Raw genomic sequence first — 64,046 nt, forward strand, 5'->3', positions numbered from 1 at the left:
GAAGTCCTTCCTTTTCAGTGACATTTTATGGGAGAGGCAGGCAGGGTCTGGGGGAAGAGACATTGCCTGGCCCTCTCTGGGTCATTTCTAGACCAGCTCCTTTCTAGAAGGGAAAGGAGCCCGTTTTTTTTGGAAGCGGAAGGAGAAACAAAGTGTGTCTGGGGCTGTCATATGCATGGTGCTGCTTCCAGAGCCAGCATCCCAGCTGCACTGTGTTCATGATAGAAGTGATCCCAGCAATATTTAGCAGGCATTTTGCATGTTTGATCAATTGCACAGAGCTTGAAAGGGCAACTCTGACCTGCAGTAAAAACCCCATGGCTCCAAGTCTGGGTCAACTGACTTGGGCTCGCAGGGCTTGGGCTGCAGGGCTAAGAACAGCAGTGTAGATGTTCGCATTTGGGCTGGAGCCCCTGGCCACCTTGAAGAGGAGGAAAGTGCGGCTATGCAGCCCGCCCGGGACACCCAAGCTACAGCTGTTTGCATTTGAAGGCAACCACTTTCTAAATGAAGTGAACCTGGTGTCCCAGGGTCCAGCTACTTAACAGGGAAAAAAATGAATGAAAAATGAATGAAAACAACCAAAAAAGAAAAAGAAAAGTGGGGGATAGGGAATGGTCCAAAAAACTCTTCCCCAGAAAGGACCTTGGCCAGGCCCTCTGAGCCTGCTCCAGCCTCTTTGCTCTGCTCCCTGACAGGGCAACCAGGAATTCCTCTGCATAGTGCTGGCTCTATGGCACCTGCTCCCAGAACCCCAGCGTAGGGGCAGTATTGGGAATGGGGGGCATGACTGTAGTGCCTTGTGTTCCAGATCCTAGCTGGGGAAAGTCCTTGTTATAAGCTTACATATGCTAGAGCAGCCATGAGACTGCTCTAACTTACCCAGGGTTCTGAACTGGCCTCTAGGTGCTTCTGGGATCAGGTGAGTGAAAAGACAGCTTTTAGCCACTTTTGTTCTCCATCTGTCCATATCCCGCTCGCTTCAGGTTTCGTGCTGAGCACAGCTCAGCTGGAACCAAGAATCTTCCATTGAGTACTTCAGAGAGTCCATAGAATATAATCAGGGACAAAGTTCCAGAGATGGGCTCTGAACAGAGAGCTGGACCATGGTGAGCCTCAGGTTAAGGGCAAGAATGAGGAGCAGCTATGCCATGTGGCCTTATGTGGAATGCTTCAGGGAGTCTTCATGCCATTCCTAAAAGACAGGGATCTGTGTCACCAAAGACATCCTCCAAATGGGCACTGCTTGTTCCCCTGGCTGGCAGTCAGAGGAGAGACCCGGGGGTGGATGGGCTTGGATATTGAATTCCCCTTCCCAGCGCAGCAAGCTGCTTCCAGGTGTAAGCTGAGGCACGTTGGTGTGCCAGGAAAGACAAACGGAGAGGCACAGTGGATACTCGTATCATCCCTTAACCCTTTGCCTGTGTCAATTTCTCACTGTGCTAGGATGTGACTCCTGGCTGACTTGCCAGTCAGTGTTGCCGGCGGTCTCAGCATGTGCTGGGGAAGGATAATGCTGCAGGGTCCGCCTGGATCTGGCATGTCTGATGGCAGATAAAATAAATGCACGCAGGAGAAAGCAGGAGTCTTCTGCTGCCCAGATCAAATCCCAGGGAACAGAAGGAGTAGGAGGGATGTAAATTGATTCATGCCCTCACCTGACCATGGCTGTCATTGAGGGCGAAGCATCAAGAGCTCCTGCTTGCACTGAATTAACAGGTGCAGGGAAGAGAGGAGAAAAGCACCTTCACTATTTTGAAATCCCAGGACAATGTAGGGTTTTAATAAGACCCTCATAAAACTGATCTGTTGCTCTCCCAGCCCTGTCGGAGGGTGGGGGTGGGGGGTGGGGAGGTGTAATCCTTCCAACAGTTCATATACTTGGAGTGTGAGCGTTTCATTTCCATAAAGCAATCATTAGAACACACTATTTTATGGTGTCCTTAGAGAGGAAAAATAAGTGTTTTATCGCAAGTCAAGGGCTCGTACATTATTCATGGCCCCAGTGCTATTATAGACAGATTGAAGTTAGATTTAGAGCCCTGCTGCTGTCCTGGGGTATGTGACAAAGTTGCAGATTGCGGGCAGGGTCATAAAGCAACAACTGACAGCTACAAACCAAGACTGGGCTGCGTTCACAGCTCGAACTGGGCCTCGGCCAGTGGCCAGCTGGAGATTACTGATTTTAAACACCTTCACTGACGGCCCCTCAGTCCAGCCTGGCCAGCTGGACGGCAGTGCCAGTGGTCAGCCAACAGAAGCAGATAGTCTCCGTGCGTTGGAAAGGAAGGAATGCAATCTTTCCCTGGCCGTTGCTGCATTCCTACAGGATCTGGGAACTGACCGTGATCCCCAGCGCCGCATGTCTGTGCTAAATGGTCTGTTCACTGAGCAGTCAGTTGCTTCTGCCCTCTTTGTGCCGTGACCAGAGGAGCAGAAATGGCCATCGCGATGTGTCTGATGCGCTGGGCAATGCATGCATTTCCTTTCACCAGTACTAGAGCGGCTGCCTTTCAGGCTCACAGGTTGTCTCCTTGGGTTTTGTGTTATGGGAAACTAAACAGGGCTGGAAAACTGGGCCGGAAATCTGACAAGAGCTTCCTGTGCCAGGTCAGGTCAGAACGGTCAACCCTGCAGGCCTCCCGATGGGATGGCCCTGCTTCTGCCTCGGTGCCTGCAGGAGTCAGTACGTGCCGAGACAGCTGAAAATCAGAACCAGAGGGACAATTCCTGGCCCCTGATCAACGCGTCTGTGCACCGCTCTGGTGGCCATAAAGCTGCCCTAACTGCACATGCTGCCAAAGGGAATCCTTAGGTGGTATACAGCGGGTATAGCCAGCTATATGCCATTCCCTCCTAGGCCCCCCCAGATTTGGGATGTCAAGGGCATGGTCAGGGGAAGGCAGCATGACCTGAGCACTACCATGCCCTGGCCCCTTAAGGCTGCTCTGTGTTGTGCTGGGCGGGATCACCCTCCAGAGAGCAGGGAAGTATAAAAGAGGTGCACAGTGACCTTCGCCCCCCACCTCAGCACAGCTCCGCCAGACTCAAGGGTTGGAGACCTCAGAGCACTGATTCAGTGAGAATTTAGGAAAGAGGTTCAGGGGATCCTCGCTTTAGCCAAACCTGCCCACCTGGGCCTGGCTGTCTTGTCTGGGGATGGTGTCTGAGGTCAACATGTGAGATTCAAGGGGGTGGTTTTGTTCTCTTTGAATCCTTTCCAGGCATTGCATTTCTCTGCCTTCAGGAGCTCGCGGGCCGCATTGTAAACACAAATAAAGTCACACTTGAACTCATCCATTACAATTGTAATTGAATTCAATACAACTAAATGCAGTTCTCGCTCCACAGAGCACTCTCATATTTTGTATATTAACCAGTCCTCTCATCTATCGTGGGCCATTAAATCTCCCTGACTTTAATTACCATCCAATTGTCAAAGTTGTTGGAATTGTCTTTGAAACAGAGGATCCTATTAGCTTTGAGTTTGAAGATGTCCACAGTTAGTACCTGCATATTTGGCATAAATGGGGCTGAAAACTGGGCTGTAAATTCGGGACCAGCTTGATTGGCTTCAGCAGAGTTACTCAGGATTTTCACCAGTGTGCTTGAGAGCAGAATGTGGCCCAATAAATGCGAATTTCTCCTTCCTCATGAGCCCAGGGGATTGTGCTCCATATTCTGCTCTGCTGGTTGTGTGGCATTCTCACTAATGACAGTGGAATTGCTTTAGCCGACCATTGCATGATACAGTGTGCAAGAGAGAGTTGGAGTGGGGCTATCTATCTATCTATCTATCTCTCCTCTCATGATCCCCACCATCTGATCTCTCTTCCCTCCATTTCTATCCTCCTTAGTCTTCTCTACTTCCTCGCTTTGACCCTCTCCTTCCATCCATTTCTTTCCAGCCACGCTGTCATCCCCTTCCAGTTAAGGCTGGGATATGGGATGAGTGTGTTTGGGAGGATGATTAATTTATGGCTGTCACCCTCCAAATGTGGGTGATTTGTCATGCCACATCCCAGCTGTTCTAAGGGACTGACAGAGAGCTTGGGGGGGGGACCAGATTAAGATAAGGGAGGAGCCTGCAGGGGCAGGGTATACAAGGAGGTGGCGGACCTGCCTGCCTGATGGAACGCAGATGATCTCCCAGGGGCTCCCAAGGGAAGGTGAGCTAGGGAGAGACATTGCGTTTTATTTTGTATGATCTGTGCTCTCCTGGGCTTTACATGAATAAGGATAAAAGAGCATAAAGATGTCAGACTGGGCAAAACGTGTGTGTGTGTGTGTTGTCTGCTTCACAACGGCTGTGTGCCCCTGAGAGAGTTGAACTGTACACCAGACGCTTCACGCCATTGGGGTGGAGTTCTGGGAGAGCGTTGTGTTCAAGTATGGGAGAGTCAGAAGGGTTAGCGCTGTGCCCAGAGGGGCTAGGCATCTGGACAGTGGGTTCCAGAGAGAAGGTCTGTGCCCTGAGAACGTGCCTAGGGAGCCTGAGATTGGGGCGGTGGCTGGACTTTGTTCTGGCTCCTGAAGCTTGAAACACCCCAGGGATCCACAGCACAGAAGATTCCCCTCGCAGCAGTGCCAGCGGGTGGCCAAGTAAGGGTTAGGATCTGGGACAGAACGGTGGGTTCCAGTTCATCCTCAAAAGCCGACGTTACTCATGTTGTCCTGACCTTCGTAGCCACCTAAATCACCCCAAAGGGAGATTTTGTAATGAGCTTGCACAAGCATCTGGCAGAATCGGATGGAAACAAAGGCTCCTCTTTCCTGGGGCTCCCTGGCTGACAGCGGGTCAATAAATCAACCCAGGAGTCTTGATTTTGTTGTTGTTTTTCCTTCCTTCCCCAGCCAGCTGCCAGGGGAGCTGACTGCATCACAGTGCGCATGCAGAGAGCTCAGTGGAAGCTTTATACGCATTGTACGGGCTATCCCAGCAGCAGTGCCATGTGGATTTGGCAGAGTACTGCTAAGATAGTCTCTCTTTTTTAAATCAAAGCCAGTGGTGTGATGGGGTGACAGATCTAGGACTGATGCCCTCTGTGTATCTACAGAGCAGGTTCAATCCTAGCAATGGCAAGGCCTCCTTTTCCCTCACCATTTCACACCCCTCGCACCTGCCAAAGTGCCACCCTCAGCCCTGCCCTGGAGTGCCCCCACTCCCAGTTAAAGGTGAGAGCCCAATTAGTCTCCAGGGCTTCTTCAAGCCTCTCTGCTGAGACTACCAGCAAGGATGCCAACTAGTGGCAACCACAGTAATTGATTTTTTATGCAGACACCTGTTCCAGTCTGCGGAACTCATTGCCACAAGGTGTTGTTGAAGCCAAGTGCTTAGCAGGCTTTAGACCGGGTTCAGACCCTGATATGACTCACAAGAATAACCCATTAGAATAATACAGTTGAAAAACCAGCCAACCAAGACACAAGTTGTGGAAGGGATTTAGGCCCAGAACTAAATGGTGTTTTGGACCCTAACTCCCATTTGAGGAATTGCGCCTTAAACCCTCATGCTTCAGGGCTTCAGCCAACCTCTAATCATTGGGGTTGAGGAAGAAATTGTGTCTGTGGGCAGGTTATCCCAGAGCAGCCAACCCAAGGTTTCTTATACCGGGCTATGAATCATCTGATACCGGTCACAGGATGCTGGGCTAGGTGAACCGTGGGTCTGAGCCCATCTGGCAGTGCCTAGGAAGGGGAAGGATGCTGAAGGAGGGCAGCTCTCCGGAGCTCCTAGGCAGATGGGCTGCGTGAGAGCCCTGCATGGAGCAGGGGTAAGTCTCATTTGAGGGCTGTCGACAGCAGTGAGAAGCTCCAATGTTGGATCATATTAAAGAAGTTCTGTATTAAAATCACAAATGAGTTTGATTCCCCATAGTTTAAATTCCAGGGTATTACTAATTAAGAGGTCTCTTGGTTTTTGGTACTGTTTCTCTCCCTCTATGTGTGAAACTTGCAAGCTGCTAATTGTGTTACTACATTCTAAGACAGAGTCTGTTCCCAAAGCAATTCACAGAGAGAGAGACTCAAAGCAATACTCTAACAACAGAAACAACACCCAGAGACTCCCCGCCCTTTTGTTGTATTAACAATTGTGATTAAAATAGAGATAGAGGATGTATGTGGATGGATGCTTGGTGTGGATAATAACTGAATGATCAGGGAGGTGCCAGCCTAAGAATCCAGTGTCCATCGGCTGAAGAAGGCGTCAAGTGGAAATAACCAGAGGACCCCCCAGAGGGCAGACTGGAATCCACCCAACAGCCTCAAGAATGGGAGAACCAAAGAACAAGATAACATCTTGGAGCCATCAGGAATGTGCTATCTGCTGATTGATTCAGCAACAGCATGATGAAGCAATTCCCATAGACTGGCATAGGAAGAAATTCCTATAAAAATAGACTCTAAAAAGTGAGAACTGTGGGGTCTGATTCTGCAAACCAACTTCCAGGAGCATCAGATGAGCATCTGACAAGGCCATGCTCCCTCCTCATGTCCAGGCCACCTGGCCAGTGGCTTGGCATGAGCAACTCTAAGGCTGGTAACTATGATAACAACCTTGCAGAACCTGTGTGTGTGTGTGTTTGTATGAATGAATGTGTGAATAAATATGAGATTGAATGGAATGTTATAACTATAACTAACTGCTTACTATGATTCTTTCTGTATTCAGAATAAATGTGGTATTTTGCCTTTTTCCCTTTAATAAGATCCTGCTGGTTTTTATTTTATTGGTATAACACCAAGGGGTGGGGGGGGCTGCAAAGGACTGTGATCTGGAGGGAGGGCTATACACAACGGTAAGCCCCACTACACTGGACTGTGGTGCTACAATACCATGGCACAGCAGAGGTGATATATAGACACAGTCAGGGCCACTGCGCTCTGCCTTTCCAGCTTTTCTTTGATTTAAGCCCGAGCCTTCATTGTTACCCCGTAGTTTTTGCCAGTGTGCTTATGAGCCTTTTCCACTAAACAATTGTCCTTGCTATGGTTAGAGGTCACAACTCAGCCCCAAACAATATTACATGCTTAAATCACGGGGGGGCCATTACACAGGCACAGTAAACGCTCGGCCTAGGCAGTTCATCACGTTTATTGCCCCCAGCACCGTCTCGTTTTATGCTCTGATTCGGGGCCATATTAACGCTGTGCCCGGCCGGTGCAGTGACTCCGAGCAGGATGTCTCGGATAGTCATTTCCCCCTGGAGGGCTGGATTGATCCGGGGACATATTTTAGAGACTTGTGGGCGAGAGATCGTGCAGCTGCGTTACGCAAGTTTATGCTTCTCTCCATCCACCCATTCTGCAGGGCTGGGGGGAGAGGGGAGCTGATTGCATCGCAAGTGAACACACCTCTGTCCCTGCTTTAAAAGCTTCCTTCTCTCCAGTCTTTATAGTCCTGAGCCAAAGCCCCTGGAAGTCAGAGGGAGGCTTTCCATCGACTTTGAGGGGCTTCGAACCAGGCCCCGGGAGAAGGAAGTGTATGACCCTTGTGGCTTGGAGATTGGTGCTCAGACCTTTCCCGATTGAGGGCCGCATCACGGCACGCTGCGTGGAACAGAGTACAGCCGAGCCCGCCTTTAATATGAAGGGGTTCCCACCAAAGGCACCTGCATGCAGTGCTCCATGCGTTGGGAGCCGCAGGCTTTGCGGGCTGCTGCGCCGTACGTGGGCTGGATTGCAGAACACCATGGGCAGTGCTGGGGGGGCCGGGTGCGCTTGATTAACTCCCACCGCCCTCTCCCTCTCTGTGGCGCTCCTGCCCAGTGGAGAGATGCCTGAGGCAGCTCAGGTAGGTTGCAGTCAGTGCTCTGTTTCGATGCCCGATGCCCAGACAAGGCTGGAAAACAGCTGCCTTTCCCTGGACTCAGCTTTTCTGTAACCAGCTGTCTCCTCCCGGCAGGGCACACTGGAGGATGGCCCGCCACTGGGCTCGGGTCACCTGAGGGGACTCTAGCTCTGGCTCCGACTCAGTCCTGGGTGAGCTGGCCAAGAAAGTGCAGCAGGTGCGGGGTTAACTCCCAGCTCCGATCACTCACAGGGCTCGGGAGGATGGCCCAGTCCATCCCTCAATGGGACAGAACCCCACGGTGTGGGGGTTACACGGGCTGCTGGCTGAGTGCGGGGAGGGGCGGGGGGGCATGTTAGAGCCTCTGCTTATGTAAAAATGCTGCTTATTTCATTATACCCCCTGCACACCGTGTGGGGTTGGGAATCTGTGGGAGAATTCTGGCTTGGCCACAGTTCCTCCTGGGTCCTAGGAGGGGTGCGCTGGGTTGGAGCATGATCCGGCCCCTTTAGGGAGGTTCCCAGTAGCAGCAAGTGGGTGTCGTGTCTCTCTTGCCCAAGAGGATTGTGTCCAGCCCACTGGCTCCCCTTGTGCGTGTGGACAGGGCTGGGCAAGACCCAAGTCCCTGAGGGCTCAGGAATAAAGCCTTGGCATAAATCTGGCTGGGTGAGAGACCTGTCTGAGCTGGAAGTCTGAATAGCCTCCCTCCGAGTGCAGAGGTTGTCTGGTTCCAGAGCGACTCTCTTCACTTCCGCGCTCACTCCAGCCAGATGGGCTGGATACACGCTGGTTGTGCAGCTCTTTACAGCTCTGCTTAATTAACCTGTAAAGCTAAAGGGCCTTGGGGAGTTCAGCTGTAGATGTTCTTTGACGCTGTCAGTCAGCTGCCGCGACCGAGGAGAGCTGATTCAATTAAGGCACCAAACCTTCCGGGGCAGACCCGGTAGCTGAACCCAGGCTGGAGCACTCCCCATGGCAGGGTGGCAATGAGACCTGGGGTGCTGTGAGGTCTGTGTGCATGGGACAGGGACGGGCTGGGACGGGGGTCCCAGTTAGAGCTGTGTAATCCGCAGTAATACAGGTGGGGTTCCACTTGCCAGAAGTTTCCCTGTAAGTTTCAGGTTCAGAAAACCAGGGCAACTGGCCAATTCCCCGTCCCTACGGTTTGACTCCTAGAAAGAAACATGCCTCCTGGAGCCAGTGGAGGGGGAGATGGCCCATGGCTGCCAACTTCAGCAACTCATGGGTTGGGCTTCAAGTTTTGCCTGGTTTCCAGACCTGGTAGGAAAGTTTCACCCGGCTCTAGGCTTCAGTGGCTTTGCAAAGGGCTCCAAGTCATTCCCCCGCTGTGTGCTGCATTACAGGGGTTCCTCTGCCTTCCTCTGCCCCCACCCCCCCCGCCCTGTGTTCCCAACTGAGCCCTGCCCTGAAGCATTATGGAAGCACTTCTACTCTCCCCTTCTCCCACTGAGCCCTTCCTCCAAGTGGGGCGGGTGGTATCATTTCTGTTAGTATTTCACCTCTCATTTTCTGTTGACCAGTTCCTGCTGATTCTATTGGCAGCCTGGCTGGATAAAAGTTATTAACACATGGAGATTTCCCTGCAAGTGTCACTCTACCCAGGAGCCTGTCCTAAAGACAAAGAGGATGAACTGAGAATTAACCAGCACCCTGAATTACAGCAATTAGGAGTACTTGACATATAATAGCAGGATTGTTCTGAATCATTTCTCTCTCCAAACCTTGAATTACTCCTCACTGCCAAGAGATGTGAAATTTTGTTTCAAAATGAATTCCCTGCTAAAGAAACTGACTACCCACCCCTACACTCTATGTGTTTAATAGATTTATGCCTCCGGCACTTTGGCAAAGACTATTAGGGAAATGATTTCCTAGGTCAGCCAGTGCAGTTGAATCCGCTGCTCACTTAGGAGCCAGCGGTTACCAGGGCTCTGTGCAATTTTCTCTCCATCTCCTGGTAAATTGACTGGCTAAGCCGAGCTGTTCCAAGGTTCGCAGTTAGATTAAAACAGAAAGGGGTCTTCCAGCCGAGCTGCTGGTTTGAATCCATTGAAAGTGCTTGGGCTGGTTCTGGCTGAAACGTTTCAATATTTCAATGTTAAAAATGATAACTGGGAAACAGGCTGATGGCATTTGGGGAACATTTTTCCTTTGGTTTTCAACCAACAAGGCAGAGCTGGGCTTAAGTTTTAAAAAGATTCCAGGGTTGGGTTGTTGTTTTTTCTAAATGTTTCATTTTGAAAAATACGGCAAGCCATTTCAAAAAGATGATGAAATGTTCTCCTGGGGTTTTGACCAGTGCTAGCGAGGTCTTGGTTGGACGGTGTGAGGCAAGGGGTCCGTGTGACAGACCCGCACACTTTCCCGCACACTTGGTCGGCCCCATCAGTGTGGCTCGACCTGGGAGATCCCACCGATGGAAGATGGAAGGAGTTCAGTCTCTACGGCCCACCCAATCCTTGGCCTCCCAGCGGAGACTCCTAACAGCTAGCAGCCAATTGTAACAGTTGTTTTTGTGATGTCACTGAACATGCTGACTCATCTATTTTTGGTCACTACTCCCTCTCTCTCTTTCACTCTGTCTCCAGGCCTGTCCCTGCCTATCTATCTGCCACTGTTCAGGTCCAGTGCTGCACTTGTATCATGCTCAGCGTGTCATCTGAAAGCCTAGGTTTAAACTCAAGACCCTGATGTCAATTGCTCTTGCTTTGCATTTGAATACCCATCAACCGCTCAAGGACGTAGCCTCGCACAGGGTAATCCGTCACTCTCCAGATGTCAGACAGTCCTGATGGACGTCTCCTATTCCCTCGGCTGTGTGCACGGCAAAGGCTTCTGTGTGCCTATTTCACTCAATGGGGGGCAGATCTGTGTCTCTGGAAATAAAAAGCATGCTGGCTCCAGCGCAGGGAGGAATGCTAGCCTGGAAATGGCACAAGAGAACATGGGCTCAGGAGGAAAATGACAAGTTAGTGAAAATGCAAATACGACATGTTCAGCTGTTGGCAACATACTATCGCAGCCAAACTCAGTGATTTCTAACTTGCTTCACCTGACTCCTGTTAAGGAGGCTCAGAAGCTGGTCAGATCTCACAGAGGTGCACCTTAGAGAATTAAGCTTCGTATCATCCCCATGAGGCATTGTAGACTTTACAAAGGGAAAAGACCTTTTAGGGCTCCTAGCCCATCTCTGTTGCACAGTATTGTTCCCTGTTGCACTTTTACACTTCTTGTACGTCTACAGGTAGCTAAATACTTCACATCCATTTTGCAGATGAGTAACTAAGCACTTTGGGGCAGGGCCCATCTTTTTGTTTTGTGTTTGTACAGCACCGAGTAGAGGGGGACAGTAAGCTCTTTGGGGGGACAGTAGTTTTGGCCTGTGTCTGTACAGAGCCGAGTAGAGGGGGGACCTGGTCCATGACTGGTGCTCCTAGGCACTACTGCAATACAGATAATAAATGATACTCACTAGGGAGGTTTGACTAAGGACACAAAAGCCAGGAGTGGAATGCAGGAGGCCTGGCTCACAGGCTTGGGCACCCGCCAGGAAGTGCTCTAAGTAACATGAGCAGAGCTGCTTGTTTTATTGTTATGTCTTTAACATTTACAGAATTTATTGACTTATAAAAATCTATCTGCATTTTTTGCAGAACAGTCAATCTAAGCTGTTAAATCAGAGCTGCTCTTGTCATGGGGTACTGGGCTACAGCTGAGGAGATCTGGGTTTAGTTGATGAGATACCACAGCCCTTGAGCTAAGAGAGGAAGGTCTTTTCGCTCACGAAGTAGAGGCTCATGCTTTTAGACCGACAGGTCCTGAGTCTGATCCCAGCAGCTGATGTTTATCTGTGTTAGGTCCTTGTATGGTCTCTGTAGTATCTGAACTCCTCACAGTCTTTACTGTATTTATCCTCACAAGAGCCCGATGAGGCAGGACAATGCTGTTGTCCCCATTGTCCAGAGGGGGATCTGAGGCACAGGGAGTCTAAGCGACTTGCCCAAGGGCCACCCAGGAAGTCAGTTGTGGAGCAGAGAATTGAATCTGGATCGCCGATTTGTGCCCTACCACTGAAAATTCTCTCCTCAGGCAGGGGCATTGCGTTACAGTTGCTGTTCAAATAAACACTTTCTTAATTCCCTTTTATTTTCACTCTCCCATTCCTCTCTGGACAGCTGGGCGCTGTCCAGACGGATAGTTCGGAATGCGTGGAGGGCTGGCTTAATCCACTGCTGGCAATGCATGTTTTATCTTATTCGCCATTAGACTCCGGCTGGAACAAATCAAGTCTCAGGCTGGCGTCAGTGCTGATAGTCAGAGCATCTGCTTTGAATCCATCCCTTGAGTGGTGGCACCTGTTTTATCTGAAGAGAACTTGACACCGAAGATAAATAATCACAAGCAAAACGGCTGAATTAGCTGCAGTGTCGCCTGCAGGGCTGAGGCGAGAGGAGACTGAAAGAATCAGGGATTGTCTGCGGAGAGAGGACTAGCCTGGCCCCTTAGCTACAGCCCTAAGCAAGGGGGGTTGCATAAACAGCACCACTTCAGGATCGGCCCCAGCAGTTACCCCGCCAAGGTACAATGGCTCCTCTGCCCGGCTCTTGCTCTCAGGAGGAAAGCAGGTTGCTGCAGCCTTTGAAATTGCCTTCCCCCACTGCTCCTTTGGGATTGGGGGATGGAGCCCTGTAGTCTGGATGTGGCTGGTTCGACTATCTGGGAAGCCCTAATAACCACATTTGATCCTGCATCACCTTTGCCAAAGCACAGCCTTTCCAGCTGCTCACAAGAGAACTGCCTCTCGAACACCATCCACCAAAGAGAAGAAGAAGCTGGGATGTCAGCTCTGTGCTCCTGGTGAGCGTTACCATCCTTCCTTCCACAGGCACAATTAACTTCACAGCGAAGCCATTAACTGAAGACACTGCAGAAGACTAGCTCAGCTTTGTAACTTTCCCAGGCACTTATGCAGATCACTGCACAGTAATTAGATATTGACATATCTCCTCCCACACCTCTCCCTGCCTTCAAGCTCATTAAAAGCGATTCTGTAGCGTGGCTCCCCAAGGAGCTGGCTGCCAGTGGCTTGTGAAAGAGAGAGATATTTTCTGTAGCACAAACAGTCTCACCAACATCTGGGTTTCTAGACAGATAACGGAGACCTGATGAGACCCTCTGCCGTGGCTCTTTCCAAAATGAACTGTAAGATGGACCAATGGGATGATCTGGCATAGCAAGTCCAATGGATTTACCAGCAGCCTGCCCTGGTCAGGGTGGGTGGGATCAGTCAGAGGGATCTACACCCAGGTGATCCGCTCCACCAACATGGGCATTGCTGGGATGTGTTCAAAAATAGTTATTTATGTTGTCACCATAGAAAGTGAGATGGCTCAGAAGGTTCACAGCTCAATGGAGTTATGCCGGATTTATACCCACGTACTAAAGCAGAATCAGGCTCAGCGTTTTCCTAAGAAGCCCTTAAAGCTTTTTTTTTTTTAAAGGACTCCATAGGGATATAATTAAATCTCACCTGCTGTAAACAGGTGCAGTAGGCTTGGTGGGCCTCCTTGTATGTGTGCGTCCCAGCTTCCCCCCGAGCACAGGGAAAGAAGCTACCTTCTGCAGCAAAACAGCAGTCTCTGATAGGGTTTCTGAGTGAGTTGCCCGTCCCTTTAGAGCACTCACAGGGCATGCGCAGCTGCTTGGCTCGGTTACCTGCTGTCGAGTCGCAAAGGCGCCACCATGGAATTTTAGCCCCCTTTCCCTTTGCTGTCATTTACACCAGCCCCTGGAAGGTTGGGTATGAAATCTGCTCCCTATCATGGGCTCAGAACATCCCCACATCCTGAATCCAGCTCCAGATCTCCCATCCAGGGCCCTTCTCTACCAAAAGAGCCAGGAGCTTGGAGTAGCCGAGTTCACCCGACAATAGCCTCAGTCGTGCAGCACAGATCTGTGCAATCTGGAAATGGCTAGTGAAGATGCATTAGCTAGGTCAGTTTGCTCTATGCCCAGACAGTCAGATCCCCATCAGGCCCTGGGCCCAGTTTCCAAAATACTCTCACCCAAAATGTATCCAGCACAAAACGTCTCAGAGGAACCCTCAGTTCCACAAGAGGGCAAGTGCTGTCACCAGGGCACATCTGTAATACGACTTCTGCAACAGAGCTGCTGCAAGCAGATGAGCTGGAGGCCTGCTGGGTGCAGTATATGTTATGGTCACCTTAGCCGTTAACAATCGCATCCATAGTAGGAAGTGAGGGGGTCTCTGAATCATACGGTGTCTTCAGCACCAACAACTGAAATGAGCAGTGAGAAAAAATCATCCTCTCTTCAAAATAACCCATTTCCTGCCTTAATGGCAGCAGAGTGGGAGGCAGATGGTCATTCGCGGTAACATCCAAAGGCCCCCGTTGGAATCGGGGCAGGGTTGTGTTAGGAGCTGTACAAACACAGTGGGAATAACCAAGGTCCTTTCCTGGCTGCACAGGAAGGGTGTTACACACATTTGGCCCTGTAATTGCAACATTTAACGGGGGAAATCTATGGCCTTGTGATCCAGGCACTCGACTAGGAGAGGGGAGTTCAATGCTTAGCTCTGCGTGGCCTTGGGCAAGTCACTAATCTCTCCGCACCTCTGTCCCCATCTGTGAAAGGGGGATAATGATCCTTCCTTTGGCTGACTTGTCTAGGAGGCAAGTTCTTTGGAGGCGAGGCCTGTCCCACTATGTGTATGTACAGCACCTAGCACAGAGGGGCCCTGATTTTCATTAATACAAGTAACGAAGAGTACCACAGGTAAGTGGTGAGAATGCAAAGCCGGCACTTTGCACTGGGGTGGCTCTAACCCTGCCTCTCTCTAGCAGCCCTGCCTTTGGGATAACCCAGCTGTTGCAACTTAGCTGCTCTCTGGGTATGCTGCTGCTCCCTGAAACTCTCCAGGCAGAAGCCTGGGTGTGCAGAACACCCCGTGGCAGGGCACTTCTCCTTCTGAGCGTGGCTCCGACTCACGCTCGGGCAGTCCTCGTCTGGCCCGGATTTCAAGCATGGAGCCGTTCGAGGGGAGCCTCCCAGGAACGCAAGGTGCTTTCCTGTAAGAATCATGCCCAAGACAAGTCCTCAGCATGAGGAGCAAGGAAAGTCAATGGGGTGCTGCTGCTGGGGAGACAGCACTTGTTCCGAGAACCCGATATCATGTCCTTTGTCTGCGTTCACACACGTACGTGCCGAAAAGACCAAGGACTCTAGGAGACAGAAGGCTACACACTTCTCTGCTCCCACAGCTTAGCTGTGTGAGACACAACCCATTTCTGAGCCCACGCACGCTACAGCCTGGTTTTCCTTTTCTCCCCTGTGCCAATCAAACTGTTATTCCCCATTCCCTCCCTGAGCTTTCCAGTGTCCCCATCCCCAAAGGGTCATGCAGCCACTTCTCAGGCTTCCAGCTGGCTGATAAGACTCTCTGGCCAGCACCTCCCAGCAAACTCTGGCTACTCTATCCAGTCCTAATATGTGACACTCATCACCATAGCCACTGGAAATGCCACAGGGGCTCAGAGTACCGACGAAAAGACGAAGAGAGTTCTCAGGGTCAAAGACACCTGTGTGGGAGCGGATCAAAGATTTGTCATCAGAATGTTTATTTCCAACAGAAAAAAAGCTTTTTTGCCAGCATGGAAATTTCCACGCAAAACATTTGTTTTTGTTGAAAAATGTTTGAGTTTATATCAAAGGCTAGAAATCACCGCAGGAATTTTGACATTTTTCCTGGAGGAAAAAAAATCATTTCCTGACGAACTTTAGTCTGTATCTTAGAAACCACATTTATTTTTGAAGCATTGTATGTAATGGTTGATCTCACACAAGCTTTGTATTGTCTGCTCGGTCCAGTGCAAAGTGGTTCGAAGGAACGAGCATCGAGCTGCACTCCGGCACTGCTGAATTCCACTCCCTGCTATGCCACTGATTAGCAGTTCATCTTGGGCCAGATATGCAACTGGTATTTGCCTCAGTTTCCCCATCTGTTCAGTGGGGATGTTTCCTTGCTCCCGGCGTGCTGATAGCATGTATGTAAAGTGCAATATAAGTGCTAAAGATCATCAGGAGAGACAATCTCCATTTCTTTACGTGGGGTTGATCATGAGCCAAGCAAAAAGACCTCCATTCATTGCAGTTCTTGTTGCCTTAAAAGAGAGTTACCGTTTGCAGAGCATGCTGAGATCCCTGTCTAGGAAGTGCAATGATTATCGTCTGTTACAGTATCCTAGTCTTTTATCTGCAAAGAAATTGTGGCCGGAGAGTTGAGAACAGAGCAATTTCAGTGTCAAAAAAGACCATCCTAACCTGGGAAGGTGGGGAGAGCGTGGTACCCAGGCACTGCGTGCTAAGTGGCTGGGGTGGAGAAACAAGCTGCAAAGGATTGGCTAGCACAGGAAGGAAATCTGATAAAGCCACTCGAGAGCCAGCAGTATGAACAGTGCGGCATTGCACAGCTCCAGAGCCAGCTCAGAAGGGAAGACGCTGCTCCTGTCTGAGTGCCTGTGAATGCAGACAGCTGTGTGCACCAAAACCACACACGCTGCTCCAGTCAGCTTGTGTCTCTTTGCTTTCAGCACTGCACAGCGCAGGCAGGGTTTCCAACAGGACGAGGGAGAAGCTGCTCCCGCTTGTTCTTTTAACCGGGCACGCCAATTGGAAGAAAGTTGGGTAATTACTTGGCTCTGGGATACTGGCCACAAATAGATGATTCAAAGTCAAGGAACAGTCTCTGAAAGGGCCTGAGCTTGACACTCTTAGCCAGCAGGACTACTAGGCTATCTCCAGAGCCGTGCAGCATATCCAAGCTAGGGCAGAAACTCTTGGGAACTCCTTGGGACCGTATCCCCATAAGGAAGAGCCCCAGAAGACAGAGAGAGCGTGCAAGAGAAAATAAGGAAACACCGTGGATTCAAAAGCAAAGCGATAGCCCGTAGCTGGTTCTGGACCAAACTTCCAGCAGGTGCAGCTCTGTTCTCAGACTGGAGGAGAGGCAGTGTTGGAGAATATACTGCAGGGCATGATCCTGCCCTGGCCAGGCTGGGGTGCACCAGGTGGCCCAGTAGGGCCATTCCATCTCTAGGGTCCTTGCTGGTGTCTGGCTAGCCCTCCTCTGCTGGCTTCCGGCTGAGAAAGGAAAGCCCCAGAGCTCCACGCTTGGGTTCGTGGCCAACAGCAAAGGCAGGAAAAAAGAACAAGGGAAGGAGGGGTAAAGAAACTCCTCTGAGAATGTCCGACCAGGAGATCGAGGACTTTGAAGTGGACAATCTGTCCGACACGTCCCGGATGATCCCTGGCCTCCCTCCTTACGACATGGACGACCAGCTTCTTCCCTTGGAGCCCCGGAGCACCTGCTGCTGCTGGGCTTGGACCCTGCTGATCGTCGCCACGAACTCTCTGGTCTTCCTCATGAACTTGCTCCTGGTGGTCACCATCTTTGCTGTCGTGCTGCTGCCGACGATCGTGGTGGTGTACTTCGGCTTCCAGTGCCACTCCCGGGTAAGTGAGCGTGGTCCGGCCCCTGCGTGGGCCTTGGCACCCCGAGCCAGGACAGGGCCCCGGCTTCCCTGGGATTCTTGACTGAGCTTCTCTAAGGAAAGAGGGCGGGACAGTGGCTTTAAAAACCAGGTTGGGATTGCTGAGCTTTAGCTTAGTTTTCCAAAGACGTGGTTGAGGAGGGGGGAGAGAGTGTGTGTGTCTGAGTCAGTGGAGGTGAGGGACAAATGGACAGACAGACAGAATGTGCTCTGGGGTGTGACACTTTTGCACACCAGCCATTGTAATTGCTTCCAAGTCGCCCAGGAGAACTGACTTTAGCAACAGGTCCCCTGTAGGGCCTGATCCAAAGCCCATCCAAATCTCTGGGAGTCTGTCCTTTGACTTCACTGGGTGTTGGATCAGGTCCTTATTTGAACCCTTGCCAGGTGCTCCTTGCCTTCTCCTCTGAGCAGAGGCCACTAAGGTGGGATTCACGGGTGGGAGCCATGGGGTTGGTAAGAACCTAAGGAATAAAAAAAGCTGGAGACCAACTTTCTAGAATAACCAGTCCCACCCCAGAGTCCTCGCTTGAGCTGGCTTGGTTTTAAGTCGATTCCTAGGATAGAAACAACAGATTTTTTTTCTCCACTAGTAAAATATTTCCTAGGCGAAAAAAAAACCCGGTTGTACTGTTGGGCCAGGCCACTCTGAGCCTGGCGTGAGGGGTGGGATTAGATAAACTCCGTGCACTGGGGCAAGCAAGCATCCCCTCTCCTGCATGCAGAGAGTTTAGATCCAGCCTCCGCGGCTTGAGATTTCAAGTTCCCTCTACACCAATACTTGAATCTTGACAAAGAAATCTCACCTTTACCCCGTCCGTCCCCAGCTGCAGGATTTTGTTCCCTGGACAGCGGGCTGACAAGCTGGCCGTAATGATTCATAAAGAGATTTTACAGCAAAGCACTCCCCACTCGGGCAAAGCTCCCGTAGAAGATCATGGCAGTTTGGGGCACACAGCTGACACACGGGTGGACCTTTGGGGTTTACATTGCCCTGCAGCCTGTTGTGCATTCAAGGGGGTCCCCTCTGCTGGATGCATGAGGGGTGACTCCCATTCACAGGGCATGATAGAGAAACATGGTGCACCAGAATTCCATACGTCCTTTGATCTACGGCTCGCCAAGCACCTGACAGACGTCCCGTGCACCCACCTTCCAGGTCAGGCAGCACCCAAGTTACACGTGTCGCCCAGTGAGCCAGCAAAGAGCCAAGATGCGAATGTAGAGCCCTGAGCCTCTGTGGCTTTTCGCCTTGTGTTGTCATTGGCACGAGCGCACAGGGGTCCTCTGTCTAAAGGGCTGCGTTTTACACCCGGTGCACGCTGGTGTAAAAGGGCCGGGCCAAGGGGGATGCATGACGCTCTTTACCATTTATTCAGCATACATAATCGTTGCTTCTTCCAGTGCTGATTTCTTCTCTGACATGCAGATTTAACAAAGGCCGTGTGTGCAGTTTGCATGATGAGGCAGTCCTGGGCTCACATACATGGCACTTGTCCTGTGAATTCCTTTGTCTGGCCATCTGCAAAATGCCCTCAGTGAAAGGGTTAAAGCAGTTCTCTGGGATGCTCTCTCCTATTAGGGCTCAGTAGCTGATGGGACTTCCCCCGCAGTGCCGCAGGGGATCTCACCCCTGCCTCAGAGGTTGGGCTCCTACCCAGCCCTGGCACTCAGTGCAGGACTAGACGGGTGCTAGTCTTTGGATGAGATGTTAACATGGAGGTCCCTTTGGGGTTGAAAAGGGGGAAGTGAAAGATCCCCTCTCTGTGGCATTTGAGGAGAGGTTTGCAATAGCCCCAGTGACCTCGACACAGGGCTTTTCCCTAGAGCTGTGTAAAGCTTCCCGTCTCTGAGCTGTGTGGTCAAGGCCAGATGTGTTTGCAAACTTCAGCCCCTGCTTGGGGAATGGGAATGTGGCTGGGCTGAGCTCTGTTCACCCAGAGAAGAAGCCGGCAAGCATCGCATCCCCTGTGTCACACCCTCATCCCCCAGCCCCAATAACAGCATCCCCCGAGTCCTGACAATCACAAGATCCTTCCCCCAGCAGCCTTCAGGATACTAAGGGGATTCCCTGGAGCTTGTGGGGAGATCCCCTGTCAAGTCTGTTTGTCCCCCTCAAACATCCAAATGAACCTGGAAGTCTCCAGCCCCTGTGACCCGAACAGCTCGGCTCAGCTTGTCCTTCCTGGTGTGAGCTGACCCCTGCACAGCTCCCATGGCCCTCAGGTGCTGGGGGGGCTCATGTGGGTGAACCATACATGCCCCCCCATATAGTGTTCTTGCCTCCTGGGACACTGGCAGGTTGCAAGTTGAGCTCTTGCTGAGCACATGACAGCTACATCTGCTGCATTTCCCATCTCTTCTCATCTCACCTTGACACACGGGTCTACAGCAAACCAACCCTATTCCGCACGGAAGTTCTTTTTACCCAGTCTAGTCCTGTTTTTTATGGGAAAATTCCAACTCACCTACCTAAAGCAGGCTACATTGATGTGCCCTCTGTGAAATACATTGGAGACCAGAACTACAGATCTGAAATTCTGAAGGAGTTCAGCTTCCGATGCAAATCCAGAGCCAGATTCAGTGCTCGGATCTGTCTTGTCTTTAATTGTGTGGGGTTTCATATAGTGAGAAGAAATTGGGTCAGCTTCCAATCTGTCTCGTATATTTTATGTGTGTCAGCAGTATTTGAGCAGGTCTGGAGGAAAGGCAGGTTTCGGTATTGCTGATTTCTCTGAGGGCCCAAATCTGAAGACGTCAGTTAGTGTCTACTCTCCGCTTGCTTAGGCAAAATTCCCTTTGAAGTCCTTGGGAATTTTGTTCAAGGAGTGAGAAAGCCCTCCAAGATTTGGCTCCTTGTTATTCAAGGAGCTTTTGCACCAGTTTTACCCCAGTGTAACTCCACTGACTTCACTGGAGTTCCTCCCATGTGAGATCAGAATCAGGCTCTGCAAGATGCCAGTCATAGGGGACCTGTGCTTTGCTCCACATAGGAAGGGTTTAACCCCTTGAATGCTGGCAGGAGTGCTCTGGATTCATTCTGACACTCCCCAGTATGCTCGGGAGCTGTAGGTCTGTCAGGCGTCATTTTTTATTCCTGTTTTAATTAACAAGCAGCCAACTGTGACACAGATCAAGTAAATACACTGCCTGGGTCGACAGAGAATTCTGTGTAGCTTCAGTTACTCACTGCAGTTTGCATTTTAATGTCACAATATTTCTCTGCAACTCCCCTGCAGCATCTACACTACAGAGGCAGTGATAGCAGACGGCTCACAGTCCTCCCCTGTGATTTGCAGCCTCCCCCCCATGGACTTTAATTTGTTTTGTTAATTTCATTTTAACCAAGCCCTCTTCCTGCAAGTTTCATTCTCTGTGATCTATCTAATGATAAGAACAAGATCTAATAAAAGATACACACACACACACACACACACTCCCGTCTTGCAGATCTGGGCCGGCTTCCCAGACGCATGGTCTGCAGTTTTTTATTTATTCCCATTGAAAAACTCATTTTGTCCCCATTTAGTACTCTGTCTCTGTGCGTGTCAGTTTCATTTGGATGCTCTACTCTTGAGTGTTTTGGGGGATTTTTAAAGAATGTTTATGGCTTTCCATTTCTCATCGTATTTTCCTGTTTTGCTCCAGCATCATCTGTCCGATGTGGGGATATGATATGACCCTCTCTGTCCTTGTGCCATCACACATTTGTTTTCCTGTCTGGGTGAAAGGAGACAAAAGAATATCTTGGCAAATAAAGACTAAGGCCCAAACCTTCAAAGGTATTTAGGGAGCTAACTCCTGTTCAAATCAATGGGAGCTAGGCACCTAAGTACATTTGAGGATCTGGGGCTAATGCTCCTATCCTGCTTTGAGAAGTGGCGGGGCACGGTCTGGAGTCTATGCAGAGCTCCCCTGATATGAATGGGGTACCATGTGGGCAGAGGGGGGTCACAAATGCCAATCTCAAAGCAGGATCAGGGCAGTGTATGGCTTACATTTTCAAAAGGCACTAGTGATTCTGGGTGTCTCCATTCTTGGGGTGCCCATCTTAAAACACCTGAAAAGGAGCTGGACTTCAGTCAGTGCTCAGCACCCATCCTCTGAGAAGGTTTCCATCCAAATACTGATCCAGCCTGATGACGAAAGTAAACCGCAAATGAGAGGACAAAATCTAATGATGCTGCAAGGCTAATGGAAGCCAGGCTGCGTCACTCTGTAGTGTGGAAGGGATTAAAGTCACAAGAGCTGATAAAAAGTCAGAACCTACCAAACGCTGCTCTGGTTTTTGCTACTAGCCTGAACTCCACAATTCGTCAGATTCTTAAAGATAGCAATAACTGTAATAACGATTCAAGATACACAAACAAGATGAAGTCATTGTGTGACCAGTGTCCCCGGATACGTCCAGTGAGGAAATCTGCAACCTCCAGTGTTTTCTCTCTCTATGACCCTGACCCAGCACACTCTGAAATCAATGGCAAGACTCTCATTTGACTTCAGTAGAGGTGGGTTAGGGTCTAAATTATTAAAGATATTGTAGTTCATAAAGAGCCTTATCCGGCTCCCGAAGACAAGTCTTTCCATTGATTTGACTAGTAGTTGGATCAGTCTGTATAATGTGCTCAATTTAGGCTCCAGTCTCGGGGGTCCGATTCTGCACATATGCACGACCTAATATAGTGCTTATTACTGTGACTAATCCATTGAAACCACCTGGGAATACTGTGTTTGCAAGCCTGGGATGTAATCACCAATCAGTCATTGTTAGAAATAAGCTGTGTAGGAACTCATTTCTTCTCTCTCTCTCTCAATATTAGGGATGGATCCTGAACGGCTTACTCAGGGAAAACGCCCATTGACTTCACTGTGAGTTTTCCCTGCAGGACTGGGCCCTTAAGTATTGTCAATTTCAAGTATGTCCCAGCCTCTCATTTGCTCCCTGTCCAACAGATCCTAAGCTAAGAGCACCCACCTCAGCCTGATTTACTCAGCTCACTGCACTGAAAAATATTGAAAATAAGTTTTTTCCCTTTTAATAACATAAACTGCATCTCCTACTTGATCTGCTACCTCCCATTGCGTCCCATCTTAGTCCAGTTTCACAAAGCACCTGGGAGTAGGGCATGAGAAATGATCCAATCCATGCAGCAGGATGACTTTAGAGGAGGGCTTAAATAACAAGAGAGAATTAGAAGCTCGTATTATTAAATAAAAAGACACCCCTGGGCCAGATAGCTGGTGTAAATAGTACAGTTTTATTGACCTCAGTGGAGAATGCAGCTTAACACCAGCCGAGACTTGGCCCAAGATTTACCTTCAGAAACACTGAGCTTGGGAGTTTACCTCATCATCTATTATCCTCAGAAGCACCTCTACGAAATGCCTAGTATGGTCAGGAACATCTGCTAGCCAGAGGTGAGGGCTGGATGGGGTTAGTGCTGGCAAAATCCAGGCAATCTCAACATGGAAATAAATCACCTTCAAAAGATTAAACTTGCCCTTAATTAAAATATGGCATCAAGTTAAATCCCTGCGGCTTTGTGCCCGAAAAGTCTGCATCTGGTTAGCCTCCAGTTTGCACCAGCATAACTCCATTGAAATGAACAGAGTTACTCCTGATTTACACCAAGGTTAGTGAGAGGGGAGTTACCTGCCCGCTTCTCTCTGCTCTGACCATTGAGCTTGTGCCTCTGCTACACACATTTGGCCCTTAGCATACAGAGGGCAAGAGGACACAAGGTGATGTGCTTCTTTCCAGGCTCTGGACATTTGCTTTGCACCTTCCTATTACTTTGCCCACGGCAAAGAGTTGGGAGTGAAGGCATATTTCACCCTGATAGAAGCCTGCTGTGAATGTTAAGAGTCTGTTCTGATGCTATTTAACAGCGTGAGTGTACGTAGAACTGCACAGATGTAGAAAATTGCAGAGCAATCATGAGAGAGAAAGAAAAAGAAGAGATAAAGTAACTAAAATTCTAGAAAGGCGGTTTGAATTGCACTAAACCTGTATTGACAGGGGGGAGAGTTAACATGGAAATGAGAGGCTAATACACAGGAATAAGGAAAGATAACAAAAAGTTATCAATAAGTTTGTGTAACAAAGGGAGGTCGAAGCTGTACTGTCCGGGGCTGGAGGTGAATGTGATAGGATCAACCTTATGAGCTTCCCACTTGCAAGTAATTGATCACTACGTGCTGAGAATATTGCCTTAATAGAGATCTGTTACTACTGAGTAAGTGAATCTTAATCCAACACAAAATACTCTCAATCTGTTGCTCTGAACACAAACGTTCAGGACCCCAATGCAGACTGACAGGACCTGAAAGCACAAAAGCTAAGGGTCTTGTCTTCCTTCGGCCCTGGGGAAGCCACCACTGTTCTTAACGGGAGGCGTTGATCAGTAACACCCATTTCAGTAAACAAACGGCCACCGGTTGGTTGAGAATCTATCGCTGAAATAATAACCCCTCCTACCCGCACGAGTCAATGCTTTTGTTCAGCAAAGAGACACTCACTGCCAGTGGAAACTAATGTGGCTAAAGGATCTAAAGCTTTGGTTGTAAATACAGCTAACACAGGGGCACTCAACCTGTGGTCCGTGGACCCCTGGGTATCCACAGACTATGTCTGAAGATTTCCAATGGCGTCAGCATCTCCATTCAAAATTTTTTAGGGGTTTTCAAAAGAAAAAAGGTTGAGAACCACTGATCTAACAGATCTCTGCCACCCCCACAGGGTCAACCCTGGCTAGGGGTCGACACCACCATGTTGAGCGACGGACACTTGACAAAATTACTGTACTTAGTGACGGACATGTGGGGGTGGTCATGTCATTCAGTCATTCAATTTTGTGAAAAATTACCACAGACCTCAACATTTTTACCACCCTGTGTACGGACACATTGCTGACCCCGACCCTGGCCAGCTACCATAGGGTAAAAGGCGTTAAACTGTGTCTGAGCTAGGTGCAAAGTCTGGTTTAGGAGGAGTTAGTGAACAGGATCATAAATAATGCCTTTCCCCTGAGTCTCGACAAAGCCTCAGGGTTTTGCACATTACAGTGCTAAATGTAGGATGTCATGTAGCCAGTCAGCCAGCCTTCCCTTCTTAGTGTATGGGCCTGGGAATCAGAACTCCTGGTTTTCTTCTCAGCTCTGCCACTTGTGATCTTGGGCAAGTCACATAATTCCAGCCTACCTTATTTTTCCTATTTACTCACGTACCTCACTGGCATGCTGTGAAGCTTAGCTAAGGTCTGTATAATGCCCTTGACCTCCCGGAGGGTGTGGGTGGGCCGTTGCTGGTGCTTAGCAAAGCAAGAAAGGTGGACTTTGTGGTTCGGGCACTGGGGTGGGACTCTGCTACAGGCTCCCTGTGTGACCCCAGGCCAGTCACTCAATCCACAGAGCACACCTGTAAAACAAAGATAATAGTACTTCCTGTCTCCCCTCCTTGTCTATTCAGACAAGCTCTTTGGGGCAGGGACTGCCTCTTACTAGGTGTGTGTCCAGCACTTAGGGCCCTGATCTTGGTTGGAGCTTCCAGGTGCTGTTGTAATAACAGTATATGCCCCAAACCACATGCTGTCCTTAATGCCCCAAGAGGATCTCCTGTGGGCATTGAAACAGTGGAAGTCCAGCCCTGAATACACCAGCCCAGGGTTTCCCCAAGTCCCAGGTCTGCTGCGACGGGATGCGTTTGGCCGTGTTCAGTGAATGCCATGCAGACATCCAGCCAGAGCAGACGTACGTTCCGTGAAGCAGCTAGTTCGTCACACAGAGCCTTAGTGCATTCATTCCACGCTCTTCGAGACGCTCCGACATGCAGAGAGCATACTGTTGGCTGCAGGCATTTATCACCGTGCCCGAGGGGCGATAAAGCCTCCTGATGTAGTATGCAGCTAACGCACCAAGGACTGAAAGTGGCCGGCTCCCCCTGCCTCGCGCTTTCCCTGAGATGGTTTTGCTCTTTCAGCAGTGACATATGCGCGGTTCCGGGCATTTTAGCTCGTCACGTTTACAGCCCTGGAATGTTATGACAAAGCGGCGAGCTGCAGTTATTACCCAGCGCATCCGTAGATCTTGCTAGCTCATGAACAGAGAGGCCTTTGTCGTGGTAATCACTGCTCAGACGTCGCTGCTGCTAACGGACATAAAACTAATAGCCAGCTCTGGCACAGAGCCAGATGTGCCATTGAATTGTCCAGCAGCACCCCAATCTCTCACCTGTCTCCTTACCCCTCCTGCTAGAACGCTTCCTCCTGCAGGAGACAAGCAGCCCCTAAGGGATCTATGGTATTCCTGAGCGTGTGTGAAGGGGGAGAGGGGGAGGCAATCCAGCCGTAGGTTTCTTGACATCTCTAGTGAGCAGTCTCGGGTTCATTAGCCTTCACGGCTGCTCCGTTGTATAAAAAATACACCCCCAAGGGCTGGGCTGCAGTACCCTGCCTCTCACCGAACAGTCCTGGCGCTGGGGGTCTCCATCGGGAAGACCTGTGGAGCAAGGCATTACTGGCTATGCACAGAGCAACCACAATCTGGCCCCAAACCGGCTGAATGGCCAAACCCAGCCTTCTGTAGCTTTCCCCAAAGCCTCTGCCACTGGCGACATGAGGTACGAATTGATTTCCTACCACTCCCTGCCTGGGATTGTTGGAGTTATTTTCCTTCTGCCACTCAGTAGCTCCTCAGAGGAGGTAAATTGCTAAACTGGGCATCCAAGGGGAGCGCTACCTAGTAACGAAATGAACAAATCACCCAGGCTTTGTCAGAATGAGTCTCTGCAGAACAGCGATTGCAGCCGGGTGCATCATATTTTCTTTGGTGCAGTGTGCATTTGCCTTGTAAACACGGAGGCGTCTGGCTCTCGACATTGATTTCCCTGCAGAGATATGGAAGTTTATCTTTATTCCCCTTACCTTAATTTCCTATGGTGACTTTTTAAAGGGAGAGAATCTCATTTGCCTAGATGTTGATCCCCATTAGAAATGGGCCAGTTGGTTTGGAGCAGATAAAAACTCTGCCCTATCCTGAACAATTGTCCCTTCCTAGAATCAAACCAGTGCAGTTCTGGAGGATCTGAAAAGGTTTCTCCTGTTTCACTTCTGCATGCCCTGGTGCTGCCCAGATCCAGATAAATCTGGAAGAGACTGGCTGCCATGAGAAAACTTATTCCCTGTCATGCTTTCCAAATATCAGTACAGGACTCAAAGCAGAAGAGCTGTCAATCTCACCAGCAAGCCTGTTCTCCTGAGGTTTGTAGCCCACTTTAGCAAACTGAAGAGCTCCTGGTAGCTGGGACAGGATGCTTTATGGATAAAGCAGAACGGGAAAGTTATTGCTCTCCACTGAAAATGCTCCACTGGTACGAGCATTTGCAGCTCCACTGAAGGGAATGGAGTTGCAGCTGCTCACATCAGCATTCAATATGTCTCAGAAACTTCTGCAGTAATAACTGTCACAGTCTGTACGTGCATCGTCCCTCTTTTCCCTAACTCCGCACAATCCTCCCATACTCCCATGGCTCTCTCGCCACTCCGGACCTTCAGTGTCCCCGGCCCTCCCTTGTGCCCCAGGGCCCTCTTGAAATAGATGACTCTCTGCTATTGTCTGACACGTAGCGTGACGGCTGAGAGGTTCATAAACTCAGAGTCCAGAGATGGGCAGGATCTCTTTGGTGACCCAGTCCATCCCGCTGCCAGTGCAGGAATGCCCAAGGAAACTGCTTTTATGACTTCTTGTTAGCCAGTGTGGTGAAACAGGAGTTTACTTTTGTTGCTGGTCTGGTATAGCCTACGGGGGATTAGCCACCAGTCTTGTGGGTGTATCTGCCCTATTTCTCAGCAGTTGGTCCTGAATTTGGCATCCTGAGTTGTGACTCACTGTGGCACGGTTACACCTTGGGCATCCCAGTCCTTGTATTATCACCAAAAACACCGGATTTAAAGGTTAGTGGTTCTTTACAACCAGTCTCAACAAATAAAGAGTTCTTCTGATCCCAAAGGACCAGCCACACACCTAGGTCAATATATAGCTTAGATCTTACCCAAAAATCACACTGTTGCCAATCCTTTAGTATCTAAAATCTAAAGATTTATTCATAAAAAAAAAAAAAGAAAGGTGAGAGTTAAAATTGGTCAAAGGAATCAAATACATACAGTAATTGCAAAGTTCTTGGTTCAGGCTGGTAGCAGTGATGGAATAAACTGCTGGTTTGATAAGTCTCTGGTTGCTTCCAAATCATTGGATGGTCCTCAGTCGATTGGTTAGAATGCTCCCATTAGTATAAGTTCATAGACCAGAGGGTTGGGAAGGATAGAGGCTGGAGCAGGATAGAGGCAAAATGGAGGAGTTTCCAGGGCCTTTTATCTTTTCCCCCGTTGTTCTTACTGTGGAAAATTACAGCAACAAGATGGAGTCTGGAGTCCCGTGGGCAAGTCCCATGTCCACGCGTTTCGGCTCGTCACAGCAGGAAATTCCACTAAGTGTAGAGGGGTGTTTCCCATGGTCCGTTGTCAGTTAAATGTTCTCTCAATGGGCCATTCCATTTGAATAGTCCCGCCAAGATGTGCTGCCTAGCTACCTTGTGGGCTGTACCCCAGGAGCAAACATTTGAAATCCAAGTCTAGAGCCAATACTTATAATTTCAAATACAAAAGTGATTCATGCGTGCAGATAGCACAGTCATAACCAGCAAACGCTAACCTTTTCATAGACACCTCACTTGACAACCTTTGTACAAGATTTTCTGCAAATACATAACAGCGGTTGCAGCAATGATCCGTATGGTCATATTTTGATCAGAGAACGTCACACGTGCCTCTTCAAAGCCCTGGCACATCAGGCATGCCAGGTACCCGTGACTTCTTGCAGGCGGCGTGGGTCCTACACGGAGGAGTCTATTGACATCTCAGACCCAGACAGGAGATTCTCTGTGGAGATAGCCTGGATGGGGATCTCTCCCTGCCCCCTCAGGAGGTTTCACTGGCAGATATTCCTTTGTGCTGACATTTTCCTAATGCAGGTGGCTGCGGATGCTCCCAGACTCTGTTTACCATGAGCAATCCAAATCAGGTGTGAGCTTCCTAGTCAGTTACAGCCCCTAATTACATGTCATGCTTTCCAAATACCAGTACAGTCTCCCACGCTGCGTCTTGACAGCGTCTTGCATCGACTCTAGCATTTTGCTGGGCTAATGAAGCCCCATGACTGCTAGCTCGGGGATTTGGATCTGGTCAGGAGAGGTGGAGCGAGAGGTGGATGGAGTGATTTGCAGCGTGTTTACTGCATCAGCCAGTTCCCCGATGCCTGAGCTGAGATCCTGCCTCGCAGCGCAGGACCCCTGCACTGACAGCCCATTAAACCTCCCGTTACATGTCCAATCACATTGGTGAGCTTCCAGTTGATGGTTCCCTCTAGGCCTGACCTGCCTCCCACCTGATCCTTTGATGCCTAGTCATTACCCACAGGTTCTTCTCTCCACTCTCAATCGTTATTGTTTAAAAATGGAAACCATTTGGAGAAGGCATTTTTTCACCTTAGCTGCGGGGACGATCCATCTCCCAGCTGGTGCCGTCGGGTCCCCTCCACTTGCCAGCCGATACCGAAAGCTTCTCGCTTTGCCTGCAAAGTGCCTTGGCATGTTTGTCTTAGGGAATTCCTTGTGGGAGAAAGCGTTCCCAGATATCACACTCCAGCCCATTCACCACTGGCTTTTTTCATATTAATTATTACAATAGAACCCAGGGGCCACCATCTTGGACCAGGACCCCTTTGTGGTAGTGTTGTGAACTCAGAGAACAAAAAGTCCGTGCACCAATTGTTCTTATCTTACCCCATTTGCTAAGGGCAGAGGCTGTTTGTGTTCAAACGAGGGCTTCCCCGCCTCTCAGACGATAGGCTCCCTTGTTCCCAGCCAATTGGCTTCCTTCGCATCATCCCACTGGAAAGCCACATGGCTGGATGTGTCAGGAGAATGACTTCCCCGCAGGCCAGACAGGGGGTACGTGTGACTCAGATTCTGCTCCCACATACCCTGGACCACTCAAGTCAATAGATTGTTTGCAGTATTGTTGTAGCCGTGTTGGTGCCAGGATATTAGAGAGACAAGGCGGGTGATGTAAGATCTTACCTCCAGACCTGAAGAAGAGCTCTGTGTAAGCCTGAAAGCTTGTCTCTTTCTCCAACAGAAGTGGATCCAATCAAAGATATGACCTCACCCACCGTGTCTCTCTAAGGTCAATGAGTTACCCTGGATTCACATTGGTGTAACAAAGCAAAATTCAGCCCCTTATTCCAAGCCCTAACTTCTTTCATAAGAGCACAGGGAACACTGGCTGCTCACGCTTCTGTCGGCCCAAACATTGTCTAACCTCCGGTTTGCTCCCCTGTGAAAATCCATCTTTAAGGAACATGCTTTAAGTCACAGAGGTGGAATGGCTTTGGAGAGCTATCAAGAATCGAGCTGGGTGGCTGAGCTGTGGGGCTGCTCTAGAGATGAAATGATTAACTGCGCTTCGGTGGTGCATTTCATGCAGTGATCGCGAAGAGCTCACGACAACTGAGCTTGCACACTTTGCACATTGGGGTGTCACCACGGACGTCAGAGTCACTCCTGATTTGCACTGGATTTCATTCCAAGATTCACCATTGCAAATCAATTCAACAAAGCTGGAAACAGAACTTGCTTCTTAGAGGAGCCATGGAATGACTGTGTGACCTGGGGCAAGTCACTAAACACCTCCGCGCCTCAGTTTCCCCATCAGTACAATGGGGATAATACATCATCAGATTCAGTTATGTTAAGGAATGTGGTGGGGCTTAATTCATGCTTGTGAAAGGCTTTGAAAGCTGAGGAGCTGTAGGAGTGCAAAGAATTAATATTTTTAATTGCGGAATCATTATGAGTGGGACAAAGCCTGCTTTTCTTAGTAAGTCCTTACTCAGGGAAGATTCCTTTGAGAATGAAAGGGTCCGGCCTTTTATTATTGTTGTATATTCATAAATACAGGCTGTTTTGTTCTAAGCCTGAGAAAAGCTAGATAGAAGCCGTGAACCAGCCTCTGTGAAACCTCACTTCAAAGGGAGTTTCTCTTGCAGCCATTATGGCAGGAGCTATTTCTGAAAGCTCCAAGGCAGATGAAGTCCCAGCTCTGTATTGGTTCCTCTCCTGCTAATAGACAAAACGTTGGATGAATAACACTCCTCTGACGTTTTGACCTCAATTATAAAAAGAAAAGAACAGAATTAGATGTGAAATTCAGCCAGGTAGAAATGCAAAGCGGCTTTCTGTGGCTGCTGCAGGGGCCAGGAAATGGGCTTGATGTTCATACAAAGGGTAATTTCGTTATAGATGGCAAAGTAGGAACTGCCACCCCAGATCAGACTCGTGGTCCATTTGGTCCACTGTCCTGTCCCCAACAGCCACCAGTACCAGCCCAAACCCTTCCCCAGTGGCCTCAGCCCCTTTTCCAGGTTCAGACAGGGATCCTCTCCCCGGGATCCACTCCCCACATCCATGCTATGGATGGGCAAACCTGGGGTGAAGGCTCCCCTCCCACCTGCACAGAACTGAATCCAACTGAACCTAGCAGAGGTTCTGAAATGCTAAGCCAACCCCGCAATCATTCATTCCAGTTGCTGCTCCTGCCTCTTCATTGCGGACTTCTGGCCCCGACAGGGACCCAAACACCCTGAGGTTGCCCAAGGATGGGGAGCTGCTGCCTAGACGCGCTGCCCCCTTCTTTTCTCCTGAATGCCGTGTGTGGCTATTGCTGCTTGTGGTGTGTGCCTGTGTCTCCCCCAATCTACCCACCCAGTTGGTGTCTCTACTTCCCAGCAGTTCCATGTGACCGAGACAGTCCCGATCCCTCCGTGGCCATTCAGCAGGGAGTGGGGGGGCATAAGGGGTCTGTCCTGCTGTTCCTAAGGGCCCTCAATTCCCACAGCAGGAGCAGGCCATGAGCTATTACAGAGCATCCCATTTGTCAGTCAGACTCATGTGGAAGTGTGGCCTGCCTGTGATCACAGCCAAGGCCTGAGCCGGGACCTTCACAGTTCACAGGCGGTGGCTGCTCTATCCCGGACCCCGGGAGGCACCCACCCCCTTCTGGCTTTCTCCAGAGAAGCCGTACTAAGCTGATCTCTCAGCTGGAGGCTAAGAACCAAGAGGGGAGTCTTTGGCCTCATTACGTCCTGTTCAGTGCAGCCATGAACCCTGTCAGATCTGGGGCTGGCTCCCTACCAGCCAGGGTGCGCCTTCCTTGTCAGCCAGCTCCAAGACTGGGGAACCTCTTTCAGTTCCGCAATGGCTGCTGAAAGGCTGAGATTCACCCAGCAAAAGGCCTGTGTCCCCCTCAACACAGGGTATAGGTGGGACTCAAACATTGCACAGACCCCCTGCTGCATGGGGATGAATTTCACCCCCGGGGGGGCTGTTGTTACCATGAAAAGGTGAGTTGTACATTCCCGCCAGCTCTTTGTTCCCACCACCCCGTCAGGGAGAGGCAGAGGTGTGGCCGTTAAGGAGAGCAAATAGGTTGCCATGAAGACATTATATTCACATGCGTGTTGATTTGTTTAAATTCCAGTCCCAAGGAGGCTATTTGGAGTTTTTCTTTAACTCAGCGGATGGCTTGTGAACATGCCGCGTCAGCCCCACTCCCCAGGAAAAACAGCTTCCTGCAGGCCTGCTGCAGCGATGAATAACCCTCAGCCCCACAGAGCCCGGGCACTGATTGTCGCAGAGGCTCACGATCAGTAGTCGTTCAGTAAATCTGCTGTTTTTATTATTATCACCGTGAATATTGGGTGCCTGGCTGCCTCCTGATTTCCGCCCACAATTCCGCTCGAAGTCAGTCGGAGCTGGGGATGCTCAGCCCCTCTGCAAATGGAGCCCGTGGGAACCAATGGGTCATTCCATCCTGCCATGTATGTGGCTGGATCAGACGCTACATGTTGGCTCCCCGGAGCCAGAGGTCCTGTACCATCCCCGTGGCTTGTTCTCTTTGCAGTGAGCGAGTGAAAGGGGTGCACTCTCCCCAAAGAGCAAGTCCCCCAAATTGGAAGCCTGTGATGTGCATGCTACTGAACAAGGCCAAACCTTGTTGCTCCTGATGTCTCCTGTTGCTTTCCAAAAGGGAAAACATTAGCCCACAACGGCCCTGGTATCACGGCCCTAGCTGAAAGAGGGACATGGGCCACTGGGTTAGACGAACATCCATTGACAGGGAGAAATCAGCCCTTGGTTTCTCACACAGCTGTGCTCTGGTCACAAGCGAGCTGTGGTGGCTGCTCTAGAGATGAAATGATCACTGCGCTTCGGTGGTGCCTTTCACGCAGTGATCATGAAGAGCTTACAACAACTGAGCTTGCACACTTTGCACACTGGGTGTCTCCATGGATGTCAGAGTCACTCCTGATTTGCCGTGGTGCGAGTTCAGAGCCAGGCCCAATGTACACTGCAACCCTCTGTGGGCGAGATAGGTATCTTTAACCCCTGCTTTGCAGAAGGGGAAACTGCGGGCTTTTCTACGTGGGAAAGTTATTGAGAAATAAGCCTGAAGTCAATGGCACAGGCAAGAATACAACCTTGGGGTCCTGAATAGACCAACTTGCCCCTCTGGAATGGCAATGTTGGGACTAGAAATGGAACAGAATTTGAATTCACCTGCTTTAGATCTTTCATGGCATATTTGTCCATCAAGATATGGATTCAATTGCTCTCCAGACATGGCTGTTGTGGGCCTGGTTCTCTGATGCCCTGCACCTTGTGCTCCTGTGTAATGAGTGCAGCAAGGGATGTGAAGTGCTACCAAAGCAGAACCACAGAGTTTTACATGCACTTGACATGGTGCAAATGAGTGCACACGGGCAGGGTGACTCAGAATCGGGCCCTGCCTGCACGAGATATAATTGACATATATTTGGAAATGAGGCCTTTTTTACGTAACGCAACATGCCAGCCTTCTTTAAAGTGTTGTTAAATGATCCCAGGTGATTTTAGCTTTGAGTTGTCTTGATAAGAGCCAGGATTGATGGCAGTGACTTTAAAGCAGCTCTTCCCAGCAATTTGTGGTGATTAGGGGATTGTCTCTAAAACTTCACTGGAAGTTTAAAGACCTCCCTGTGAATTTGTTCTGAGTTAACAGAGGATGATGGGCAGATTTCCACTGATAGCTCCCTAGGGGCTGGAGAATACAGCCTCTCGGAATAAACCACAAAGCGACTTTCTATAGCTTATCGCTCTTGCCTTTAACAGCCAAGAAAGGATATTTACCAAGTGCCACAGTCATTTAAAGAATTTGCATCGGAACCAGCTCAATGAAACCAATGAGACAAGAATCACTTTCTTAATGTGGCTTCAAACTGTGTTCAAACATAAGTACCCAAAGGCCGAGTTTATCTTTAGAGATATCTCAGGAGGAGACCAACATATGTACAGGGTTGCGATATAGCAGGCCAGGACTGGTGTTTGGGAGGATGTAGAATCTCCATCACTGGCAGGTTAGACAAGCACCTGTCAGGAATGGTCTAGATAATACTTAGTCCTGCCTTGAGTGCAGGGGACTGGACTAGATGACCTCTCAAGGTCCCTTCCAGTCCTGTGATTCTATAAACTGTGCAGGCATCTGCTTCAGCTTTCCCTGCTCTTTGGAGCTCCAAAGCAACCACTTTGAGGCCCACTGCACGCATCTGGCAACTTCCATGCTAGTCTGATCTGATCTACCTTCTGATGGTAGGACTGCTATAATCACAGTAGTACCCGCTGTCACACAGATTGGAGAGAGAGAGAGAGAGAGAGAAAGGAAGGATGAAGTTCTGAATCTTTGCCTGGTGGTAGGGCCGAAAGAGGACATGCGAGGAGAAGGAAAAGCCATGTGCTGGGGAAGATCGCTCTTGTGCGTTACACATTAATAATCACCAATTACTGTTGATCCCACTCTGGAATCAGAGGCAAAGCCCCCAAGGTTTGAAATAATGAGAGAGGAGCGTCTTCCCGGATTGCTGTCTCAGTTGGAGATAATAAAAGTACAACACGCTGAATGCATTAAAAGATTTTTTGCTCCTCTCGTTCCAAATTATATGTATAAAATGATCTCTCTATCTCAGAGGAGTCTTTTGGAAATTTGTTATTACTGATTGTTTGGTTCTAGCTTTGCCTACATATGCAAAGACTTTGTAAGTCACAAAGCCAGCTACAACCAAACATGTTTTCAGCGGCCTTCCTTAAATTCAGGCAGGATCCATAGCTGTGAAGTCTTTACAGGGGAAGAGCCGAGCTCATGAAAGACTTGTCTGATGCCATTTATTCAGTGCTCGTATCTGTGCTCTCGGTTATTTCCTCACAACCTTCTGGCAGGTCCACCAGAGAAGATAAAACTACACAATGTGTGGACATTGTCTAATTAAATAATAGCAGGAGTCCTCTAGAAACACTTATACTGTCCACAACAATGTAAACCAAGAACATTTTTTAACAAGATGAATAGTAATCCAGGGACTGAACAGTGGAGACAGCTGTAATGAAATGCCACTCACCTACTACAAATGGCTGGCTAGGAAAGCGAGAGTAAAATGCAACACATAAAACAGCACTTTGTGCTGGCTGGTCATTTGAATAGTTTAGCAGAGAAAAACATTAGGACAGTCTTTAGATCTGAGTTATAAGGAAGTGTTTAGTAGATAAATGGATCTACAGTTAGCTAGCTATATCTATTTGAAAAGAATTGTCCCAAAGAGTTCAGAGACTGTCCGTCTATTGTGTGTCTTGATTGGCACAAGCTGAAGTGGTAACTGTATCTGTAGAGCTTAACAAAAACCAGACAAGCCTGAAGCAAACCCTGGCTGAGCTTCAACTGGAAGACCACAAAGACCGCACCCAACTGCTGGGAAGGTTCAGATTCAGATTTCAAATCCCTCTGTTCAGGCCCTGGCGTTTGGTGCTGCCGATGATAGAGTTATATTGAATCCAGTTCCAAATCTGGAGTTTGGAACCCTGCTTCCGGCTTGGGGCCATCTCTTAAAAGAACTGTAATAGTGCACGTCCAGTAAAATTGCTAGATGGATGGGAGCCTAGAGATCTAGTAACAGCATTTTAGTCCCGCAGCTGTTTCTGTAGGGCTGAAGTCCATTGGGAAGTCTCCTTTGAACAGTGGGTAACCATCTGAGGTTTAGTTGGAACCTCAGGAGATGTTTGCTTGTCCTTGCAATGGCGCAAGTCTCATAACAAGCCGTGCCATGTGCTATGCCTGTCTGGCGTGAGATCCAGGAAGAGAGCTTTTGACGCCGCTGACTATTTTAGGAACAAACTTGCCAACACAGGAGTAAAAAGAAACAGGCGACAAACCCATAGGGAGGAAAACAATAGAAGTGAAAACAGAGAAGGAAGGCGAGTGCAGCATGTCACTGTGACAGGCACTCCTCCCTCCTCCCCAAGCCCAGAAGGGAGAACACACAGCAGGCATGCCCATTACATCAGAACTGAGCCTCAGGAGTGCATGAAGGAGCTGGGATGCTTTCTGCAGCTTTGCAACCCATTTCAGAGCATCCTGTTTAAATAGCCCCTTGCAGAGATAGGCCACAATAGCTCCCTATGGCACCTGTGCAGCCCCATTACCATGGTACCTCACAGCCTTCTCCCTAGCCAAGGAGGGAGGGAAGGACCTCATTTTACAAATCAGGGAGTGAAGCAGAGAGAGACTATGTGACTTGCTCAGTGCCCCATGGGTAGCCCGTGGCCAAGCAATGAATTGCCCTAGCCGCTGGGCCATCCTTCCGAGGACCGTGGCAGCCATTCTGTGAAGCATGTTGTCTATTGTGTGACCCTCACCCCTGTTCAGAGAACCAGCCCAAGGCCTCTGCACCACGCAGGGCTCACTCATTGTCCGCAAAGGGATTTTGAGCATCTCATTGGGCAAGTTGCAAAAAAATTGCTCTTTGCAGAAACAGCTGCTGCTTGTCCTTGAAAGTTCTGTGTTAGGGGAAATTTCTGTCATCCTTAACTCGACAACATCCCCTCTGGTGGCTAAGGGCACTAGACCATGGCTCATGAGACCAGGCTCTGCCCCTGAGCTACTGGGTGACTTCAGGCAAGGCAGTTCCTCTCCCATCCTTTGTCTTGTCTGTTTGGCTATAAGCGCTCTGGGCAGGGCCTGTATCTCGTTATGGGTATGTACAGACCTAGTGCATTGGGGCTTCACTCTTGGTTGGGTCCTGAACATGCTACTGTAATACAGATAATAAGAGGAGCTTTGGTTGATTAACAAGCACAGAATTTGGCCCTTAGGCCAGGATGATGTTGAGAAAGGACAAAAGGCTGGTCTGGAATTTGATGCAAAAGCTACCGACAGTTTTTGGAAGTTTAGGCTTTGTTATTCCTTCCAGGCATTGGAAATACTGAACAGATCAGGTGCTGGAGACCTGCAGGAGAAAGAAGAAAGATGGTTGAAAGGGAAGTGGCCTGGGCTGGCAGGAGACAAGTGAAGTGGGCTATTATTTATTATTGTTTATATTGCCGCGGAGCTTAGAAGCACCAGTTATGAAGCAGAGCACCATTGAGGCACTGTCCAAATCCAGAACAAAGAGAGATCCCTTCTCCCACAGACCTTACACTCAAAGAAGAAGAGACAACAGGTGGACACAAGACGGGCAAGTACCAAGGAACAATGAGACAGTGTTGGTCAGTATGACAGGCTGTGGTCTCAGCACACCAGCAGCCTAACCATTGTTAAGCTTTTCTTAGGGATCCTGGAAAAGGAGAGCCTTAAGACGGGTTTGGAAGATGGATAATGCATTAATTTTGTGGATGTTTATAGGGCGCTCCATGGGAGAGGTAGCATGGGAGAAAGCAAGAAGGTGCTTGTTTGAAAATTTAAGAAGGGGGCAATGGAGGCTGTGGTCATGGGCCAATCGGAGGCAGGAGTCGACCTCTCAGTAGTGAATGAGAGATGATAGGGTCAATGGGGATAGGCCGTGAAGAGCCTTGAAAGTGAATACAAGCAGCTTGTGTAGAGGGGTGCCATGGTCAAAATATCTGGCTAGGAAAGTTACCTTTGCAACAGCAGCATTCTGACTGGATCTGAATGGGGCAAGACTGTATTTGTCAGGGCCAGAGAAAAGAATATTGCAGTAATTGAGACCACGAGCGCCTGGACAAGAGGGGTAGTTGCGTGCATGAGCAGGAAAGGCTGTATCTTAGAGACGTTCTGCCGAAAGAATCTGCCAGACTTAGATATAGCCTAGATGGGAAGACCTAGAGAGAGGCCTGAGTCAAAGATGATGGGCAGGATATAGGCAGGTTGGTGGTATTGTCCACAGTGAGGAGAAGGGAGGTAGAAGGGAGGACTTGTGGGGGGATTAAAAGCTGTATTAGGAAGAGATGGCTAGGACAGCAGGGGAGGGAACGTGAACATCAGAAACAGAGAGGCTGAGCTAACAGCTCTGCAGCTGCTATAAACTGACATCACTCTAATGAAATCAACAGGGCAGATGCCCAGCTAATGCAAAGCAGCATCACTCCATTGGCTTCAGTAGAGCTATGCCGATTTACATCAGCTGGGGATCTGGCCCTTTCCTTTTCAAAGGCTGAATACCGTCTGTTAATTGATCGAGGTCACTCTTTGAACTGCCATCACAGCCACAAAGATTGAAGGTTAAGTGCCCCTGGAAATTACTGCTGTTGCTGGCCTTTCCCATCTTGGCTTTGGCTTTTGATCCAGCCTAATGGTAATTAGTGTAAATAGTTTTGACCCAAAGGCTTTAAAAGAATCATGAAGTGGCTTCAGATCTCTCAGCCCCTTTCTTTTATAGAGCGCTGCATGAAGCTAATAACAAGGCACTTGCAGCTGGGAAAGGCTCCCCTGCTGTCTGGAGTGAGTAGCATAGAATTGACAGCATCTGGCAGGGGTGACTGAGGAGAGCACATCAGGAAGATAGCGTTGCAGTTAATGGTTCTCCCAATCTCAGAGGTCATGGGCAGAGTGCTGCTGGCTTTAGGGGGAAAAGCCAGAGAAAGTAACCGAAAACCAAGGTTCTAACAAAAAAACCCAACCCTCCCTGCTTTTTCTGTGCTTTAAATTGCAGGATCAAACAGTGGCAAATTAATCTGCTTAAAAAAAAATCAAAGTTAACAGCCAGCATGAGAAATAAAGATCAGGGCTTGGAAATTAGGAGCGGAGTGGCTGGTTATTGCAGGAAACTAATGAGGGTCTATGTGATACTCCCACTGAGGGAAATGGCTGGATAATATTCAGAGCAAACTACATACTCTAGTCTCTGGATCCTCTGGCAGGGAGCTGAGAGGCTACAGCAAAATGGTCTGGGTCCCACAAGCCTCACCACTGAGGGGACAGATGTGTGTGGCAGAAATGAATGAACCAGATGTAGCACTAGCTGGAACCCAGCCATCAGGAAAAGGGAGGACGAGGTGGAAAAAACTGATTTTTTAAAAAATGACCTTTTAAAAAAAAAGAACAAAAGTTTTTACAGAAAATTTTAGTTTCTTTCAACAATTTCAGTTTTTTTCAACAAAAAAGCAAATAATTTTTGAGCTTTAGTTGGCTTTGATGTTCAAAAACCAGAAAGTTTGGGGGTTTCATGGAAAAACTAGAGAATTTCACCCCCACCACCTATTGATAAAAATGCTTATCTTTCTCTGACCAGCTGTAGTTCGGAACCATCCCAATCCCTTTGAATTCAGTGGGAGTGGGGTGCTTACCACTTTTAGGAGCCTTCACGAAAATCAGCCATAATAATTATCTTGCTTCCATAGCACCTTCCATCCAATAGACCTGTCTTCTGTTCCTAGCTCTGCTACTGACCTGCATGACCTTGGGACAATCACTTAACCTCTCTGGCCTTGTCTGCACTAGGAAAGAAGGTGTCTGGTTTTTAACATGTGTTAGTTAACTCGTGGTAAGTAATGTGTTAAAATTAGTGTAGACAAGGCAAGTTGCAATTGTCACTCATTAGCTGGTGGGTATGAATCCCCCTAGTAGTGTAAAGTACCATATACATGCTGTTGTCTTTGTTCTTCAGCCCCTGCAGTCTGCAGAAGAGACCACCCTGTCCACAGCCTGGGGTGTGCTTGTGTATTTAAAACGACCCTGGGCCACACAGCAGCTTGGTAGAAAGTGCTGAGAACCTGGTGCTCTGCAAGGTTAAACTAGCTGAGGGCATTATTGGAAGGGTGTCTGTGAATGCACCTTTAAGGGGAATATGGAGAAGTGCCTCTAGATGGACACAGGTGTTCATCAAGGACCAAATCATGGCCACCTTATTCAGGGCTTGGTGCATACTCTGAATACCCAGTCTGTGCACTCCGGAGATCCCTCGGGGTCCATGCCCCAGGGCACAGAGAACCACCCCCCAAAGGGACCAGGGAAGCCATAGGGGGAAGGGTTACTTAGGAAATCTTTGCTACGCTGCAGTCAGAGGGGACTTTGGGGGGAAGACTGGGTATGATGCTCCAAAGGGCAGTTGTGTGTGTGGTAACATCTTTTCCCTGGCTGGGGCATTGGCAACAGGGATCGATCCGGGGATTTCTGGCTCTTAAAGCAGGAGTTGCTACTGCCTGAGCTACCAGGTACAACTCTCTTAGGTGAGACTGTAGCGGACTCCTCAACTGCTGTGGGGCCCAGCCATGACTAGAGGGGGATAGAGTGCCACGTCGAGTGGGTGTGGCTTACATTAGCTTTGGTGAAGTGGACACCAAAACCAAAAGGAACCAATGCAAAGTCCCCACAAGGGAGCACACCACGCTGAGCAGAACACAGAGGGTATGCCTACACTGCAGGGAGGAGATGTGATTCCCAGCCTGGGTAGACGGATGCCTGCTCGCACTTTTTTAGCTAGAGCGCTTAAAACCAGCAGTGTGGACATAGTGGCATGGGCAGCAGCTTGGTCTAGCCACTCGAGCTCGGACTCAGGAGATTGGGTGGGCTTGGACTTGGGTGGCTAGCTCGAGGTTTCCAGGAGATAAATTGTCGCTGTGGAGCATAGCAAGAGTGGTGGTAAGTGTAAAGAAAGATGGGTCTCTGGGGTAACCGGGACTGTTCAGAGCTTTGGTTCAGTAATGTCTACAGAACGGACTCCAAAATTCTTGCAAGGGGCTGCAGGCAAGCTAGAGCTCCGTACTTAGCAGCCAAATGTGCACTGAAAGCTTTCTAACCACGCTTGCGGTGGCTGGTGCTTCTGCTGCTAATGCATAAGCCAGACAGGGTTTTGGGTTGCAAAGGGATTTTCCCAACAGAATGCTGGGCCTTTGTTATTCACTGCTTTATTTCTGCCAGGAAATATTCTGAGCCCAGGCCCTTTCATGGGAATGACATTTAATCATGCACGCACAAACACGTACAAAAACAATGAATTGGCAACCTTGATGAAAGGATGAGAAATGATTGCTGGCGAAGCCCAGCCAGGAGCTGCATGAGCTAAGGCGCCCGTGAAGTGGAACCTGCTTTTCCTTGGGGTCCCCGGTCTTTGTTTGGTTGCCCTGCTAATTTCTCTGCTCTTCTGAAGATCGTGCTGGTGTTTTGCTACTAAAGCGAAAGGTGCCAGCAATTTCACTTATTGGGCACCAACGCTCGCAGTCCTCTGGGGACATAACCACCCAAGTAATCACTTAATGGGCATAACAACACCAAGCAAACCATCATTTTTCTTCAACATTCAATCCAATGAACTCTAAGTGGCAATATTACATAAAGTGTGACGGGGGGAAAGCAAGGATCTGATTGGTCACTAAACATTCACCTTGGAAGCCAGGGAAATGAAAGCAAATATTCGAATTGTTCCCTTCAAAAGAATGCTTGGTTTTAATGGCCTTTGGTTGAAAGCTTTAATGGCGTAAAGCCATTTTATAATAGCAAGATGAGGAGGTAAGAGGCAGAGGGTGCAGCTCAGAGGCAGAGGTCCCTGATGTGTACAAGAGGAACAAGAGTCTGAACGTCAAGAACAAATTGCCATTTAGTTTCACTGCTTATACCAGAATCTAAGAGGTTGACACGAGTCCACCAAAGTGCTTAAGTACATGCTTCTAGCCCCGTTGAACTAGTCTTTCATTAGGGACATGGGACTGAATGGATGCTCTGTCTCATACAGCTGGCTCACTAGACCAGCAGCCCTGCTGAGTGCTTCTCTTTAGACTTCTAAATGGGTTAGGTTGTCAATTATTAAAGCAGAAACACGATTAGCCAAAGGTTGAGTATCCTAGGGGATTGACTTATTATACTCGGGCTGCTGGATCCAGCCTAGGCTGGTCCCAATACAGGCACTAGTTGCAGATCCATCTTTGGGGCTGTTTTTTTTTTTTTTTCTGACCTTCTATTCTGGGGAGAGGCAAATTGTTTCAGGAAAAATGCAGAAACCCTGTTGAGCCTTTGCATGATTTTAGGACAGAAGATGCGCTGAGATAAGCCTGTTTCTGAAATGCTCCAGGAACCTTTTCTTTTTAATTTGTTCCATTCTGTTCTATCCTATACAGGCTCTTACACCTCACGTCTCTCATAGGACCCAAGGTCCAGATTAGGCACCTAACTCCTGTGAGGATCAAAGTTCAACTGTCTTTTTTCTCCTCATTTTCAATGTTCCTGGCTGCTCCTGCACTTCCTGATTCCATCTGAAAAAGGAGCTGGAAGCATTCCTGAGCAAAGCATTTCCCATGGCATTTCCTCCTGGGATGGGTACTGCAAGCCTCAGGGGATCCCCCAACCCCCCCCCCCCCCTCACTGCCTAAATCTGCAGCCCCAAGAAGTTCATAAAAGCATCCAAACTCGATGGTGTTTCTCTGAACCCGAACACTGATCCTTTTGAAGTTCATCCATCACCGGATGAACTCATGTAGCCTGTTGGAAATTAGTTTCTTGTACGGGGCTGGACTTCAGCCGCTCCATTCCAGTAATGAACCATAGTCAGTGCTTCCACTGCTGTGCTTCTCTTCCAGGGACACAAGGCTTTCGGAAAGAAGAGCAGAGGGTCCTTCATGCCCCAGGCCTTAGCAATCCCACGCCTGCTTAAGTATTGACCTTTGCCCTCCGATACCAATGTTACACATCCTAATTAGGCCAGTACATTTTCTTTTCAGGCCCAGGCTTTGGAAAATTGCCCTTCTTGTGTCAGTGTGTAATGAAGTGCAGGGTGATCTCTGCTCCGCTGTTTTCATCCTCCTTCACCCAATATTCTTCCTCCGCTCACCTCATTAGCGTTTTCCTTCTGACAGCGTCGGTGGCATCCGCTTGGCGTGAGCACTCCCAAAGCCCTAAGCCGTACGCCAAGCAGCAGAGGCCAGGCAGAGTATGTGGGAAGCAGGAAGCAGTGCAGCAGGCTGGGTGCGGGGCTCGGGGTATGTCTGCGCTGCAGTCCTGGACATCAGGTGTCAAATGCGCCAGCTCCCCGGGCCGGCACTGGAAACGGCTCTCCCGCTGCTGCTGAGCGCCCGGGGAGTGCTGAGCAGCAGCCAGGAGCATGGAGGGAGAAGCAGCCCACTTGCATGAGTGGCAAAGCAAAAGCGGCTGCTGTCAAGTCCTTTGTGATGCTCCTGGATGAAAGACACAGTAGTGGCTTTTAGCATATTGTTGCCCTTTGGCCTGAGCAGTTAGCCAAATTCTAGGGCTTTTGCAGGGTTCTTCCCATTAGGTGGAGAAATCAGTGAGACGACTCTGGTCTGGTCTTGTATAATTGTGTTGATTTACACGAAGTCCTGCATCCCTGAATGCAGTAGACACAAACCACAGCAGAAACCCCCAAGTCCGCCACTCCAGTGAGCTGTGCCCAAGAAGCTCCGTCTCTGCTTCTTCTCCATGTCACACTCACAAGTGCCCCTCGTCGCTTTTTGCCTCTACCACACAACCTGCAACCGATACCTGAGCCCCTGTGTTTGCAAATCTACCTGGGCTAGCTCTGGCCTTGCCGTGTGGCTCAGTGCCTTGGTGGCTACCGTCATTGTCTGCAGGTGTTTTTGCTGCATAAATTGTGCCTTCTGCTGAGTTTTTAAAAGTACTTGTCCCTCCCTTCCTCCCCCGTTGGCTTTGTGTTTGTCTTTGGATCTCAGACTGGTGCTGTTAACACCTTTCGGCATAGCAATATGTATGGGACAGATTTTAGCACCCTTACTCATGCAGAGTAGTGCACATAATGCCTTACTTATTCAAGTAACGCTACAGAAATCCTTCTGGAGTAAGGCATGAGTGAAGGGATCCAGATCTGGCCTTATCTTTGCCCCCTGCAGAGCAGCGGGTGGCTTCATTCTGGAGAGCAGGTGCGGCTTGGCGAGGGAGTCCTGAAATCCTGCTCAGCGCCCATCGCCCGGTCGCCAGCCAGTCGCTGCGGGAGTCTAATAGCGTGAGCTGCAAAACTCCAGGTCCTGTGTGAGGCCCAGCTCAGATTAGATGATCACAAAAGTTTCTTCTGACCTTCTCAGCAATGAATCTATGCAGTGGGTAAAAATAAATAACCCCCAACAACCCGGCACATACCGCCCAGCTCCTAGCTTTACTCCTCGTCACACCCTAAGGCCTTGACGCCCCCCAGTGGTGCTGGCACATAGTCTGAGGAGAGTCTGGAGTGGATTGTCCCAGTGGTGTTGGGGGCATGGCACACGGAAACCCCTGCTTAGGAAAGGGGGGAAATGACCTTTGGGATTTCTCTGACGTGGCCGTCAAAGCACCTGTCCTCACTGCCCCCAGGTTCAGGTGCAGCACAGGGCTCCTGCTCTTTCTAGCCTGCTTTCTGGAGAGCTAGAGGTGGGCCTGAGTAAGGGGTCGCCCCCAAGAGTGAGTCAGAGACTGGCTGTGATCCAAAGTGACAACTCCTGCCCTGCTCCCTACTTGCTCCGGGGGTCAGGAGGAGCTGGGGCTCAGAGAAGTGTTACCAGCTCTCTCCTGGCTCCCACTTGGCTTTTTAAGGATTGAAATTTGCCCTCTGATAAGGCTTTTAGTCCATTTATGGGTGAACTTAATGAGAGATGAAAGCGCGAGATGTGGACTATTCCAGGGGGCCGGCACTATCCACACATCACTGCACCCACAGCCTTCCCAGCGCACTGCAGTAATGACCACTGAGCTGCAGACGGCCTAGCTTTCCTGTGCTGGCCCCTCACACAGCCCTGCCGATGCCCCTCTGTCCTGACCTGCAGCCCCCCGCTATTCCAGCCCTGGGCTCCCCACAAACAGCCCTGACGACACCCCTCAGTCCTGACCTGCAGCCCCCCGCTATTCCAGCCCTGGGCTCCCCACAAACAGCCCTGACGACACCCCTCAGTCCTGACCTGCAGCCCCCCGCTATTCCAGCCCTGGGCTCCCCACAAACAGCCCTGACGACACCCCTCAGTCCTGACCTGCAGCCCCCCACGATTCCAGCCCTGGGCTCCCCACGAACAGCCCTGCTGAGACCCCTCAGTCCTGACCTGCAGCCCCCCGCTATTCCAGCCCTGCGCTCCCCACAAACAGCCCTGACGACACCCCTCTGTCCTGACCTGCAGCCCCCTGCTATTCCAGCCCTGGGCTCCCCACAAACAGCCCTGACGACACCCCTCAGTCCTGACCTGCAGCCCCCCGCTATTCCAGCCCTGGGCTCCCCACAAACAGCCCTGACAACACCCCTCAGTCCTGACCTGCAGCCCCCCACAATTCCAGCCCTGGGATCCCCACGAACAGCCCTGATGACACCCCTCAGTCCTGACCTGCAGCCCCCCACGATTCCAGCCCTGCGTTCCCCACAAACAGCCCTGCCGATGCCCCTCTGTCCTGACCTGCAGCCCCCCACTATTCCACTCTTGCCCCTCATGCCCCACCTTTCTGTCAGTTCATCTCAGTCCTGATGCACCTACTGCTGTTTTACTTCCCCTGCCTCTCCCCCATTGCACCTTTCTCCTGAGCTGGCCCAAAACACTCCCTGTTCTCCCACCCCACGGCCAAAACAGCAGGGGATGGTTCACACCTGGGAATTCAAATCCAACACCCAGCTCTCTCCACGCTCTGGGGTCGGGCGGGAGGTTGGGTTTGAGGTTCCAGTTTGGGCCCATCTCTGAGTTTATCTGTGACAAAGTTTCAGACCTACCTCAGAGGATATGTAGTTGAAGCATCTGGGCAGCGGCATTTAGTAACCCTCCCCTCCCCCCTGCATTGGGGCTACCTTTCCATTTTGGCTCATGCCACTTGCCTTCTGCAAACCCTGCTGAGATTACAGAGGCCACCCCACAACCCCCTCCCCCAAAATCCTTTCCCAAGCTTGGACCTGCAAAACAAATGGACTGAGTCTGTGATAGGGGACGTTGATCTGGTGCTGCAGGGGTTAAAAATCCTGCCTCACCAGGGACCCCACTAGGCTTGCGGTGGAATGGAAATGGGGCCACCAGTGAGCACCGCTGCCTGCAGTCTACTAATTAGGGCTAATGGCTCATCACAATCCACATGGGGGACATTAAGCCCCACTTCCTCCGAGGGCGGCTCTAAAGCAGAGTGAAGCGGGGGCTGGCTGGGCTGTTAGGGTCTGCCCTGTGCTTAAAAATCAGCAGCATTTTGTCGGTGGTGGAGGGTCTCTTGTTAGTTGCAGATGCCCCGAGAGACTGTTCAAGGGATTGTTTCACATGGTCAGCAATGGGGCGAAACCAAGGGGTTGGGGGTGGCTCAGGGCATTGCTAATAGGATCCAGAACCTATTGAGCCTTGTGTGAACCCAGCCCTGCATGATAGCGACTGAAGGCTGCTACTGTCTGACAGGGCTGAGTCTGGTCTCGGTTTGCAGTGGCACAGAATCCACCTCCTCACTAACCGTCCCCCTGCTGGGCGATCTCAGCAGAGAGGCCGGCTGGCTGTGACCTGGCCCTGGCGAGAGCCCTGCCTGCTCAGGATGGGGCAGGGCAGGGCCATGCTGGGGGAGAGCAAGGTTGCTTTGCTGGTCTTTGTGCTGCACCTGTTCTGTGGCCTAATGGAGGATTATTTCCGCCCAGAGGCCGGCATGAAGTGCAATGTGCTGACTGCTTCCTGAGCAAACCCCATCTGCCTGGGTCTCTTTTAAAGAAGGCTCCCCCTCTAGTCACTGCCTGCCTAAAGCAACATGAACCCCTTTAAAACAAACTCTCCACCCCTCTTTTCTGGGTGCTTCTGTCCCCGCAGACACACAGGGCTTCTTCCCTGATCTATGACTGTATAGTAATTATATTGATTACTCAATGCCCAGTTCTCACTCTGAGGCTTTGTGGGGTCTAGTCCCAAGGTGAGGCCCAGAGATATTAGAATTATTCACACTCAGGACAAACCCTTTGAACCGGCAATCATTTTAGTAGCATGACTGGTAAACGCACAAACCCTCCAACCCAAACAAGTTGGTAGCAATAACAGAAAATTGGTTGAAGTCCAGTGTCATAACAAACGTAGAGGCACCCCAGCCTTGGGGTGAGCTAGAAGCGATGAGATGGATGGTGACCCACGAGGGTCCGATCCTAGCTCTGGCATGCCACAGGTCCCGACAGTCTAGGCTGTGGCTAGCTTTGTTATAGGGTTCAATGTCCACCATGAATATTCATAAAAATGTCCAGCCTCCTCCATCCAGATCTCACCCTGGTAATGTTGGTATGTCCTTATCCTATAAGTTCGGATATGATTTATTGCAAACTCATTAGCATATATGTCAATTGGTTGCTATAGCCATTTTGTGGTTGAACATTTGCTTATGTTCCTGTCGTAAAACACCCAAACTGACATGAACTGATTTCTTGTGGTAACCTGTCAGCAGTTGGACTGACTTGTTTATCACAGTGTTATGCCTGATGTCTTGTGATTTAAGGTCACTTCTTGTTAACTTACTTAGGCTAAGGCTTGCAGGCTTCATATCCTTATACTAAGAGCCCAGCTAACATCTTACAGGTTTGGGCCAGCCCGGGAGGTCTCTTGCATTACTGCCTTATATCTTTTATCTATAGGTTACAGGGGACTTGTACAGCCCAGGGCTAATGTAGCCTGTGTCTTTAACACAGCATCATTTCATGCAAATCCCCATGTGACGAACCACGGTGTGATTGACGTGGCTATGCGGGGGCGTGACTTAGGGGCACAGCATGCTTTTGGAATGCTCCCCTTTGCGGCATGGGGTGGCAGGCATGGGGCACTGATGACCCGCAGAGCGGTCTGTGCAGAGGCAGTTTCCACTTTCAGTGTGTTTATAATGGTTGGTGAATTTGTGCCACATCAGGGCACCAGTTCGACCCTTCCATATTACAGGTCTCTACAGACTCACATATATGATGGGCATGAACTGCAGCGCTCGCTGCTCTTCCAGGCCTAGGCACCGCTCCCCAGCTTTGCCAATGCACCTCAAGCCTGTTCGGCAGCACCCCTGCTGGTCCAGCACTGCGCTTCCCACACAACAATGCACGCCTGACCAGCAATGCTCACTGCTAATCCAGTCCTGTGCCCCCACCTAGCTCTGCCAATGCCCCTCGATCCTGGCCTGCCTCTGCTCCTCGTGCTCTCCTCACAATCCCCAAAAGGCCCATGTAGCTCTGCCAAAGCCCCCCATTTCTGACTTGTGACAACAGCCGGGGCTCTCTGGAGCACAGGTTAGCGGTTGTCACTGCAGCATGTGCCCAGCATCTCTAAGGGCATGTCTACCCTGCAGGCTCTCCATGTGTGACCATGCGCAAAGGTGCCCAGACCTTCATACAGTCCACACTCAGAGCCTTTCACCGTGCACCTCAGGGCAAGAAGCTCCTGAGCTGGTGAGCTCAGGTGGGTAGAGGTGCAGGTTGAGCTGCGACCCGCCCCCTTCTCACCCACTTTGCAGCCGGCTGGTAGCAAGGGTATGGGTCAAGCCTCGCCGGCACTGCCATTCCCACAGTTCCCTGTACACATCCCTGTGTACCTACATCTAAACTTCTCACTCGCCCGCCGTGCACTGGAAGCTACCTCAAAGACTAGGCTGGAAACATCAGGACGGTTCCCCACATTGTGATCCACCAGGCAGGATTTGAATCCAGGTCACCAAGCGGTGAAGGAGTGGGGCACTGACCTACTCTGCTATTCAGACCCCGGATCTCAGCAATAGGGAATCATTTAGCTACAATAAAAAGTATCCAGGAAGCATTGTCCATAGCTTTCCCTGTTTCTTCTGCAGAAGGTTCTGAACTGCGTGGAATTAATACAGAGACATTAAAAGGCAATTCCTATTAGACCTACAGACCCCTAAGATGAATCAGCTGAAAACATTCTGCAGTAGGAGTCAGCGAATGATCATTTGCATATTTATCACTTACATTCAAATAGGATAATCAGACTGTGCTTGGGCTGTGAAGCGAGTACATTACACTAGCTGATAAGGGAGAAGAGCGAAGAGTTCAAAAACCAGAGAGGAAAATAGCAGAGGAGGGTTGTCTAACGGGGATACTATTATATCCTCCAGCTCGGTGGGAGAAGCCAGTGGGGTCAGCTGTTCTCACCAAGTCAGAGTCATTTCCCAGTCATGTCAGTGGCAATATCGCACATTTCCAGCACTCCTTCCGCCCCTCATGATAGCGATGCTCTTTGAAATGCTGCTGCAGTGCTGGGGGGATTATGCTGAAGTTTTGTTGTGGGCCTGGCTTGGTCTCTCGGCCTGTTTTCCGAGTGGAGATCACGTATGTGTGGGAAGGGCTAAGGAGGCCCAGCCTGATGTGACTATTTCCCGGTGCTGCAATTTTGTTCAGCTTCACACGGTTAAGCAGTCTTGAGGTAGATCAATGATTTGCATGCAAGATCTCGGTCCACAGCACATGCTATTGGTGACTTGTTGGTGGCCCTTTTCCAGTCATGACATGTCATGAAAAACTCCAGGACATGTTTTTTTTGGCAAGACGAGGGGTGTTATCCCCACGTGTCTCAAATACCATAGGGGTGGGGGACCTTTTAGAAACCAAGATAGACAGTCTTGAGCAAATTCCATGCTGGGTGATTCTGTTCTGCTCATCCCCTGACTGTTCCAATTTGATACAATGTCCTTCTTTACTTCCTATCCTAAATGGCTGTGTAACACTCCAGCTCACTTTCTGAACAGCTTCCATGGTCCACTCCAGCTGTGGCTCCTATTTCTGCTTGACAAGCATTTTTTGGCAGGAAAAGCACAATGTGAATGTGCCAAAAACTCCATCATCCCCACCACTGGCATGGCTAATAGTATCTGATTAACACGCTATTGTTTTTTATTGAAGAATATAAAGTATCAGCATGCTCCTGATTTGTAGCAGGCCGCCTATCGGGGGATGTATTTAGTCTCCAGACTGCAGGCTGAGCCTGCTTTATTGCCAAAAGGATATAACACCTGTCAGATTACACGTTTAATTAGACCATTATGTCCATGTCCCTCGCTTGTAATTCTGCAGACCTGTACATTGCTTAGGTAAACACGTATTTTTTGCCATCTGACAGGTTGGGTCATTCTACAAGGCCCCTGTGAAAGGAGGTTGGTTTGATGGAGGGGTGGGTAGGAAGGGATCTCAGTCCAACTCCTGGGGGAGAAGCTTCCAGGGTTTCCCACAGCACAGTCAGTTCCCACATAGCGGGAAGTAGGCAATGTCTTTAGGGCCTGATCCAAACTCCTTGGCAGGCAACAGAAAGACGCCTCCTTGGATCAGTAGTACAGCATCATAGAATCACAGGAATGTAGGGCTGGAAGGGACCCCAAGAAGTCATCAAGTCTAGCCCCCTGCGCTATGGCAGGATCAAGTAAACCTAGACCATCCTTGACAGGGGTTTGTCCAGCCTGTTCTTAAAAACCTCCAGTGATCAGGAATAAACCAAAGATCTCACGGTCTAGGGCTTTCCATTCAGCATCAATCACGAGAACTACCGTCACTTGGCGGGGTGGGGGTGGGAGGAGAGGGCTAAGCAAAGAAATGTTTCATCCTGAAAAGAAAACTGACATGCTTACAGCCTTAACCACTGGTTTGGGTGCCCTCTCTCCCATCACACATGCTTATTCCACCCCCACTGGTGTACACATTAGGAACTGAGTCAGACTTTAATCAAAATGACATGAAGCCGCACAGTTTGTTCACAGCCCAACACTACAAAACAAACCCTAGTTCTGGTGTCTAATGACATAAGAGACAAAGAGATAAAATAACGTAAGAGAGGCGCAGATTTAGGACTCAGATGCAACAAAGGCAGCCCCCCTGCTGCGTGGCAGGCACCGGATAGAGAGTGGGAAGGTGGGAAGAACTGACATTTTCACATAAAGTTCTACTTGAGCTGCCTGAACCCAAAGAGCTCTTCAGGGTGTCTTTCGCTGCTGAGTTCACTTGGATCATTGGTGCTCAGGTGTGAGCACTGGAGGACGCTTAGCCCAGGGGATAATGACCAGACCACAAAGTCAGACCTGCGGTTGTCCAATTGACTGCATCCACGTTGGGTTGACAATCAATAGTGTGAGGTGCTCTAGACCTCCTGGCTCCGTGTTCCACGGTTCCGAGTGCTGCACTGGAGGAATTCCACCCCGTCCAGCTTCTGGCAGAGTGGGCACAGTCTCAGGGCATCACCAGACTAGGCATTGTGGTCCATGGTCTGCCAGTATAGATTCTTCAGAGGTTAATTTTCTCCCCACACTAACATCCCATCTAGTGGGTCCCTTCCTCTGTCAGCTTCTTGGAGACGGCATCATAGCATTATAGATTTGGGGTCCTGGTCCCAAAATCTGAGATTTTACTGGCCTTGCAGTGAAGATCCACTAGCACCCTAATTACAGCTTCAAGCCAGCTGGCAGCATTCTGGGGGGATGGTGCCCCAGATGCCATCTGTTCACCACCAGTTGTACAAGTGCTAGAAACATTACATGTATAGCAGGGCACATGTGAATGTGGGGTGCAAAAGCCAAACCAGACTTTGTGAATGGGCAGGTGACTTCTGGTTGAATGGGAGGCAAAGAGTAAGTAGATGGCGAGAAAATAGTTCCCAGGTGGAATTGTGGGAAAGCCTTAGAGGACTGTCAGCCCTCAAGGGGCTTAGGTCCACATCCACATTGCAGATTTGTTGGGTTACCAGCTCAAGTGTTGGTAGTCCTCAGGCGTTAGCCTCTACCCCTGGACAAACCAGTGAGGGAGAGGTTTTGGGGATAGATGGGAATCGGGGTAGGGCCCAACAGTAAGAACCTGAGTTAACTTTGCAGTGAAGACAAGCTCTTAGAACACGTTATCAGGTCTGAATGCAAACTTTACAGCTGGCTTGTGTTTGTAAAGGGCTGAACCACAGCCTGGGATCGGAATACATTATTGTCATCTTGTTTGCACTGCGATAGCATCTAGAGACCCCAGGCAGATATCACGCCCCCATTGTGCTAGGTGCCCTACCCACGTACCAGGAAAAGATGGTCTTTGCTCCAAAGATCTCACAGTCTAAGTAGGGCTCAGATTCCTTGAAAGCTCAGACTCAGGACAGGCCTATGCTAAAACATAAGTTTGCCCCAGCAATGTAGCTCAGGGGTGTGAAAAATCCACATCTCTGAGCAACGTAGGTAAGCCGGCCTAACCCCCAGTGTAGACTCTGTCCACCAAGACTCTGCCTCTCCCGTCGCTGTAGCGGAAGCGTCTGCATAGTTGCACTGCTGTAGCGGTTTAAGTGTAGACAAAACCACAGAGCCAAACTATGCAGCCCAGACCCATCCAGTTTTAGCTCCCTGCTGGAAACAGAAGGGTTTGCAGGCACTTATGACAGTGGGGTTATTACCAGAAATATTTGCCTCTTCTTTTCTGAGGTTTGTCTGGCACTGGCTCGTGTAAATATTGTTAAAAGATGGACTGTTAATGTTAAACATCCCACAGTAGGGATTTCAAGTTAGCTGGAACCCAGCCACACTACTACAGAATACAGATGGAGAGGAGAGCTACCTAATTTGCAGGCTACAGTACAAATGCATTTATACCCTTCAAGGTCTCTCCCCTTAAAAGGATGGGTTGGGGAGCTCTGCATCTGATCTATTGCTTGTGTCATGTACTGAGAACCCTTTTTCTTTGTGCTAAAGGGAAAAGGCGCAGTAGGAAGGCAGACAACACAACAAGTTGACATGCCGTCTGCTGAGAACCTGGCATGAACCTTTCTCTGCTTGAAGAGATTTTATTCCAACTTCAAAACAATGAGGTTACAAAATTGGACAAGGTCATTTGCCTTTTAGCAGCTGGATGCATCGGGAGGTATGGGGGGAATCCAAAGATAGTGAAATTTGGGAAGAAGGATGCTGAATGAGATTTTTATAAAAGCTTCTGGTTTACTTGTGGTGGTGGGAAGCTGCCTGCTTCTAAATAGCTTTTTTGGCTGCCCTAGGAGGTTTCAGAGGTTTGCTGTTTGCATTTTGCTTCTCCTCATTATGGCTAAAGCTGCCTGAATTGTGCAGTTTAGTTTGATACCAAGGCCATGAACTGCACAAAAAATAAGTAAACTTCTTAGTACTTAACATTAAGGTTTTATTCTTAATAAACCTGAGAGGTTTGTTGGTGAAATCAACAAATTTCTGACAATCAACGTGTCATAAAAGACTCTAAGTTTTAACCCCGTGAAGCAACCAGGCGAAGGCTGGTTAATAATGATCAGAGACAGGCAGAACCAGAGAAGGCTTTGGCCTACGTTTTGCAAAACCTCACTGGTGGGAATTTGGTGTTAGCAAAATCAAAAGCAAGGTTATTTAGACTTGTTCCTGTTTTTTCCAGACACCCACAGCTCATTGGGTTTGGATGAATGGCTCGTTTTGGCCCCGTTCTCACAACTTTAGGGACATGGGAGTGCACTTGCCATGGTGGGAAACTTTTTTAACTGTGAGCTTAACAAGTTCTGCTCCAGATTCTGCTCCTGGTATAAATGGTTACAGTTCCATGGGAACAGAGCTCTCCACTGACTCTATTTACACCTGTTGTCTACTCCGTAATGCATTCTCTGACTGGCTATTCCAGGCCAGAACTTTGGGAGAGCCTGTATGTTGACTGTGTTAGTCAGTGTGGGAGCTAAGGACCCCAAGAGAACCACAGGGTCTGTCAATATCCCACATCCCCAATCACCTTTCTATTCACCATCACTAAATTCTGTCTTTTCTCTAGCCCAAGAGATACTCTAAATAAGCCTGGTCAGCCCAGGGCTGAATGGGGTCCAGTGTGAAATGAAATGCAAAGGCCCTGAAGGAGGAATGCGAACCCAGAGGGAAGGTGTGGAAACTGCATCAAAGGCAGCTGGCAGAAAACCAGCCAGCCAGTGAAACAGTTCAGAGCGCTTTACCTTTTTGAAAAAAGAAAAGGAGTACTTGTGGCACCTTAGAGACTAACCAATTTATTTGAGCATGAGCTTTCGTGAGCTACAGCTCACTTCATCAGATGTATACCGTGGAAACTGCAGCAGACTTTATATATACACAGAGAATATGAAACAATACCTCCTCCCACCCCACTGTCCTGCTGGTAATAGCTTATCTAAAGTAATCGTCAGGTTAGGCCATTTCCAGCACAAATCCAGGTTTTCTCACCCTCCACCCCGCCACACAAATTCACTCTCCTGCTGGTGATAGCCCATCCAAAGTGACAACTCTTTACACAATGTGCATGATAATGAAGTTAGGCCATTTCCTGCACAAATCCAGGTTCTCTCACTCCCTCACCCCCCTCCAAAAACCACCCCCATACACACACAGACTCACTCTCCTGCTGGTAATAGCTCGTCCAAACTGACCACTCTCCAAGTTTAAATCCAAGTTAAACCAGAACATCTGGGGGGAGGAGGGGGTAGGAAAAAACAAGAGGAAATAGGCTACCTTGCATAATGACTTAGGGAGGGGGGTGAGGGAGTGAGAGAACCTGGATTTGTGCAGGAAATGGCCTAACTTCATTATCATGCACATTGTGTAAAGAGTTGTCACTTTGGATGGGCTATCACCAGCAGGAGAGTGAATTTGTGTGGGGGGGTGGAGGGTGAGAAAACCTGGATTTGTGCTGGAAATGGCCTAACCTGACGATTACTTTAGATAAGCTATTACCAGCAGGACAGTGGGGTGGGAGGAGGTATTGTTTCATATTCTCTGTGTATATATAAAGTCTGCTGCAGTTTCCACGGTATACATCTGATGAAGTGAGCTGTAGCTCACGAAAGCTCATGCTCAAATAAATTGGTTAGTCTCTAAGGTGCCACAAGTACTCCTTTTCTTTTTGCGAATACAGACTAACACGGCTGTTACTCTGAAACCTGTCATTACCTTTTTGAGAGATGGCTTCATTTGACTGAATCAGCTTGGGTTGAGTTTTAATTTCTTGCTTGGCTGGGTCTAAGATCTTTCTAGTGGCCAGCCGCTTTTGAGCTGGGGTGGGATGGGGAGGGGGAACATATCCTTGAGCTTTCATTTGCTTCCGTCACCAGTAATCAAATGACCTTGACATCAACCCCATTAGCTATTCTCAGAAAACATCCTCGCTCCCCTCCTTACCTCCTATTAATTCTGCATTAATTGTACAAGAGAGTTGCCAGCCGGGAGATGGTGGGGGTGAGATTAAAAACATAAAATCAGCCATTCAGCTCAATGCATCGGGGAGGAGGGAGAGAGAACCATTTTGAAATGGCACACCCTTGAAAATGAGCTCTCAGCTAGGAGAGTGATTGAAAGAGGTCAGCGCTGCAGAGGTTGAAACCAAAGGGTCCACCAAAGAAGGCTTTTCAGACAAAACCCGCAGCTTGTAACTGACCAGTCAAGACTTCCTCCAGATTGAAACCTCGCTCGTTCCGGGAGCTTTGGGAAATGCTTTTGCTGGGCTTGGATTGCATGGGCTGCCGTTTGTTTGTTTGTTTGTTTGTTGTGTTTGGCTCAGTTTAGGGGCCCAAGTGGCAGCACCGTGTGGACAGGATGCAGCAAAGGCAAGGGACAGAGGGCTTTGCTCGGCTGCAGTTCAGCCTCCAATGCAGGTATGACTTGGCACGGATGAAGCACTTTGCATTTTCAAAGTGCTTTGTGTGAGTAAGTGCCAAGACACCCTTGTGAGCTAGGGAAGTGAGTGAGCATTTATGGTGGTGCAGCAGGGATGACTTGCACCAACCAGGGGTTAGCAACAATGCATACAAAAATCTGATAAAGATAAGCCCGCCTCTCCCCTGTAACTCCCTGCTGAAATAATGCTAGGGAGAGAAGGCAGCAGAAAAACTCTCTGTATCTATCTCTCTAGCTCTCCTTCCTATACCCCTCTGTGGTATCTAACAGCCCCTTCTTCCAGATGTATGAGTTATAAAGAAACGTCCATTGGCTAAATATGTATGGGCCATGCATTAATTATGCCTAGTTGAAACCATCTAGGCTGGAGGGTGTCATGTTTTTTTACATACAAATGGTAATCAGGTAGGTCCAGACCCAAAATGACTTTTGTTTTAGATTAAAGAAAAATGACAACAAACATTAGTCATAATAAAGTCTCCATGAGAGAGAGCACAGTATGTGCGTTCCCTCCATAACCGGGTGCAGCAGCTCTGAGAACAAAATGGCTTCGCTTTCTGCTCATAAGCAGAGCAACATCCCCTTCGGGGCAGTGTGAGTTAGGTTTTATAGAAGAGTCTTTGTGCTGACCTTAAATGTTGGGTCTCCTGTGACTTGACAGCCTCCCTGTGAAATCATAAACCTAGCCCACAAACTGAGCCCAAGTCACGAGAGATGAGACAGCAAGGACTGGAACATTAAGCTCCCCCATTAAACTCTGCGGTGCCTGGACCATTAGCTTAGAAGGCCTTGAGTTCCAGTTCGTAAGCATAGTGAATTGCTTCCAGCTGAGAGAATATCCCTGTATCCCTTTGTGAGTATGTCAGTCGGATCAGAAGAGAAAGCCAGGGACTGCCTTTTCCATAGCTGGAGAACACAATTATTTTCTGCCTTTGAACGGGTGCAGGAAGGAACCGTGCTCTGGCAAGGCAGTAGCAGCTTGGCGAGCACATTCCTTCTGTCTTTGGGTTGATGCTTTTCAGTGCTTTTCCTTTACTTATAGGTTGCCCTTTACGCTGCGTGGCGCAAATAAGGATTGTTTAAAACCGGATGGGTTGTGTTTGCTGTGGGGACACTGAGAAAGAAAGAGACGCCTTCTAAAAGGGAAAGAGACGGGGGAAACTGCTGTCGTCCACTCATGCAGAGCGTACGGGTAGCTGCACTTGGAACGCCTGTTCTTTTTATTAGTGTTGTAATGGTGCTTAGAGCCCTTAACTGAGATGGAGGTTCCATTGTGCAAGGCACTATACAAATATGTGGTGAGAGACAGTCCTTGCCCTGAAGATCTCCGAGTCTGAGGAGGTGCTGGGTAGGAGAAAGGGATCTGATATGTGAGCAGAAGATTGAGAGCTAGGGTAGCGCTGATGTGTGCAGGCAGTGTGTGCCAGGGCTGAGAACTGAATGGATGGCTTGGCTGGGAGTCCCAGACTGCTGCCTTAACCACAAGCACATCTATTCCCCCCTCCTGCCTCCTCTTTCTCTGTCATTAGAAGCTAAGATCTAGCTGTATTTTCTTTATTTTTCTATCATTGTCAATGTGCTTTTGCAGCCCGCGTCACTGTAGCATCAGGGATCTTTGTAGCCAAAAACTAGCAAATACAAAAGTATATTATTAGGGATGAGTCAATACAATTAACATTTCCTGCTCCATTATCTGCATGCAATGCCCTGGCCTTGTAATGATGGTTGATTAACTAAACGCCTGATTAAAGAGGTTCTGTGAGGCAGCCTGGAAATTGCCAGGCCTGGCTTGGAAGAGAGAGGAAGGCTGGTCTTGGGGCTAAGGCGCTGGATGGAGACCCAGGAGGAGTCCAGTTACTGGTCTGTGGGACTTTGGGCAAGTCCCTTCATCTGGGCAGTGCGTCTTCACTGCAGAATTGGCCTGGGTGATCAGCACCTGGGTTAGCCTTGCTTGGGGACGAGCAGCCACACTGGAAAGCCACGCTGTGCTACCGTGTCCTCCCTTGCACTGCACTCTCCCGTGTGTGTTGCTAGGACATATATCCCATGGGTCTCTGTGCTGCAGTAAACTGAGGCCCCCCTAGGATTCTTTCCCCGTGAATTGCTGAAGAACCTGTTTGCCCTTCCGGGCACATGGCGGGATTGTGGGAAGGCTCAGGAGGACTATCAGCACTGGAGTGGGTTAGCCTCTGTCCATAAAGTGGCACGTGACCTCTAGGCTAGCTGGGCACCCCAACATTCAGGGGAAAGGGCTGTGTGTGTGGATAGGAGCAGGCTTAGGGGCAACACCCAGGCAGCCCAGGCTAACTGTACAATGTGGACACCACCTTGTGTCTCAGCTCCCTTCTGGGAACAGAGCTAACTGTGCTTCCTTTAGCTATCTAGCCTGGGAGGTCTTTGGGGCAGGAATGTTTATTCTGTGTCTACTTAGCACGGTGGAACCCTGACCTTGGCCGGGCGTCTTGGAGCCATTACAAATAGTAACAGGATTCTGTTGGACCCCACCTGCAGTGGGGATGGGCTTTTTGCAGGGAGCATTTTGCCTCTAATACATGTAGGCCACAGAGCCCGGATCTCCTGGTTCCCAGCCCCGTGCTTTTCCACCCCTTCAGTTGTGGTATTATTCAGCTTTGGGGCATGGTGCTGGTTTCTGAAGCGCTTTCATGGATCGTGCTGTCCCAAGGGCCCTCGCTGTTGAGTTTTCTGGCTGTGCATCTGGTACAAAGGGCGCTAGCTGTGTTTACAAACAATCCTCTGAAATTCCTATTAAAATCCCATCGATCCAAGTGTCTGGCTGCCGGGAGCAGCTGTCCTGCTGAGAACAGACAGACCTACTTCAGGCCAGGGCCGGTACCTACTGGGAGCCTCCCAGGAGACTGAGAACACAAGAGTGCGATGGCGCTAAGGAAGCCTGGCTTCTGCCCCAGGCCTCTGACCCGCTTTGCCCTTTCTCCCGTCTCTTGCAGGTGCTGCACTCCTCCGCCGACTACTGCAAAACCATCCTGGACGACAACAGCTCCTCTGCCCTGATCATCCTCGGCTTCGTCATCATGTCCCCGCTCATCGTGGTGGCCATGGCCATCTACTGCAGCCTGGCACGGCGCCTTCGCCTCTTCCTGTGCTTCCAGCCCTACGCCCGGGCCGTCTACAAGGGGGTGAAGTGGCGCTGGTACGAGGAGGGGGGGCTGTGCAACTGTGCCAAGGAGTGGAGCACTCAAGTCAAGGCCTGGGTATGAGCTCGCTGCAGCGGCTCCCCCAGCCCCCTCCCCCCAATACATCCCCCCTTGGCACCTACAAAGTCACCAGCTGGAGTCCCGGTAGGCATAGGCTCTCAGGGTCCCTAGGGCCAGAGGAATGTAGCTGGGTCTGGAATGAACCCCTCTGTACCTAGGCCTGTAACCCTCAGCAGGTTCTCCCCATTGTGATGGACAAAAGCGTGTCAAAGGGGCTTGCCCTCCTCCTACTTATGCAGGGCCAGTCATGTCCCTGCTGGCACCGAAGAGACAGGACTCACTGATGTAGAAAGGGGGATACTTCATTGAGGCTGCTGGACACAGCTGGACTAGGCAGCAGTTCTGCGGAAAAGGACCTAGGGGTGACAGTGGACGAGAAGCTGGATATGAGTCAGCAGTGTGCCCTTGTTGCCAAGAAGGCCAATGGCATTTTGGGATGTATATGTAGGGGCATAGCGAGCAGATCGAGGGACGTGATCGTCCCCCTCTATTCGACATTGGTGAGGCCTCATCTGGAGTACTGTGTCCAGTTTTGGGCCCCACACTACAAGAAGGATGTGGATAAATTGGAGAGAGTCCAGCGAAGGGCAACAAAAATGATTAGGGGTCTAGAACACATGACTTATGAGGAGAGGCTGAGGGAGCTGGGATTGTTTAGCCTGCAGAAGAGAAGAATGAGGGGGGATTTGATAGCTGCTTTCAACTACCTGAAAGGGGGTTCCAAAGAGGATGGCTCTAGACTGTTCTCAATGGTAGCAGATGACAGAACGAGGAGTAATGGCTTCAAGTTGCAGTGGGGGAGGTTTAGATTGGATATTAGGAAAAACTTTTTCACTAAGAGGGTGGTGAAACACTGGAATGCGTTGCCTAGGGAGGTGGTGGAATCTCCTTCCTTGGAAGTTTTTAAGGTCAGGCTTGACAAAGCCCTGGCTGGGATGATTTAACTGGGAATTGGTCCTGCTTCGAGCAGGGGGTTGGACTAGATGACCTTCAGGGGTCCCTTCCAACCCTGATATTCTATGATTCTATGATTCTATTCTATGATTCACAGACAGACCCTGTGCTTCTCCCTGGCTCCCAGCTTCGTGCAGCTCGGGCTCAGAACACGGGATCTCCTTATGTCGCGGACTAGACGGAGCAGTAATGGAAGGGGCTGCTGATGGTGCTACAGGCATAAGGGAAAATTAGCCGTGTGCTTAAAAAGCTCCGTCCTTTGTCCCAGAGAAGTGGCTCCCTGTAAACCACACATTCAGCCAGGATGTGCCCCCCCCCCCCCACTTAGAATCCTATTGTGGCTGCACAGGTCTCTGGCCCCACAAATGCACCTGTGAGTCTGGGCCTATACGACACTCAGGAGCCGTCACCTTGTTGCACTTTGACTATGTCCGTCCCGCTTTGCCCAGCTGCTTTCGTAGCAGGTGATAATGGTGACTGTGTTCCTTTGTGATTAGTGGGGACCAGGTGGCTTGGGGGATCTCTACCGGGCTGTGGGTACCTTCCCCCCAGGGTGCTGGCCTGAACCCTGCCTGCTTCGATGCTGGTTATTGAAATCTGATGGCCACGCAATGGCCTGCTAGACATTGGGTATTGTCCAGTGCAGTGTTTCCCAGACGGTGGGTCCCCACCTGCCACTGGGTCGCAGGAAGGTTCTAGATTGGTACGGAGGGAGGGTTTGGGGGGGGGGGTGTGTGGAGAGAAACCCCGCCCCACACTCACCCCGCAGAGGCTGGGACTGGCTCCGTGTTCTGGGCATTGATGGCGGGGCAGCTGAGTCAAACCTGAGTGGCGCTGCGAACTGGCGGATAGGGTCGCAGGGCCCGGAGCAGGGAGCTGGGCCCAGCTCTGCAGGATAGCAGCCGTTGCCCACCACCCCCTTGGGGCTTCCCCTCCGCAACCAGCCGGGATTTGGTTTGGGAGACTGGGGGACAGGGGTTACTGCGGGTGGTCTGTGCCCCCTCGGTGGGGGAGGAGGGGAGGAGACAGCGGCAGTGGAGGAGGACCCTGCCTTTGATTTTGGGCCCCTCCCATGAATCTGGACCTTTTGTAGGCACAATGGCGGGTCTGAAAAACAGACAAAACACAGTTGGCGGGTCATCGTAGTAAAAAGTTTGGGAACCACTAGTCTAGTGGACAGGGCTCGGCCGCCAAAAGCCACTCCGGCAGCTGGCACTTGCTGACCCATCTCGTGCCCAGTCTCCACAGACAGGCCAAGGGTTGAATGGGCCACAGAGACGACATTCCCCGCCCCAGCGCAGAGCTGAGGCCCGTCGGCAGGGCAGTGCAAGGGACGCGGCCCTCACTGATATCCCAGATGCACCTATAGGCACAATGGGTTTCATTCTCCAGGGCTCTCCGGCTGGCACCTTTCACCCGTACGAGGGATTTGTTTCTGGGGGAGGGGGCCACACATTCTAAACCTACCCCCGCAAGAGATCCAGCCTGGGTTCCCATCCTCACCCGGTACCGGAGAACTAACACAGGGCCTGGTCCATTGCCCAGCAATGTCAAGGAGAGTCTCTCCCTTGGCTTCAGCTGGCTTTGGACCAGGCCTGAGGAGGGCCTTTCCGAGCTGGATGCCATTGACCACTGGAAGCTGTGTATCCCCAGTCGCCGTTGTTCTTCTGTCCACTGTAACCATTTCAATTGCTGATGTGTAAATAAACCCCACGCTGGGGGCTCTGCCGTGGGGGCCGCTCTTCATTCGCTGTCTGAGCACCGGTGGTACAGGCTGTTCATGTGTGATGCCCATTGTAATGTCACCGGGCCATTGGAGCCCTCGCTGTATATTAAAGACTAATTTATGTATTTTCCCTGGGCTTTGGTTTTCATTCTAAGGGCGTAAGGCCCTGGGGCCATCCCTGGAAATGCCATGGAAGCAAAGTGACCATGGGAAGCTGAGGGGGGTGGCAGCTGAACACCGGACAGCAGGAGAAGGCGAACGCCATTGGGAATTCCATGGCAAACTCAGGTTTAGTTCCCCAAATGTGTGCGGTCAGCAGATGGGCAGCAACCGGGCCCAGTCCCGCCTGAGGAATACACTGCAGGAGAATGGCTAGGGGCCTGGAACAACTGTCGGGGAAGAGCGATCACTGACGATCTTAGGAGACGAATAAGAGGGGACGTGATCAAAGTATTACTGTGAGAGCAACGTGGAGGCTGTGAGGTCTGTTCCGGGAAGTGTTCTGAGATTTTTAAGCTTTCAAAATTCTCCGTGAAGGCAAATTCCCCCAACACATCTACTCTGGGTCAGCTGAAATGTTGCGTTTTCAGTTCTGTCTGTTTCATTTTGTAGATCAGACAACATTTTTACAAATTTGAAATGAAAATTGTTGCAAAACAAACAATCAAAACGGTTCATTCAGAAAATGTCAACACATTTCCCCCTGTTTTTTCCCCAAACACAACGCTGGTAAAATTGACCTGATTTTGTGAAATGGTTTGATTTCAATGGAACTGTGTATTCTGATGGAATATGGGTCCGTTGAAGTTCCTTTGGCTATCTTTAATTGTTGCTCCTTTGGCCCCAGAGGTTAGACAAAGCGGGGCCTTGCAGGGTTGCTTCCATGAAAGGATGAGAAATTGATGCTCTGAGGCAGGTCTGTTCTTGGGGCGATCTTGTTTATTTACCCAAGATGCACACAAAGTCCTGTTTCCCTGAACACAGTAGGAACAACCAACAGCAGGAAGTTTCCTTGCTCAGAATCCCCAAGTCTGCTATACCAGTGAGCTCTGTGCCCAAGAAACTCTGTCTTTCCACTTCCTCTCAGGGTCACACTCACAACTGCTTCTCCTGGCTTTCTGATGGCTTTCTCTGGCTTTCTGCCTCTAATGCACACTGGCTGCAGAACCAATATCCTAGCCCCTGTATCAGGGTTATCAGGGCAACCCTCTCAGTCCACACAGCTTAGCTGCGACCTACCATGTGCCTTGAGTGGTCCCTCCATTGCTTGTAGCTGTCTCTAGTACATAAAGGGGCTTAATTTTTCCTTCTGTGGAGTCTGAAAGAGTGCTTGGCACAGCCATTGCAATTGTTTTTGGATCAGAGACCCAACGGATGGCAGCCATTAGCAGCTTTCAGTGTAACAGTACAAATAGTGAATGGGATCAAGAAGGTGGATCATGATTTTCCATTCAATCCTAGCTCATAGTATGAAAACAAGGGAACATTCAATTAGATTGAGAAGAGAAAAGGAAATACATTTTCTTACCATTGGCCTGTGCAACATATTGAGGACAAGAGTTTAGCAGGATTCAAAATGGAATTGGACATTGATATGGGAAACAAGAGCCATAGTTAGAATAATAAATATTACAAATAAACAAGACGTTTAGAAGGGCTCCAGGGCATAAACCAGCCTTTAACTATTGGTGGTCAGGAAGACATTTCCACTGAGCTCAGGTCATCCCATAATTGCCTACTGCAGGGTTTCTTGAACACACTGTGAAACAGCCAGTGCTGGCCACTGCCAGAGACAGGACACTGGATCATGGCTGTATCAGTCTGGCAATTCTTGTGCAAGTCAGTGCTTCAGTGATGCTTCTCCCCATCACCAAAGTGGCAGGGTCCTCAGTGAACAAAGGTTAATCTCAGCTCAGCTGCCTCCTGCTTTTGCTCAGGGGAAGGGCTGGAGGAGGGGTTGTTTGGATGGCAGAAAGGGGAGGGTCCCTGGGAAGTTTATGCTCCTCACATAAGGACAGAAAACTCTGAGGAACCCCTAGCTAGGAGGGAGAGAGGAGTTTTCTGCTTTCCTTTTTGTAGCGTGAACTTATTTTGCTTCCCCATTCTGAGCTATTATTCCTAGAGAGAAAGACCTTGCTGGCTGCTTCTGTATTTCCTCTGCTGAGTCATTCCACGAGCTTGTATTGTGATTCTTCCCACCCTGGCAGCTGAATTAAACCAATGCCTAGGCAGGTTGCCTCCATAACCCTGAACCCTCTACTCAGCACGGGCTTCAGTAGTATAGCTATTAACCCAGCTTCCAATTTACTTGCCTGAATCCAAAGAGATGCACACAGCAGAGCAAGATCACTGCAGGCAGCTGAGCATCAATCCTGCAGCCTGGGTGTAATCCTTTAATCCATGCCTCATTGCGTCAACCGAGATGGGCCGGCTCTGGCATTTCTAGGACACCTGATCCAATCAAAACACCCACTGAGTAATCGGGCAATCTAGCCCAGATGGTGGCAGACACAGGGCAGATCAAAGGGTTAGCCTCTGCTGGCCTGCTGGCCCTTCTGTTGTCTTGGCTGCATCTAGACCTGGTCCACAGCATGGAACAGAATTAAACGGCAGAGGAGGATGGGAAGAGAGAGAACTACACTCCATGCTGCTGGTGCCCAGAGCAACAGCATTGCCCTGGGAAAGGAAGGGCTAAAAGCAGCATAGAACTTGGTTGCAGGAGGGGTAGCAGCCGTTGCGGATGGGAAAGGATGTACACCATGAGAGGGTGCCAGGGAGGGACTGGCAAAAAGCCTGTGGACGGTGTGGTGCTGAAGAAAGAGGGTGTGTCTTGGA

General features: G+C 49.8%; 1 protein-coding gene across 2 annotated transcripts; it reads left to right on the forward strand.

Moving 5' to 3' along the window:
• Positions 1-17,077: 17,077 nt before the first annotated feature.
• On the forward strand, positions 17,078-58,534 carry TMEM278 (transmembrane protein 278). Of its 2 annotated transcripts, none has more exons than XM_077837142.1 (2): positions 17,078-17,347; positions 58,265-58,534. In XM_077837142.1, the coding sequence occupies exons 1-2, from the start codon at positions 17,078-17,080 to the stop codon at positions 58,532-58,534; spliced, it is 540 nt and encodes a 179-aa protein (XP_077693268.1). The 2 variants fall into 2 exon arrangements, 1 of the variants encoding a protein (XP_077693268.1); XR_013348337.1 differs by lacking the exon at positions 17,078-17,347 and adding an exon at positions 39,198-39,300 and having other exon boundaries at positions 58,265-58,307.
• Positions 58,535-64,046: the final 5,512 nt, after the last annotated feature.

This window comes from Eretmochelys imbricata, chromosome 18 (assembly GCF_965152235.1).
Source record: "Eretmochelys imbricata isolate rEreImb1 chromosome 18, rEreImb1.hap1, whole genome shotgun sequence".
Classification (NCBI taxonomy): Eukaryota; Metazoa; Chordata; order Testudines; family Cheloniidae; genus Eretmochelys; species Eretmochelys imbricata.

What these genes read in the sequence shown, in the direction of transcription:
- TMEM278 (XM_077837142.1), top strand. Translation starts at nt 17,078, where the DNA reads ATGTCCGACCAGGAGATCGAGGACTTTGAAGTGGACAATCTGTCCGAC. An exon ending in GCTTCCAGTGCCACTCCCGG is followed by an intron (nt 17,348 to 58,264) that starts GTAAGTGAGCGT and finishes CGTCTCTTGCAG; the next exon opens with GTGCTGCACTCCTCCGCCGA.